Source organism: Trematomus bernacchii, unplaced genomic scaffold, assembly GCF_902827165.1.
Source record: "Trematomus bernacchii unplaced genomic scaffold, fTreBer1.1, whole genome shotgun sequence".
NCBI classification, from domain to species: domain Eukaryota; kingdom Metazoa; phylum Chordata; class Actinopteri; order Perciformes; family Nototheniidae; genus Trematomus; species Trematomus bernacchii.
The window spans coordinates 1,471,509-1,543,597 of NW_022987767.1; the positions used below are offsets into that span (position 1 = coordinate 1,471,509).

The 72,089-nt window shown below is 40.2% G+C and overlaps 2 protein-coding genes across 6 annotated transcripts; both read right to left on the reverse strand.

The window, feature by feature from the left end:
• Window positions 1-16,693: 16,693 nt before the first annotated feature.
• On the reverse strand, window positions 16,694-46,642 carry cylda (cylindromatosis (turban tumor syndrome), a). 4 transcript variants are annotated; one of them, XM_034148398.1, is made up of 17 exons: window positions 46,309-46,642; window positions 44,522-45,057; window positions 41,747-42,058; window positions 39,659-39,764; window positions 38,204-38,305; window positions 37,552-37,668; window positions 33,722-34,110; window positions 32,273-32,438; window positions 31,498-31,639; window positions 30,869-30,991; window positions 29,687-29,778; window positions 29,258-29,324; window positions 26,296-26,428; window positions 22,797-22,905; window positions 22,473-22,591; window positions 20,573-20,789; window positions 16,694-18,738 (listed from the first exon to the last, which is right to left on the reverse strand). In XM_034148398.1, exons 2-17 carry the CDS (start codon window positions 45,011-45,013, stop codon window positions 18,554-18,556), a joined length of 2,871 nt encoding a protein of 956 aa, XP_034004289.1. In that variant the 5' UTR covers window positions 45,014-45,057; window positions 46,309-46,642; the 3' UTR covers window positions 16,694-18,553. The 4 variants fall into 4 exon arrangements, with proteins under 4 accessions (XP_034004289.1, XP_034004290.1, XP_034004291.1 ...); XM_034148399.1 differs by lacking the exon at window positions 38,204-38,305; XM_034148400.1 differs by lacking the exon at window positions 37,552-37,668 and having other exon boundaries at window positions 46,309-46,641.
• Window positions 46,643-47,616: 974 nt separating this feature from the next.
• On the reverse strand, window positions 47,617-55,430 carry nod2 (nucleotide-binding oligomerization domain containing 2). 2 transcript variants are annotated; one of them, XM_034148447.1, is made up of 11 exons: window positions 55,363-55,430; window positions 54,622-55,159; window positions 52,958-53,084; window positions 50,242-52,018; window positions 49,584-49,667; window positions 49,421-49,504; window positions 49,232-49,315; window positions 49,067-49,150; window positions 48,351-48,434; window positions 48,133-48,216; window positions 47,617-47,879 (listed from the first exon to the last, which is right to left on the reverse strand). In XM_034148447.1, exons 2-11 carry the CDS (start codon window positions 55,105-55,107, stop codon window positions 47,807-47,809), a joined length of 2,967 nt encoding a protein of 988 aa, XP_034004338.1. In that variant the 5' UTR covers window positions 55,108-55,159; window positions 55,363-55,430; the 3' UTR covers window positions 47,617-47,806. The 2 variants fall into 2 exon arrangements, with proteins under 2 accessions (XP_034004338.1, XP_034004339.1); XM_034148448.1 differs by lacking the exons at window positions 47,617-47,879; window positions 48,133-48,216; window positions 48,351-48,434; ... (1 more) ...; window positions 49,232-49,315; window positions 49,584-49,667 and having other exon boundaries at window positions 49,420-49,504.
• Between the last annotated feature and the right edge of the window lie 16,659 nt (window positions 55,431-72,089).

A 72,089-nucleotide genomic window follows, 5' to 3' on the forward strand; every position in this document is an offset into this window, starting at 1 on the left:
AGCGTCTAACAAATGACATGTACAGTAATGTAATGCTAACATACTACTCATAATTAAAATGCTAACATGCTGATGTTAAGTAGCTATTCGGACTAATGAAAGACAAATCTGATTTGTTAATCTAAGTAAATCTACGACTGACTTAAGATCATTTGTAGCATTGACCCATCTTCTCGTATATCTACTTTACTAACAAAATGTACGAGTGGTAAATCCAGTAAAGGTCATGTGACCAAGACATGCATACTGTTCTTCTGATTGCAATTTAACATGGCAATCTTAAGTCTGAATAAGAGATTCTTCTCAGATCAGATACATCTTTATATGTTACTGCTGTGGTGTCTGCTGGATAAAAGGACAAAGCCCCTCTGCAAAAAGTCTGATCATCAATCTCTTTTTAATGTTCAATCAGTGAGCTAATAGGCATCAAATGTGAGTCCCAACTTAACGTCCTGTCATTCAAAGCTTGTGCACTGTCGGACTTTATAAAATAGGCATCAGATGTGCTCTCTAAGGATGAAATGCTACAACTACACTATAAGAGAAGATTCACTGTGAGAAGTGGGGACAAGCGTCCCTTGTGCTCAAAATGGTTATTAATTAAGATCAGGTGCCAAATATTGTCCAATCAAGCATTGTGCTCTTTGTCCTGTCGTGTCTTAATAAAACCATCACTTAAAAAGATAACTAAAGCAAACAGTGTTATGTGTCCAAGTCTGAAAAGGGCTATAAAAGGAATAGTATGCCTTTCTTCGCAAGGGGAAAAACAACACTGATTTTACTTTAAAATCCTCATGGCGTCATCTAAATGAATTTGTAGTTTTAATGTGATAACGCTTTTAAAGAAATACAAAAAGATTCAGAGAGGTTTAGGATAAAAGCATGAACAAGTCTAAAAAGGGCACTGGGGCTTGAAAGTGACATCATCCTGACATCACGAGCTTCCTGTTTTTTCCACTCACAAAACATAATGACAGTCTGTCCAGTCTTTGTATCTCTCCTCAGGAACAGGAAATCCATGTTGAAGGCGAGCTGTGGCTCTCCAAAAGAAAGTGATGACTGCAGAGAAACACACACACTTTTCACATGAATACTGTCATCGCTGGTTAAGGTGGAACTGCTGTGAAGTTGTCTAGCAGCATGTAACAAAGAAATATACTCATTCATTCATCACTATGATTATCTTTTAAATATTGGCTGAGTTTGAATTTTAAATACTTGTTTTTACAGACATCATTAGTGAGAAATAACATTATGTTTCTGAGATGAGTTTTATTTTCCCTCACCATGTCTCATCCTAAATGAATCATCAATTGTCTCGTGTCTCTGTCTTTATCTAAATTGTATTATAAACTCAAAACGCAGCACAATACATCTTCAGCACTGCTATCACTGCGAGTAATTGAACATATCAGTTCACAGAAGCTAATAAGCCCCAGTTTTTTTAATGTAGGAAGTGTACATTGACAAACGGAGTGCATTTATTTCTTCCTGCCTTGCTTATTATCAGTAACTTGTAATATAAATATGCAAATCCGCTGCTTGAACTTTACAATCCTCCGCTGAGGCTATTCATCTCCTTTAAAGTGTTCATTTACATGTGGAGAGCCCCCATGCATCAAGCCGTGTCATTTTGAAAGCAAATATTAATCAATTTTGCATTGTGGATTGCCCCGGAGCAGTGTGTAATACATGCGGTGTCTTTGCAGGGATGGATGTGTGCAGACTGCTGGTGATAACTGGAGAGGCTTCACTGTTAAGAGGAGAATCACTAAGCGTTATCATATTAGGAGCACACATGCCCTCGTATGACCCACTCAGACGCCCCTTTCTCATATCTTTATTTACTGGGAGAACGTCTCTAAGCTAATTCCCCTTATCCCATTTAGAGGCACCCAATAATTTAATGTTACATGCTGTTTTTTCAAATTCTATTTAACATTTAAATAGATTTATTTCTGCATTTACCTGCATATTATTCTCATTCGCACAATTCTCTTGCACTATTTTACATCTTATGTCTTATGTTTGGATGGCGTGTGGTGCAGTGGGTTGTGCGTTGGTGTTCGGATCAGGGGGTCACAGGTTCAAACCCCACTGCAGTCAGCATGTCGTTGTGTCCCTGGGCAAGACACTTCACCTCAAATTGCTCCTGTGGGGATTGTCCACAGTATTGAGTATGTAAGTCGCTTTGGATAAAAGTGTCTAACAAGTAACATGTAATGTAATGTAAATATATTATATGTTGGATGAGCCTGGGCCTTAAAGGAGCCCTCATTTCTACTAACCATAACCCTATTTTAAATCACAACAGAGCCGGTCAGCTAACCAATCAGAGCAGACTGGGCTCTGGTTTCAGACAGAGGGTGAAAAGAGGTGCTGCAGCACAGGCAGTATGAGAAGAATAAAGAGCTTTTTGAACATCAAAGCATGGAGACATGTGGAGGCACAGAATACAAATATCTACCTGAACATCAGCATGATAGGGCCTCTTTATTATATTCATTAGCTAACTATGCTGTAGCCAGAGGTGGAAGAACTACACACATTCTTTACTTAATAAAAGTAGAAAACACTATGGTCTTAAAATATTTAAGTACAAGTAAAAGTCCTGAATTGAAAATGTTACTAAGGTAGAATTGCAGAAATATTATCAGATAAATGTACCAAAAGTAAAATGACGCTGCACAGTGGCAACATTTAGGATATGGATTTTGGTGTTTTTATCAACAACAGTATGTGTAATGTTGTATGTACATTTTGAGCCTTAGAAAATAAATACTGGGTAGATAATTTGCACGGTGCCGCATCGTATTTATCCTGTGTTTTTTCATGTATGAAGTAACTAGTAACAAGTAAAGAGTAAAATGTTATCCTACAAAATGTATCGGAGTAGAAGTATATTTAGCACGAAATGGAAATACTCAAGTAAAGTACAAGTATGTCTAAACAGTACAGTACAATGCTTCAGTAATTCACAACAAAACCTTTTAATCTTTTAGAGTCTTGAATCCATGTCCTGTGATTTTGCTTGTAAGTTATTTGTCTTGCTCTGCACCAGGAAACGCTCTTTTTAAAAGTTCCAGATATGACTTTTCTAATGGATGTTAACAAAGAGTCTGCAGAGCCAGCTGGCCCGTCGGCTTACTGGCAGCGGTGCATGTGTTAACTGACATCCAATCATCCATATCACCTAACCAAGACTGGCACTGCCTATTTAGTACATAATACCTACTGAGCCACTCATGATAATCTTTCATAAACAGGCTGAAGTTTGTCTGAGTCATGCAAACTGGTGTGTTTCAGCCGACATGGTCTGTAAATGTTAATACCAGTCAGAAGTCATTAACCTCACTCCACTGGGCCGCAGCATGGCTATTCAGTTTCACAGGAAGCTACAGCAGTTTCACTTGAGTGTAATGCGTTGGAATAATACTGTGACTTCTTGTATTCTGGCTCGTCGGCCGTGTGATTTGCCTCTCAGCGTCATAATGTTGCACTAATGAGCTCCCAATGTTGTGTCATGTTTTCATATGATGGGCATATCGTCTGCTGGAGATGGGGAGAAGCCGTCTTTGGCCTTGTTAGAGAGCTTTATAAGCAGAGATGGATTCAAGTTTGTGTTTGTCCATCTGCTGGTGCCGTACGCACTGAGCTCCTCTGATAATGGCTTAGCTTGGAAATGTGTGAGTCAGTTTTGGGCCTAATTTGCACACAATTCTGTATAGAAAATCATGATTTCCAGATTATTCATTTGACTGATTTTGGTGATCTGCTGTCTTTTTCCCACAGTGCGTCCATGAGGTTAACATTTATTTTATTTTTTTGTGAAATGTCTTTTAACAACTATTGGATAAATGGTCTTGTTATTTAGTTGAATCACTGGTTCCCAAACTAATCCAATGATTGGATTACTTTTACGAAAACGTTTGATTTTGACCCAACATCTGTTACTAACCAAACCTCTGCAAAACTATTTACAATCAGTCTCATGTGTAACATTATCTCTGCTTTACATCCACATGTTAGTTTTATAATTGAAGCAGTCTCCTTGACTTTTTTGATGTGATTTAAGTTGGTTTTCCATTCTTGAATTTCGAAATCCAGCAAAGAAAAAGAGTCTTTCACTGCCTGAGTGCTAGGCATTCACCAAAAAAAGTCCTGGCAGCTGATTATGCTTTGTAATATTAGCTGTTAAAGATACTGCACATTCACATTACCTCATTACTATATAAAAAAAAACATATTTGTTTTAACCCACATTTACATTGTACCTGTAAATGCATTTATTTTCTGTTAAGTTTTAACCCGCAGAGAATCACCTCGGTTCAAGACTTAATGGCGCGTTTCCACTACAGCCCGCAGCCCGGTTTAAGAGGGCTGTGACGTCAGCGGCCCGTCTTTGGTTGCGTTTCCACTTGGCCTAGTACCGGCCGGCGGGTCCTAATTCACAGTTTTTCTGGCCTCATAAAATTGTGGGGCCAGGGCCAGAGACAACGAGGCTGAGTCGGGCTGAGTATGCTAAACTAGAGAGAGCGTCGCTGGCAAGGGGGCAACAACTACAACAAGATGGACATATTTGACCGTGATTTTGATGCCGAAGTAACAACATACTGATACCGGTTAGTAAAAACCATGAATTAATGCTTTGACAAGTCTGCAGACAGACGGCAGGGGAAAAACCTTTTAAAATGCGTGTTTTCTAAATGGAGATTGGCTAAGCTAACGCAGTATATGCTCCGACCGTCCACACTCACAACAACGGCCTATACAGACATAAATAAAGCAGCGACTGTATTCACCATGACACAGGCAGTCTGTGGTTTGTACTTGTTTAACTTTTGTCTAGTTTCTGAACATATATGAGGAGCTGTGAGCTCTGAGTGCTAACAGCTAACGGCTGTGTTGTTTTTCTGGGGTCCTCTGAAGATCACGTCACGGCTCCGCCTACACTGTGTTACTATAGATACTGCCCCAGTTCCTAAACTGTAATGGAAATGCGCCATAAAGTGAGCCAGTCCTAACGAGGCCCAGCCATACCGAGCGGGGCCGAGCGAGGCCGTGTAGTGGAAACGCGGCAGATCAAGAGCATGTTAGCACGTTCACATTAGCACTTAACTCATAGCACCACAGTTCAAGGTTACTGCCTTACATACACAGCTAACCTTTAACAATTAGTCACAATTTCAAACACGTTTACTTCCCACACTTTTGTACTTAAGGTAGTGGCCTTACTATACAGAAAGAATAATATCCAAGGTGAAATAATTATGTATTTTATCTTAAGCGTCTTTGAGCATTAGGAAAAGCGCTATAAAAATCCCATGTATTATTATTATTATTATTATTATTATTATTTAACAGTACGTGTGCAACACAGCAAACAAATAACTATCATAAACACGGTTGCACTGCATGTTTGGCCAATCAAAGTGCTTTATGTTCATGTGTGTAAATGCAGCAGGCCTCACAGAGCAGCCTTGACAAGCCATCATACTGACTAATACCACATGAGTCCATGCTGCTGTTTTCATAGACAGCCGTGTAACAAACCTTACCAAGCGATTTGACAGGCTGGAACAACAACGCTGATAAAGCCAAGCTAGCAACTAAGTCAAAACTGAGCATACAGCAAATACAGCAGCCTGCCCCCATTTCCCTAAGGGCTCCCTCCTACTCAATAGCAGCAGACAAACGATGATAAAGTGATCCTCTCATGACTCTGACAGGCCGACAGACAGCAGCAGGCCGGCCCCCGCAATAACGCCAGTCAGCCCGGCTCAGAGCACTGGGACACGCGCCTCATCTGCAACAATGCAGTCAAAGTAAACACCTACGCTCACAGTCATGCTCCTAATTATTGCCAACAGCTTGTTAATAAATAAAGGCATATTGCTGCTGTCAGATCAGTGGCACACGCCCCGAAAAAAGACTTCTAGATTAACAATCCTGTGTTTCTGAGTATAGGATGTGTTTCAAAGGATTTATTTAGGGTTATGAAATGTTTTGTTGATGTTTACAAACCTCAAAACCCAAATAAAATGGTTTGTTCTGGGTTGTAATCCCAAATCTTAGTTTTAAGCTAATATGTCACTAAAGCAGTTACCTTGTTTTTTTATATTTTCGGTCTGATTCGAACACAAATCATGCTTTATTTTTCTTCTTTTTTTCTGCAATTGAGAAATACAATAGGTTCTTAAATGTAATATGTCATTCTTGGACACATTTAAATGAAGGGAAGTGAAAATCTGCAGCTACAATTACACTGCGATAGTTTCAGGACAGTCTAGTTTTTCCATGGCTTTTGTTTATGATACATACAGTATATCTAACTACCTTTTTTACTCTGTAAATCTGACTTTTCCCTCCATTTATTCCATGCATACTTTGAGAGGAAGCCGACAACAACAGCACAAACCAAACAGTATTATCCAAGGTGAAAAAGAAAAATATGAAAATAGTGTTTTGGGTCCAATCTCTGCCTCTGCTTGGCCAAGGCCACCTGAAAGCAACATATTTGATTTGAAGAGGCTCGGGAAATGTAACAAGGCCACAAGGAGACCGGTACAGCCCAAAAAAGGTCAAGCAGGCAACATAAAGGAGAGGGTGCACTTGTCTCCAGTGCACAACAGCCTCCATTTCAACATGCGCCATTCATTTCTCGTTTAATTATAGTCATATTGCTGTGTCCAAGTCCAGCGTTCCTTAACATATTCTTTGTTTTGAGTCCTTTTTGTCTCAGGTAATGGAATGTCAGCTCGCTGTGATTCCCGCGTGTCGCAGAGTGTTGATCAAAGTGACCTCTGCACCCCTCTGCTCTCACAAATCAATACACACAGCCAACAGGAGCTGACAGGGCCATGCACAACATATAATAAATGACAATTCACCATCACAATGGCAAGAGCATATCTGACAACTACTGCTCATGGCAGTAATTTTCATGTGATGCCAAGCTGTTATGTTTCGAAGTGGGATTCATTTGCCAGGACTGTCTCACACAGATGCTGATATTACAAGGCTGACTTGTAAGCACCTCATCCCCCAGTCATACGTTCGGACTGAAGCTGTCCCGGCCAAGTGCTGACAGAGGCTCCGGCATTACAGTTGTTTCTTTTTTATTGTTGTTGTCTGTCAAAGGGAGCTTATATTGAAAGCAATTTTCCTCTTAAGGGAGCAAATTGTTCACAGAAAATTGTAACTGCCATCGCTTGGAGATGATTGGCTGCATCTTTTGGTGTTGGCAGCCAGGGATGGAAGGATTTTATATGCGGGAGGGGGGAGGACGTTAAAAAAAAGGAGCAGTGCATGCATATCAAAAGATGTGTTGTGAAAAATGAGTGTGAAATCTCACACGCCCCGGATGATGAAAAATGGCTGTTGTTGTGCCAGGTGGAGGGGAAATAGATATGTGATGTGCAAAGAGGTAGAGGCAATGTGTTGTGAGGTTTGGAGATGCAGGTTTTTATTATAAGCTATACGCTGTGGGACTATCAGAAAAAACTGACACTGTCCATTTCCCTTCATGTTTGGCAGCTTTGTAAGGATCAAGAGGATTTGTTTTCTGCTGGCAGCTTGCCCGTCACCTGAAACAGAAAAGCCAACTGAAGGAGAGGGACTCGTTGGGCCTAGTCAACCGAAACCATGCCAAGTGTCAAGTGTCTGCTACTTGAGTTCAACATCAACTAGAAAAACGTTAACTGTAGTGATAACTGTTGTTTTTAAGCTTTCTTCATTTAATATTGCGCTTATTTTTACCCAGTTGTTTGTAAATATTTCTGCTTGTCACATTGTTCTGTCATTTTTCCAATGATGGCTTATGGTTACCATTTGTGCAAAAGAACATCATTCTGTTAATATCCGCATAGACTGGTGTAGGAATGAGTCTTAAAATCTAGAAAGGAGTCAGCATTTGGCCTCATTTGGTTCCCTTGTCTCAAATTCAACACTTTTTTTTGTGTGATTTTGGTTAGATACTTTAAAATAATGTCTTACAAGCAAAATAAGTGTTCATGTTTTGTTCTGCGACATAATAATGTCAGTAAATACCTCACTGGTGAAGATCCTAAGCTTAAAGTGGGTCTTTAAAGTGACTAAAGAAGACTACCCAACGTCATCACGTCGAACATTAGCCGCCTTTAGCTTAGCGTTAGTGATGCACACCCATGTGATCTCGCCTAATGATCACTTTTTACTTCTGCTGGTTACATTTATGCTTCAACTGTTAAATTAAGTGGTGTTAATATGTGGAGATTATCCTGCTGAACAAAACGTGTAAGTGTCATAAACGTGTGATTGTTACAAATCTAATTTACTGCTAAATTCCTAAAATTAAAGGACAAATCGTATTGCTTTGAGTCAAGGGAGTCCTAGCGATACTGCAAAACGACGTCATCACTCTCTGTACTTCTGCACGAATGTGTTTTATGATACAAGTTTATCTTCCACTGTTTAAGACAGCGGGACATCACCACCACTTTTGAAATATAAGCAAAACTGTTAAACAAGAAAGTACAATTGTCAGTTCTCTATCTGTTGCTGGAGTCTCACTGTAGTTGTTTCTGCTCCATCTCTGTCTGTTCTCCAGTAAGCCCCCCCCCCCCCCCCCCCCCCCCCCCTCTCACCAACAGGTCCCTGCAGCTGCAGCTAATTGCCCAGAGCCTGACATTTCTCTTACTATGGACATAATGAGTTATGAGTGTCAGACCTCTCTCTCTACACACACACACACACACACACACACACACACACACACACACACACACACACACACACACACACAGATACATACACACACACACACACACACACAGACACATACACACACACACACACACACACACACACACACACACACACACACACACACACACACAGACACATACACACACACACACACACAGACACATACACACACACACACACACACACACACACATACACACACACACACACACACACACACACACACACACACACACACACACACACACAGATACATACACACACACACACACACACACACACACACACACAGACACATACACACACACACACACACAGACACATACACACACACACACACACACACACACACACACACACACATACACACACACACACACACACACACACACACACACACCCACACACACACACACACACACACACACACACACACACACACACACACACCACACACACACACACACACACACACACCTTCCAACACATCCCAATAAACCTATTTGTTTAGGGGCTGGCTTTCCCCATCCATTAGTTGTTATTGTTTTCTCTAAACATGACATTGATTCAATTTACCCCCAATCAATTTCAGATGGTTCTGACATTCAGATATGACCTTAAAGCAGGCAGACCAAGAACTATGATTAGGATTAAACTTTTGTTAATGAGGTGATTTCTCTTGTGTGACACGATTCAACAGGACTGGTCAGTAAAAATTAGACCAATTATTGTGAACGAAACCGCTTTAACTCGATTACCCTATGCACCCGCTAGTTTGTGTAATTAATAACCCCCCTCTCAGCTGCAGAGAGCAGTTTATTAATAACAGTCTATATCTGTGCTCCTTAATGAAATGGCAGGCGCCGGGCCATCCGTTCTGCAGGTAATGTCATAATCAATGGTGTCCAACACACATGTTAATTACCATAGTTATTAATTGTTACAGTTGGATCTGAATGCTACATGCTGTCAGCCCCTTTGTCGCGCTATGTATGGCAATCAGCGGATTGAAAATGGCAAATCTAATTAGCCATTCAGCGAGCAGCCTGGGAATCCAAATGAGACGGTATCAGCAGTGACAGCTGGCAGCCGAGGCGCCGCTCACACTGGGCCGCGAACAAAACCAGCATTATCCACTGCCCCGGGAACAACAGGAAAAGGCATGTATCGCAAACTAATAAATACATTCACAGCAGCGGCCTGCCATATCACACAATGGTCTAATGAAATGCCTGCTTGATGCCTTTGTTTGGGTACAAGGAGTGTTTATGCATTTATCTGTACAGGGCGCCCATCCAGCAGGCAGAGGAGAGTCATTTCAGAGAGGTGATACACATTAGAAAAAAGATTCAGACAACACATAAATGTCAAATATGTGAGTATTTTTTTTTAACTCTTATTCCATCTGCTTGTATATCTTGGAAGTATGAATGTATCCTGTTTAAGCATACCCCTTAAAGCAAGCTAAATAAAGCTTCCAGAATAAAATGTTCCCCTCAGAATTGAACTGTTCTTTGATCCTCACATGATTCTTTGCTCCAGATAACTTCAGGTCCCTTTGAACAGATCTGTCCAATCTGACTTTAGTTGGTTAGTTTGTGAGAGCAAAGGGGGGTTATTAAAGGTCATTGAACAGGACGTACTTTTACTTAAGCCTAATCACCCTCACGGTTGTTTTATACTCATTACCGGGGACTATAATAAAGAGTACAATATTTAGCTTAAATGTCAAAGGCCACATGCTGGAAAGATTTTATCTGGACTTAGTATTTCTGTGTACATTTTGTGTACATTACGTGCTGCATGATATCCCAGCTGCCATGGGATCTACAGCATTAGGACATCAAATAATTGACTATTCATAGGTAGAAGTTCCCTGTGCTGTACAGCCTGCAGAGAGGGCAGCACACACACACACACACACACACACACACACACACACACACACACACACACACACACACACACACACACTCACACTCACACTCACACTCACACTCACACACGCATACCATGTATAAATCACTTCAGGGGACATTACATTGACTTACATGCATTTCCTGGAGACTTATCCTAACCTTAACCATAACCAACACATGCCTAACCCTTACCCTAACCCTTACCCTTACCCTAACCAAGTCTTCATCCTACAATTAATGATTCCCCTCATGGGGACCTCCATTTTGTCCCCATAAGGGAGGCGAGTCCCCACACGTGACTGTGTAAACAGATTTAGGTCCCCACAAGTATAGTAATGCTAGGCCACACACACACACACACACACACACACACACACACACACACACACACACACACACACACACACTCAAATAGGTCTGTTTTCAACTTTGTGAAGCTGCATTTTCTTCAAATAAGTCAATGCCTTTTATTTGCAAAACTTGAGAAAAAGTATGGAACTTTAATAACATTCATTCTACCTGTGAGTATGTGTTGTTTATTTTAAACCTGCCTCTTCAGGGCAGGATAAACAAGTTGTGAACACAACAGTTACTTGTTTTACATCCAGCAGTTACAGAGCAGCATTATCATTCATTCAGAGTTGTGTTTGTGTCCATCTGCTGAATATAATTCCTGTGTTCACTTATTTGTAGCTCTGTCTTTGGTCTCCACCAGCTCCCGAGGGATACATGTGGCTCTTTAGGTGATTAATGCTCCACTGTGTTCTCGGGCTCGTCTCTAACTGTGCCTGTCTGACGCTTGGAGTGGTGTACAGTGTTTCAAGAGTTTCAATCTGAAAACAGTTGCTTCTCTTTTGTAGGTTTCACATTTGTCACATTTTACGATATACTGTAATAGTTGATTATGACAAGTCAGGTTAGGGCTTTTTTCTTCAGAACCGGTTTATGGTGAAATGTTATGGTGGTTTGAAAACTGATTGGCAATACCAAATCTTAATAACAACATTAAAATATAGATGTTGTCATTTCTGTTGCTTGGAAACACTTCATACAGTACATGTTGAATTCAATCTTGATGGGGTTTATTTTCCACACAAACTCACAATTACGGCTTGACGTTTATCTACTTTAGAGTCGGGTTTCGAAAAAGAGAGTTTTTATTAGTGGAAAATGTCTTAGTTTGGGATGGAAGGCTAATCTGCAAATACACACACACACACACACACACACACACACACACACACACACACACACACACACACACACACACACACACACACACACACACACACACACACACACACACACACACACAACCACAACCATCCATATTTAAATCAGACAGCAGCTTGTGTCTCCATCCAGAGAGCACCTGTAAATAATGCAGTGTTAAAGGTGGCAGCCAGGAGAGAATTAGAGGGCGAACAGGTGGAGATGGGACCCCTCCAACTCCACCCCCCCCACACACACACACTCTCTCTTCCTCCCGTGCACCCACCCACCACGACACACACTCCGATGCCAAGTCTCTGAGTCCTCCGCAGTGTGAACACCACAGGTGCTGAGCCGCAGCGGGCCCTGGGGGGCCGCCGGCCTTTCCTCTCGCCATACTCAAAGCAGTGATGGGCAATAAAAACACTTCACACCTTAAGTGAAAGATACGACTTTAAATATTTTACACACATTCTGCATATGCAATTTATCCACACCTGGCTCTTAGCAGCAACAACATCTGCTAGCTGTTGCTTTAGAGGCAATTAATTTCTCATCCGAGCGGCCAGGGTCCTCTCGGAGAATCTGGGAGAAGGACTTATGGTTTCCTTACTGTAGATGAGCACAAATGTAAAGATTACAATGCAGTTAGGACTCGGTTCCCACGGGACAAACCAAACTAAACTTTTGGCATTAACATTTAGTTTTACAGCAGAAAGTGTTACACTGTGTCATTCAAATGTATACATATATACATAACTTGTCTTTTAATATCTTATTCGAATTCATTTCTTTACATTTAGAGGGTACAATGAAGCAAAGGAAGTGTCTTGGTGGATGTGGCTCAGTGGGATAGTGCACCGATCGTCGAATCAAGGGAGAGCAAGTTGGAGTCCCACTGCAGTCAGCATGTCGTTGTGTCCATGGGTTAGAGACACTTCACCCCAAATTGCTCCCGTTGGGATGCCCACATACTCGCTTTGGATAAAAGCGTCTAACAAGTGACGTGTAATGTCAGGTCTTACTGTATCTGAGTGCTATTGCATATAAACACATCAGAATGTTTTCATACCTGTTACTTAATTGTATGTTAACATGTTTCAAGTGCACTTTAAAAAAATGTAATTTGGATTTATTTTTCTAAATGTTAAGGATTAATGAAAAAAATGAATTTCCTTACCATTTCTTATAAGAGTTATTTGCATGTAAAAACACTCAGACATCAGAAAGTGTTACAATGTGTCATGTATACATATTTAAAAGTAAACAAATAAAAAAATCAATCTAATTTGAAATAATTTCTCTACGTTTTAAGGGTAACAGACGAAGGATTTGTCTTACAATACTTATCTATAGATATATATATATATATATATATAAGTATTGCTGCATACACCGAAGACAACAAGTGTTTTCATGTAAATGTTAGCATACATGTCGATGTATTTGTATCTAATTCATTCTAAATATTCATTACTCTACACAATATGGAGAAAAGGGAAGTCTCTTACTGTGTGAAACATGAGTTTTATTTCACAAAAACATTATTATAAGTCGAGCAAATATGAATTATTTTATCTTTTTGCTGGCTTCTTGAATTGATAACATCTATGGATGCCTGCACACACTGATTCAAAAAAAGTGAGTGACAACAATGACAGCAGACAGAAATGCTGATTTTGTGTCCTGACATCGTTAAAGCCAGAAGCATTTGTGTCCCCTTTACAGATGAATTGGGCAGAAAGCTAAATCTGTGTGTGAATGTCATTTTGGACGGGCATTTGTCCGGGGAAACAAGACGGATCTGGGTAATGATGAGAAACAATTGTCTAAGCCTGCAGAGAAAAACTTTTGATTATCAGATCGCTCACAGTGACTGAGTAACTGCTGAGTTAATACTTTTGGCTATAAACATTTAGGTTGATTACACTACTTTGACTTCATCAGAAACTGACCTTTGAAGACAGTAAATACGACTGGTTATCATGATGGAGTTAAAACAACACCTAAGTAGTATATTGAGTTAGGACTGATTGGCTTAAAAGCATTTATTCTCCGCTCTTTTTCATCTGTAGTGCCGGAAATCACTGCCTTCCTGTTGTCTTAATGACCTTAGACATTTACCTCCCCTCCGCACTGATAGGATTCCTTTGTTTAGTGCTGTCTTTTCCCATGGCAATGAAAGTAGGTGAGAAACTGTCCTGCATTCTCATAGTGGGACACCATATCAGTTTCTAAAAACAGTTGCCTCTCTCTCTAGTTTCATTCAAGCAAACAGTCGTGGGAAGTAAATAAAGTACATTTACACAAGTCTTAATCATGTTTTGACATATTTGTACTTTATACTTCTACTCCAGTACATTTCAGAGGCAAATATTGTACTTTTAACTCCACTACATGTATTAAAACTCACACTTGCTTTATATAAAAACACACAATATGCTATTATTTTGTATTACACACAGTTTGTGGTGAATTTTGGGGGGATTTCAGGGTTGATTGTTTAATAAATGCCAATAAATAAATGGCATTCATCTGGGGAGATCTGCTTTTTTAAGTCACTTTGAAAAACCTAATTGTTTAAGAAATGCTTTTATAAGATTTTATTTATGTTTTATTATTTCCTATTTGTTTTAATATGTATTTAATGTGTTTAGACGCTCTTGTTCGGGTATTTTTTTCTTATTTTTTGGACTAACTATGTTTAAAAGGTGCTATGTAATTATAATTATTTGAATATTTTTGTTTCTTTGTCTTAACATCCATAAATCAAATCAATAAATCTTTATTTAAAAAATGTTATACAACGATTAAAACCATATAACAACACAAGTAGTACATTAGCTAGCTTACCCTAGTTAAGCTAACTTGGTGAACCCTTCCATGAATCTGTCCTCATCTAACATGTCATAAAAAGACCTATGAAATATATTCTTATATATTGCTATACGGCTGTCTTTTCCCATGGGAAGTAAGTGATAACTGTCCTGCATTCTCAAAGTGGGACACCATCATGTGTTTACTATGACCATACAGCCTGTGTCTGCTGCATGGATGTGAGAACCACAGCAGTGAAATGTTGACAAGGATATAAAAGAACAAAACAGTCCTCTGTCAGTGGGAAAGAAGAGGGAAGTCAGACAGGGAAGTGTTTCTGTTTTGAGAGGATTTTACAGTTTAAGGTCAAGGAGTAAAAGGTGTTGTTTAGGATCAAGATGTACATTATGGAAACTCTGGGTTAAAATGTACTTCCTGTCTTCTATTTGTTTGGGTTTCCCTTCTGTTTGTGTGAAAGGAGAGCGTTGCAGGTGAGGTTAAACCACTGTAATCCTGTTTCCTGTCAGTGTGTGGAGGGCGGGGTTAAGGTGTTAGATGGACACTGGTTGTGCTGGCTGTTTATCATAAACACAGCCTAGCCCAGAGAGGTCCATCTGCTTTGATTTTATTTAGTGATTCCCCCCAGGGGCCCTGAGCTGGAGCGGGAATAACAATACTGGAGCCCATCTGTTCCTGTAGAACCAGCCCCGGCTAAATTACCACACGCTACGAGCGGCTGGCATATGCTGTGGCATAAAGCTACAAGAGGGCATTGTGTGCCAGCTGTTCTGTTGACAAATACTTATCAGGCACTTCTGAAGTCAGCTTGCTAAGCTGGTTTCAAGTTTGACTGAAAACTAAACGGGGTAAGGTGTGGAGCGGGGTTCCTGTGGGGCAGACGCATGTATAACACACACCGATTTATCTGTCGTTGTCATGAGATTGTCTGGGGAATTGGGTCACTGTGTGTGGATGTAATCTGGACATATAGGCCAGATACCAAGTGGTCACAACAGACCGCGGTAATCTTGCTTCCTGTAAGCATAACAGACTGTGATCATATTGTTGTGTTTATAAGTCAGAGGATGATCGCCGTGTCAGGAGCATAAATTGGGCTCGATCATGGTAATCCTCTCAGGAAACAATAAGATGGATAACACACAGATAAACACTGACAATCACACCAAAAAGCCAGGTTTACAGGGACTTACTTCTAAAGCCACTGTGAACTCAGGAATAAGAACTACTGTATATGATAATAATAATAATAATATTTAAATAACGTTTGTTGTAATCATTTCGGACACAGAATACTTTAGCTTTCTTTGACTTACTAGACTCTGACTTTATGAGTTCTTATTTTAATCAGATACTTTTGACATAGTATCATGTCACTTTTTTTTCGACATACTATACTATAGCCAGGGTGGGGTGTGGCGTAGTGGACTAGTGCGTTGGTGTTCGGATCAGGGGAGCACAGGTTCAAACCCCACTGCAGTCAGCATGTCGTTGTGTCCCTGAGACACTTCACCCCAAATTGCTCCTGTGGGGATTGCCCACAGTATTGAGTATGTAAGTCACTTTGGATAAAAGCGTCTAACAAGTAACATGTAATAATGTAATAGCCTTTTATCTGATATTTTTGACACATTACTTTTTCACATAGCTTAATATTGCTTTTTTTCCAACAGACTATACTGTGTTGTTTTTCTCTGATCTTACATATCTTTTCGTCTCATATTTATTTCTTATCCTTTGAGGTTACAGGTAACCTCATTGAGAACAGGCTCCTTTTATCAGACCTGTGAGTTAATGTTAAAGCAATATTATATATGAATACTGCATGTAGAAGTAGTATGCTTAGCATCACACAACAAAGGCAGTTTCTAAGTGACTTTCTCTCTGGTGCCTCTAACCCTCAAGTCTCAGCATTGTGTTATTTCAAATGAATGTATGAATTTCTCAACATTTCTCTCTTTCATCACACCACTCACAACGTGCACCCTTCAAAACGGGCTTTATTTTGTTAACATTTACAGGAACATCACTGACATTAATTTTCCACCCGTTACATATGTATATACTGTACAGATGCAACAGAAAAAGGAAATCAAAAATCCAGAGGCTCCAGTCAGAGACGAGCTTCAGCTAGAAGGAGTTCACACAGGAAGTCCCGACAGTGGAGACGACCACAGAGCAAAATGGAAGTGTCAGCTGGAACCTCATTTATAAAAAAAAAAACGCCCGTATACTTCACACTTTTGTTTTATACTCACAACTACTTCAATTTTCAAGTTGTGATTTGGAAAAATATATATAATGCTGATGCCAACATGTGCAGTTTCTTGGTTCAATCCAATGGTGTGTGATATATAAAAACAACTACTTCTCAATCCATGGTATGCTTTAGGTACTTTTAAATTGGATTACAATGGAATATGTAAATGTTTCTTTAAATACTTATATATATTGTGCACAAGGGTTACCAGCCTTGTGCGTCATCATTTCAATCCTTTGTTAACTTTACACTGTTCAACATGTTACTATTAACATTCAGTAGTTGCTATGAGAAAACTACAATAACTCATTATACTGTGAAAAGGGACAAGCAGTACCCAAAAGCAGTATCATCAACCCTGTTTCATTTCCTTAAAAAAGGGATAACACACAGGTTTATATTAGGATTAGAATATAATAAATAATATTGTTTAGTTATCTGGTGCACGGCTGGAAACATTGCATGTCACATCTTCATGGAAGGCAGCAAAAGTCAATACTTGCCATGATGGGCAAAAGAAAAAAAGGCTTTGTAAACATAAAATATAATTTATATTTAGTCATCAACACAATGAGTCAGACACTTAAAAACACTGCATGTGAAATTCCTCACATCACACTCCCTTAATTGAAAGAAAACAGCCAGGCTTTTTTCCAGGACTTCACCTCATTGACCCTATGAATGCATGGAGTGCTCTACAACGGCAGCCATTGTACAAGTCTCCCTTCATGCATTTATCTGGCATCTCCTCGCCATTTGAAATGCAGAGCGCTCTTTACCGAGGGAGAAGCACATTTGTATTCTGTAACACAAAACTCTGATGTCTCCCGACCAACAAATTAGCACTCACTGTGACTTCCAATGGGAGGAAAAAAAGAAAATGTTTCCTGATAGGTCCACTTGGGGATGGAGCAAAAAGTGCAGCATTGTTAGAGCGAGATGTGCAGTACGACACTTCTACAATGGCTACTGTTATCTGTAAAGACATTTACACAGCATGATTAGGGGGGGGGGGATATGCAAACTCTGATCTTAATGCACAGTAGGTGGACGTCTATAGTGCTGATGGTACTACCTCAGGAAATCTATGCTACTAAGAGAAGTCTTTTGAGAAGAGTTGGATGAGGCTTTGCGTACTGCATGATGTGGAAAAGCTCCCGTGTTCGACAGTGATTAAGAATAGCACGACTCCTCTTGTCTTAAGGTAAATGAGGTGGAGGAGGTCATCCCACGAGCTCGTCTTGTTTTCGTTGCACGTGTTTTGTCAGTCGCGGCAACGCAAGCATGCCCAGTGCGTCTTCATAAGGCCTCGCTCCATCTTCCACCACCGACGCTCAGCAGGGAGACACAGGGAAGCTACATATGAAGAACACAACACTTCAACTAATGCACAGTGCAAATAGGCTTCTCCCCCCCCTCCCCCCCTCTCGCTTTCATCTCTCCCACCTCCAGAGAGGAGAGCTGGGCTGGAGAGGGTTCCCTTTTTTAGTCTTTCTGGGAATCTCCTGCCCTTGGGGAGGCGGGAGGTGGTGTGGGTGGGGGGGAGGGGGGCGATGGTGGAGGGTTTGGGGGGAGAGGTTTTCTACTTGTACAGGCTCATGGTGGGGCTCTGGTACATGCACATGTAGGCGTCGCAGAGCAGGCGGCGGGCCTGGCCCACGATGCTCTTGGGGTCCAGGGAGTGCAGCTCCTCGGGGCTCATCTTCAGGTACGCCTCCACCTCGGGGCAGGGGGACACCTGCGGGATGTTGAAGCCGTTCTGCCCTCCTGCAGAGACACGAGCACGGTCATTAGATACCATGTGATCATCTGTAACTCTAAGTGAAAAACTATGTGAAAAGGATTTAATGCGCAAATCAAACAGAGATTGCCAATGATGGTTATGAATGCAATATATATATTTTTTTGTTTTGAATAAACTCCTTTTTCCAGCAATCATTAGTTTGTTTTCATGATGATTACCCGCCTTATTTTTAGGGAAATAAAAACAGCAATTAGAAAAGTAAAAGTATTAGTTCATGAATCTCTAAGTGATCCATCCATGAGTAACTCATTCGATAATCGAGTGGAATTCTTTTTTACATTTTATGCAAAAAATGCAAAATTCTAGTCCCAATAGGGGCGTTCACACCAAGTTCTTTTCCCACAATAGTTCACAATAGAGAACTCAGTTCATGAGAACTCTTTTAGTTCTGATGAACTAAAGCAGATTGCGTTCACACCGCAATGAGTTCCTGGGGGTGGATTAGGCAAATGAAGCCGCTGACGTCACTACTTCTTCTTCTTCTTCTGCTTTGGGTTTACTGGCAGGCCGCAAACCACTTCACGGCGTATACTGCCACCCGGAGGCCCCGGCCGGAAGTCCCCGGAGTTGGGGACTGACTTCAGTAGAAGCTGCTGGGACTCCCAGCAGCTTCTACTGAAGCCTTCCGAGTAAATCGCCAGAACGCCGACACCTCCTCATCACTCCACCGCTCCCATGTTTTCTTTTGTGTTGCCATAAGTTATTCTCTCTGCGTTTGTGCACTGGGCTAATGCTAATGCTAATAATGCTAATGCGAGGATAATAAAATGGCGGCTTCACAAAACTTTTTGGGAGTTTTACGGGGCTTGGTTTGCAATCTGCCCAGCCAATCAGACATAGGAACCTTTTTCTCCCACGAAAGTCCCTGCTCTTTAGCAGGGACGGAAAAGGGGGTAAAAATGGTTCTGATGAACTAATTTAGTTCAGGGGGCTTTTTGGTGTGAACGCAAATATATCTGAGTTCTGATGAACTATTGTGGGAAAAGTACTCCGGTGTGAACGCGCCTAATGATGAATATGGGAAATTTTTCTTTGTATTAACATGACAGAAAAAGTCACTGTCGTGTCTATTTTCTGGCATTTCACTTGTCAGACAATTACTCCAATAATTGTTAGAAATAATGTGTATTTTATTTAGGAAAATAAGCTATAACAGCAGTGGCCCTAATGTCAGATAGGAGCTACATTTCCAGTTGTAATAAATCATAAGTTATGATATCACAGGAAGAACAAATATGTTATGCAGTCTCTCAAAGTCTTAAAATGTAACACACTATGATGAATTTGGTGCTTAAATATTTCTGTGTAGTGATTCATGACTTCAGCATCTTCCTCAGCGAGGTCTTATAAAACCATCTGTGTCGCTGCGCAGTGTGAAACTCTGTCGCCACTGTAACAAAAACAATGTCCTGTACATATCCACCGGGTCTCGTTTCAGGGATTGGTTTGGTGTCATAACAACAGTTTCATCCCACAGGCCATAAGACTGTTAAACACGTGAACTTTGGAAAGAACATTCATAACATTCATCTGTTTGCAACTCATATATATATCAATATTCCAATTACTTGTATATAGACTATTCTGCACCATTTCTATTCTATTTACTTGCACTATTTTATGTTTTATTGTGTTGCACTGTTGGAGGAGGAGCCTGTGACCTAAGATGTTCATAACTACACTGTAGCTATGTACGCATGACAATAAAAGCCTTGAATCTTGAATTCATGATTCAAAGGTTTAATCCCAAAAAAAGGGATAACATGCGCGGCGTCAGAAGGCCGTGATGACACCCACCGTCGCGGTCCGCCATGCTGTCGAAGAAGAGCCAGGAGGAGTCCGCGCTGCCGTACTTGACGAAGGCCACGTAGTGACTGGTCTCGATGCACAGCACGGCGAACAGCTCCATCCTCTGGCGGGGGAACGAGCCCTGCCGCCCCGAGCCCTCCTGCAGCTCCTTGGGGACGGACAGCTTCCCGTGCCGGTGGGTTTTCCTCCTCGGGTGGAGATGGACCTGAAATCAGTAAAAAAATAAAAAAATAGCATCACACTGTTACTGTGGCGTATGAGCGGTATATGTCTAACATGTAACAGATTGAGTAGAATCACTGTAAATAGGGGGGGGGGGGGGGGGGGGGAGCATCAGACTGTTACTGTGGTGTATCAAATCAAATCAAAATTTATTATAGCCCCAAATCACAAGAAATGCCTCAAAGGGCTGTACAAAGCAAACACAATAGTCATAGCATAACGATTATTAAAACATTGTACATCAACGTAAGTATTGCCATGTGATGAAAGCATGTGACTGAAGTGATGAACAGTATATGAGCCGTATATGTCTCTCAAAACTCACTTATTCACTCTAGCTGAACTTAACTTAACTCACACTTGGATTTGGACTACTGTTTTGTTTTCTTTGTGCTGTTTCTGTTTCGTGTCAAGCGTCTTTGAGCACTGAGAAAAGCGCTATAAACATTTAATGTATTATTATTATTATAACATTTAACAGATAGAGGAGAGGAATCACTGTAAATAAAAGCTCTGAAGTACATTTGAGGCTTCATACCACCAGATGGGCTATTAAGATATAAATCAAACAATATTTCAGTATATTATTATGTGTTTATAAATCAAGGCAATGCATAAAAAATACATTAATCTCAGAAAGAGAGAAGATGCCAGATTTTTCTTTCCATCTGTAGTCCTTGGGCACAAAACAATAAAAAAAACTGTAAAAAAAATGGTGTTGTCACTAGCACACTTAAAACATATATATATATATATAAAAAATACAAAACAGATGAAAGTACGGATGTATAAAGTATTAAAACTGGCATTATAGCGGAATAATTATAATAAAACAAGTTATTTCCACTAAGAACTGTCAAATGTGTGATAAACAAGCTGCTTAATATACATTTGTTTGCACTATATTGGTAAAAGAGTGATAGTCCGTTCATGTTTTAAGATCAGTTGGAAGCATATCCGATGCTTGATGGCCGTGAATCAGAAAGCAGATTGTGTTGGCAAACATGTGTTACAACCTACTGTAGAAGCTGCAACATAACTGCTGCTCTGATTCCTTTGGATTTGGCGCCCCCAAGTGGACGATTTTAACTCACACTTAAAGGTCCACTATTATACTGTTTTTCATCAATATCTTATAGCTCTCAGATATATACAAAACATGTATCTGAAGTGATTGGCTCCAAACACCAAACAGATCATTGCAGCATCCCATAATCCCCTCTGTTTCAGCCCTGTTTCAAAAGTGCTGATTCTCTGTCTGTTACTTTAGATGAAAATAAGGAGCCCCTCCCCACGCCCCTCTGAGAGATATTTGGTTACAAAGAACACAATGGTGCTCTAGGAGGAGATTCAGGTGATAAGGTGGGGGGGGGGGGGGGTTACCTTGGTTGGTGATTGGCTAATGGTTACACAAGCCAACACATCGTTATGACATCATAAAGTGGCCAAAATCTGATCAGCTCATTTTCAGACAGGTTTTTATATAAATGGATCAGGACAAAAAGAGAGAGAATCTTTTTTCCTGAAACTTTCAGAGTCTCTTTACACAGAGGGGACACATGTTGATGTAGAAGAGACATGGAAAAGTGGATTTTGCATAATAGGTGACCTTTAAAATGTTAGCTTCAGTTGAGTTGGTGTTGCAGCAATGCCCTCTGTTGCTTACCTGCGTATTGCACTTTTCACAGAACTGTTTAATCTTTCCCGCCGTGATGTCCCCGTCCTCATAACAGTCTCGACACTCGTACAGAGCCAGGCCTCCGCAGATTCGACATTCCCTCGGAGCTGGATGACAAAGACACATTTATTCTGGCTGCACAAAAGTTCTTTAAGACACAAGAAAGAAAGAAAAGGGTTCCTTCATCTCGGGTGAGTAGCAGTGACAGCTCAGAGGGATTTCATTACCAAATGCCACGCGGCTCTGAGACACCATCGATCGGAGAAACACGTCACACTTAGACACTGGAAAAAATGATCAGCCACAACTCACTGTCTTCAAGAAGGTCTGTGATGTCTAACTCTAGAGAGGGGAAAATCTTGTTGAACATTTTGAAGTCTTTGCCAAAGCGAGGCATCTGGATGATAAGGCAGGAGGGAGCCTGAGGTCAGGAGACACAGAGAGGAGAACACTTTATTTGGACATCATCATAGTAGATTGGATATATCAGAAAAGCTCAGAGCAGAACACTATGGACTTGATGTTAAACATAGGGATGTAACGATACCAAAAACTCACGGTACGATAATATCGCGATAACAAGTCCACGGTACGATATTTATCGCAATTTTTTTTTTTTTTTTACTTGAAAAAATGTTCTTTATTAAAAAATAAATCTGATTTGTACAGCATTTTAGTAGGATAGTAGTATTTTAAAGTGTCAAAAATATAATAGTCAGACGCTGCAATTAATAAATCAAGTTTCACTTTGAGTGAGTTAGTGAGTTGAGTTACTTGAAAAACTACTCAGCATCATCAGACAGGTTATTCTTTAGGAATATGAGCATGTCCACATTTCCAGGTAGAAGCTGGGATGTTTGGGCGTTTACAATATCCCCTGCTGTGGAAAAACCTCTCTCGCTTGGTACTGATGTTGCTGGGACAGAGAGATATGCTTTGGCCATGGGTGACAGCAGTGGGTAAAACTGTGCATTGTCTCTCCACCACTTCAAAAACAATACCGTTTTTGCCAAGAAGGTGAGGCTTATTGACAGGGCGAGATATACATATACTGTTGGTACTTGTCAATGTCCTGTAAATACAATGTCCTTTTGTGTTATCTGTTGTTTTATGTTCATGATGTAACCTACTTGCTGCCATGTTGGACAGGTCTCCCTTGAAAAAGAGATCGATGGGACGACCTGGTTAAATAAAGGTTTAAACAAATAATAATAATCGCGATATTCGATACATCGTTACATCCCTAGTTAAACATATAATGGCGCGTTTCCACTACAGCGCGGAGCACGGTTTAAGAGGGCTGTGACGTCAGCGGCCCGTTTTTGCGTTTCCACTTGGCCTAGTACCGGCCGGCGGGTCCTAATTCACAGTTTTTCTGGCCTCATAAAATCGTGGGTCTAGGGCCGGAGACAACGAGGCTGAGTCGGGCTGAGTATGCTAAACTAGAGAGAGAATCGCTGGCAAGGGGGCTACAACTACAACAAGATGGACATATTTGACCGTGATTTAATTGTAATACACGTTTCAAAATGATGCCGAAGTAACAACATACTGATACCGGTTAGTAAAAACCATGAATTAATGCTTTGTCAAGTCTGCAGACAGACGGCAGGCGAAAAACCTTTTAAAATGCATGTTTTCTAAATGGAGATTGGCTAAGCTAACGCAGTATATGCTCCGACCGTCCACACTCACAACAACGGCCTATACAGACATAAATAAAGCAGCGACTGTATTCACCATGACACGGGCAGTCTGTGGTTTGTACTTGTTTAACTTTTGTCTAGTTTCTGAACATATATGAGGAGCTGTGAGCTCTGAGTGCTAACAGCTAACGGCTGTGTTGTTTTTCTGGGGTTCTCTGAAGATGACGTCACGGCTCCGCCTACACTGCGTTACTATAGATACTACCCCAGTTCCTAAACTGTAATGGAAATGCGCCATAAAGTGAGCCAGTCCTAACGAGGCCTAGCCATACCGAGCGAGGCCGAGCGAGGCCGTGTAGTGGAAATGCGCCATAACAGACCTTACCAATTAAGTCTGTTAGAGTATGATAAAAATGTGCTTGAATTTTAAGCAATGTTACATGTATGGAGAAACTAACTCCATAAATAAAATAGTTGCTCCATGTGAAAGTATTCAATTTAGGATCCATTTTTTGTATTTCATGCATCAATAAGTTGTGTCATCAGCAGTGGCAGCTGCTTTTGATCTAGGAAGTGACATTTCAGTCCTGCAATGTAGTTTCGTTTTTTGGAGATGACTCCCTGCTCAAAATCTCTGCTCAAAATCTCTCCTCAAAGTCTCTCTCAACACCAAAGGATAAATCTATTTTAATACACTTTGTTTTCAAAAAGGAACAATAATAACTAATTCACCCATGTACAGTAAGTACACTGACAAAAAACTAATAACATACTATTAACACAAGGGGGAGCCATTACCTTTTCACACACTTGAAAAGATAAAAATTCCGTTGGTGCATTTTAAGGTGTAAAATGTATTTATTTTAGTTTGATAAGAGTAAGACCCCAAAGCCATCCAGAAGTTAGTAGCTTATAGCACACTATGTATTTAAATATGTCCAAAACCTTACACTCCATTTACATTACCAGGTCTGCTTTTATTGAATAAATACATTATTATAATTAATACTGCAACTTATCGTATGAGACTTTGGTATTATATTCGACACACACGACATTTATTTTAAACTCTTTAAATTAAGATAATGTTATTATTACTTTATGGGACAGTTAACCTCTATATTTAAAGAATATCAGTGTGTTGTGATTAATCTTGATATCATATTTTATTTTGAAGGGAACTGTCACTTGAAGGCCCAATCCCAAACCACGCCCTACACCCTACCCCTACCCCTCCGTTTGCGCGTTCGCACGGAGGGTCCGCCACATTAAGTGCTGTTCCAAACCAACGAGTGTGGAGAGGTGTGGAGGGGGAGTGGGCTATCAAGCCCTCAAACAGCAAGTCTGCATCGGTGCTGACTTGAGACCGGTCTCTACCTGACCGGAGTCACGCTGTGTGTGTCCGTCAGGAAACACGCTGTTTACAAGTAGTTCCAGCAAACATCCACTGATAAATTGCGATGTTAACAACCTCATGATAACCTCATATTTTTTTAACTTAGGATCATACCTGTGTTTAGTCTGGAAAAAGGTAAATGTGTGCATTTTATTATAAAGTTGTGTATATTTACAGACTGTTGCAAAAACTAAGAAGCTTATAAACATCAGGTTTAAAACTAAAAGAGCTTTACAAAAAAGTAACACAATGAAAGATGTTTGGAGTTTTATTTGAGTTCTTAATTTACATTTTTTGTCTAAGAGATGCTGATTTGAAACCGTTGTTACATACAGTTACGGCATTTCCTGTTTCTGCCGGAGAGAGGGGAGTTTGTCCCAAAGCTTGCCGCTGTATTTACTCCCTCCATCTGACAGGAGGGAGCCTCGTTGAGCTGCGAGTGTGGCTACAGACGGAGTTCACTCCGCCACGGAGGGGTAGGGTCGAGGGAGTGGTTTGGGATTGGGCCTAAGTCTAACTAAAAACATCAGGTATTCAAAAGGAAGCCATTTCCCCATGATGTCATTTTGTAGCACAACAAATTGGGAACACAACCTGGGTGGTGTCTTAACTTTGCGTAGATTAGTTTATGCTCAGATTCTTATAAAGGGTTAGGCACCAAACTAACAAACTGTAGCAAAGATAATCAGACAAAACACGCCACGATATCGTTCTACTCAAATCAAGCTAATCCGTGGTACAAAACAAGCTGAAACAAAATGAAACTCACCTCTGCAAACTTGAGGTCGCTGTTGATGAAGGACCACTCGAGCAGCTGCTGGATTGTGGGAACTCCCACTTTGTCCTTCTTGTCCATAAAGATCTGATAGAAGTAACAGTCCTGCACCTTCTGCCCCGCTGACCTGCAGAACAACACAAGGCTTTGTTCAAGTTCACATACTTTCTCAGTAGATTAGGATAAAACAACAACTGTAGTCTGTGCAGATATTAAAAACATTTCCTGTTGTACCCACAAGTGATATTGATCTCACTGGAATAAAAGCAGATCTGTTCCTAGCTTATTGTTGTGTGTGTGCTTGTGTGTCTCTCTCTCTCTCTCTCCCTGATTGTCTCCAGGTGCTCCCAATCCCCAATCAGGGCCTCCATAAAAGGACCTGAGGAAGGCTGCAGTGGCTCTCTCCTTCTCCTCTGGCTGCATGTGTGACATGTGCAGCATGGTGTCTGTGTCTCTGTGTGAGGCCTAGTTTAACGTGTGTGTTGCTCATTGTTAGGAGATGTGCTCCAGTGTACCTTTGTACCTTGTTTAATGTAGTCACTTTCTGTTTATAGAAGTTGTTCTAGTTTATTTTGCAAGTCGGCTGGTGAGCCCTTTTTCTTTGTTGAATTAAAAGTCCATCTTGTGGCTTGACAAACCGGTTTCCTCTCCTTTTTCTCTTGCCTGGTTGTTTTTGTGTTTTGTTACTTCTCTTTGGTTCCAGTAGGAAACGTAACACTGATCTTTTGGGAATTTTGCAATTTGATACAAAAGAGTACCCTATGTAGCACATTTTGATACAACCTGTAAATTGATGAACTACTGTACAGAATTTTTCAAAAACAACATTTCTAAATAACTTGTTAGGACTTATCTATGAATTGGATATACATGATCAGCTTAATTAAAAGCAATTGTGTGTTTTTATTTTTTATTTTCAAGCAGTTAAAGTCAACACCACATAGCCTTATGCTGAAAGCAGGCCGCTTAATTTAACATTTAACAGCTCGAGATATGATTACCACATGTTCTGTCACATCTGCATCCTGTCACTGATAAACTGTCGTGCCAGATTTCACACTGCTCAAGTATTTATTTTTAAACCAGGTACGTGTTTCAGAGGAGTCGTGTTAAATGACAGTTTTACAACTCTGTCACTGCTCGGCTTTGGCAAAACATAATTCCTATTAAAACACTAATGCACAACCTTTTAATTCAGTAGACCTGATTCGGCTCATCTGAATGGCAAACATCCTTAAACATGACCTTAGAAGGGGTTTTCATAACGCGATCAAAGAAACTCCTACAGTTAAACCACACAGTCTGCCACTCCGTCTCCATCTGAGCTCTGCAGCAGAAGTGAAACTTAATGCCCCGGTTAATCTGCATACTGCAGACTTAAGAAAAGGTCTGGTATGGTTCTGTGGTTTAGTGCTGATGTGTTTGGAAATATATTTGCAGAGTCTGCAAAGCAGCGTAAAGCAAAGATATATCTTCATTACGCCATGAGGTACACGGGGATCGTGTGTATCACATGGCTTCTTCTCGGTTAAAACATGTCAACATTATTTCTCTTTTGATTTAAAGTGCACCTATCATGCTATTTTAAGGCATATATTATGGGTCTCAGATATATACAAATATATAAAAACATGTCTATGATGTGTTTTTCTCAAAATACAAACAGATCATGCATTTTAGACATCCCTCATATCCCTCATATTCTAGCCCTGTTAGAGAAACGCTGATTTTGGGTCCTTAGCTTGAAAAAATAAAAAAGGGGAGGCGGAGCTAATGCCTGATCAGAATTCTACCGGAGATAAAGTAAAATTCTGCTGTGATAAAACGCCATCCTGTTCTAAACCACATCAAGGATTATTTCTGAAACAGTTTGGAGCTCAAATGCTTTTTCTCTCGCAGGTTTATCACAAGGTGAGTTCCTTTTTTGATTTCCTGCTTTTTAAACACATGCTCTCTCCAGTACAGGTTAGCTCTGAGTGTAAAGGCCCGGACACACCAGCCCGATTTTGGGAGTCAGAGGCCGTCAGAGGCAGTCGGGCATTCGCGGCGCCCTACTCAGGTTTGTGTGTCCCGCACCGTCGTCTCTTTACGGCACCTTTTCACACCTCCCGATGCCTCCCGCGGCCGTGGGAGGTCAGAGAAAGTCGGCCCAAGCAATCACTCCGATTGGCTGTTCACACTACCGCTGCCTGCTGGTAAGGACAGTTATTGCCACTCGTCGACTGAAGTATTTGCGGTGTGTTCGTAGGCGGGCGGCGTAGCGGGCGACGTAGCCGACGCAGGCGACGAAGCTGACGTAAAAGTCGGGACGCCTTCGGTATGCGTTCTTTGGTCTCAGGTGGGTGTGTAGCGGCCTTTAGCGAGGCTTGCTAATGTAAACAAAGACGAGATTACGTCCAAAACACGTCAGGCATTGTTTCTGATAGCAACTCTCTGTGGGTCCACCATCCGAAATTACGTAATATCGGCAGCAAATCTGTATCCGCTCGTTGTACCCCCGTTTTTAAAAGATTTGGGTACGGAGGAAAAGAGAAAGGGTTTTATTTTCTGACGCTGCGTGAGTTCCCCGACGCACCGGGGACACATATTTATGTATAAAAGACATCAAAAAGTGCATTTTGCATGATAGGTCCCCTTTAAGACAGGGAAGATACATGGGGCAAAAACAATTGAATAAGAGGAACAAAAGATGGAGAAAATAAGATATATACTTTTGCATTTTCCCAAGAGACGTTTGCTTCCCCTTGCGAAAGACTTCAGCTAAAAAAAAATTACGAGGTCAGGGAGAGGCTCGTTTTATGGATTTTATTTTGAGCCCAAGACGTTAAGACATCAGTGCTTGGATGTTTCATTTCTAACCTTTGAGTTTCTTCTCCACCATGTCTCTTCCCAGGCTCGGTACTTTTGTGTCATTCTGCACATTATTTATAAAAGGGGATTTGAAACTAGCGCTTACCTTAGCCTGAGCAGCGGGTCCACCCTCAGTATGTGATGGAAAAGGATATTGAGGAACTCCTCAGGATCTGCAGAACAACATGAACTTAAATGAGATCTCCGTTTACATTTCTGTGTTTAAATCCAGTGCAGACCGTAGGAACTGAAAACTCAAGAGCATGAATGTGTGTGATATTTTCAAATAGCGGATTTGTTGTGTGACTGCCAGCATTTCATTATATTTTACTGTTCTTAAAAGAGTTTGTTTTATCCTCAAAAAGGTATTTTGATGTTACAAGTATAGCAGATAATTCAATCAAATTCAAAATCTAAATTCAGATTCTCATCACCAGTACAAAGAAGATGAAATGTTCAAACCCAATGAGTAACGTGGAAGAGTAAATGCACTTTTAAAAAGACCACTAAACTATTTACCGTCTCTCTCTCCTACCTTTTTCTTCAGACGTAAACCCAGAAGCAGCTTCTACTTTCTCCAGGATCCTCCTCAGCTTCATCACCTTTGTGGCACAAACATACCCATGTCTGCAGGACAAACAAGAAACAAGTTACAACTCAGCAAATGTTATAACATCAGTTCTGCTAGTACAATTCTGCATCAGATGTTAAAATCAGGGTAACATGCAGCGAGGCGGTCATTATGGGGAAAAGAACACCCTTCATGCTTCGCGTCGGGCTCCTGATGAGCATGAAGGGTGTTCTTTTCCCCAGAATGACCAAGTCGCTGCACATTATCCCGCTTATTACACGGCCACATTCTCAACAAAGTAACGATAAGACTCCCAATATTAATTGAAATGCTTTTATAGATTTAGAAAATGTTTTTATTGATTTAAAATGACATGCATCCGCTAAGAAAAATAGTCCGTTGTTACCGTTTGAACTAACGTAGCAACGGCAGGAGCTGCTTCGATAGCGTTTTTGAGGAGCTTTTTGATTACAGATTTGAAAACATCGTTGCTTGCTTTAAAAGTAGCACAATTCATTATGTCAAACCTTGGAAAGTATCTAGATATCCCTGCCCTAATGACAAAGTAACTGGCAACTGAATATGTTTTTCCGTTTGATGTCTATGTCTGGACCGTTGCGTAAAAAGGAGGGTTTCGGCCAAACTGTATACAGTTAAATCGACCGGACTTCTTTCTGCAGATGTGAGCGCCCTTAACAACGGTCAATAAGTCCTTGACAGCGGTCTGTACTACTGGATTAACAACGTGTCACGTGTTCTGAATTGACCAATCAGAATCAAGTATTCAACTAAGCCATGTAATAAGATGAAGCAAATAATGCAACCAATAATATTTCAGATTCTGTTTGTTTTTATTTATCTGAAACCATGTGCAAGCAATTTAGCATTCTAGTCTAGAACAGCTTTTAGTTTACAATAACAAAATATCAATATATAAAACATATTTCAGATTATATTCGGTTACATTTATCTGATTTCATATTATGTGAAGGCTCTGATTCACAAGTCCCAGAGAAACTTAAGCTTTCTAGTTTTTAACATTCTTAAGTATTCTGTATACAAATCTGAACAACATGCTTAAAAGAGATGCTTCAAATCCTACAATAAATGGCATCATTATGTTTGCATTAAATGACGTTGACTCACATGCGCAGCGGGTTGACTATCTCTGTGCGCAGCAGCTCTTGTGTCTCTCGGTAATATTCCACATCGGTTTTAGATCGCGGCCTCAGGAGAACCGTGTCCAGAACAGAGCTGAAGGAGAACAGACTGCAGGGAAAAAAACACAACAATCATTATTCATGTTTCTTTTATCTATCTAGATAAATTAGGATTTACTACGTTTATTGGCTTTTTGCAATTAAAACACTTATTATTGATATATTATTTTGAATATAAATCCATGCTATAACAAGGAGAGCTTCCCTGCTGATGGACGAATGAAGGATTTCTAGAGTGGTCCAATTTAAAGCAAGAAAACTCCAAACTGGTGGAAGTGCCTTTAAAGTGACCTCCTGTAGTTCGGTGAAGACGTTTAGGTTGACTGCTTTGTTCAATGGCCCTTTGGCAGAGTTGGCAGTAAACAACAGATCTACCCACTGCTCTCAGCGGGAAAACACACTCCTGTGAGAGCCAGTGGGCAAAGTCAAAAACCGTTTACCGATAAGCCTCTGCCTCTGGGCAAACTCAGCGCTGCGGGGCGGAGGAAGCGCCAAAAACTCAATCAATAGAATAACACGGCATGCACTGCAGCTCATCTACTAAAATACACTGACCAGAAGAGTGTTGAATCCAGGTAGCAGGAGTTGTAGTGGCCCTGGATGCCTTTCTTTTTTCCCACCATGACATCCAGACCGTCGTTCTCTGTGCGTGGAGGCGTGTTCTCATGCACTACTTCGCTGAGGTACCCCCCAAATGCTGCAAAAACAAACACAGTACAGGTTTAAACACTTAGCCTTAAAGGTCCCCTATTACACTGTTTTTCATCAATATATTATAGGTCTCAGATATATACAAAACATGTCTCTGAAGTGTTTGGCTCCAAACACCAAACAGATCATTGCAGCATCCCATAATCCCCTCTGTTTCAGCCCTGTTTCCAAAGTGCTGATTCTCTGTCTGTTACTTTAGATGAAAATAAGGAGCCCCTCCCCACGCCCCTCTGAGAGATATTTGGTTACAAAGAACACAATGGTGCTCTAGGAGGAGATTCAGGTGATAAGGTGGGGGGGGGGGTTACCTTGGTTGGTGATTGGCTAATGGTTACACAAGACAAAACATTGTTATGACATCATAAAGTGGCCAAAATCTGATCAGCTCATTTTCAGACAGGTTTTTATATAAATGGATCAGGACAAAAAGAGAGAGAATCTTTGTTCCTGAAACTTTCAGAATCTCTTTACACAGAGGGGACACATGCTGATGTAGAAGAGACATGAAGAAGAGGGGACACTTGTTTATGTATACAAGACATGAAAACTTGGATTTTGGGTGACCTTTAAGGGACACAAACGGGTGCCTTTTATCGTCTCGTTTCTGCTGCTGACTTACCGATGGAGTTGCAGCGCTCGATGGGGTTGGAGGAGTGGTGCAAGGACGGGAAGCGGGAGTCGGGCCGGCAGCACTTGAGCTTCACAAACAGAGCTTTTTTGGGAGGGCAGGTGAAGTACCGCGTACCTTTGAACGTGCCGTCAGTGCAACCAGGACACTCCTCCTCCTGCAAGAGAAAGTCAAGGTCATGTCATCACATTACTGTAAATATGTCATATGTTGGCAGAAAAAGGCATTGACAGAAATGTATTCTGACTTTTTCCAAATGCTTTAGGTCTTATTAAGGATACTTTGTAACTTTGTTTACCACTTTGATGAAAAGTGATTGTGACGAATATGGTGCATTTAACAAAATGTGGCCCATTTGTCATCTCAGTTACCCAAAATATAAAACATATTACATTTTTTTCAGAAAGATTCAGACACACGCGATGTGAGAATGCACTGTGCATGCAGGTGGTTGTCATTTTACTGAGTTTCCTGAATTTAAACTAAATGTATACGGGATGCTTGCAAATGATCTGTGATCTGATGCTGAACACAAGCATGTTACAATTTAATTTAATGGGCAAACTATGACCTTGCAATAAGACCTTGTATTTTATGCATGTCTTCTGCCGAAACTATTAAAAATACAATTCTTTGAGGGGTAAAAATCCCTGATTCCCCTGTCTTAAATTCCCTTGGAAATTTCCCAAAAATTCAAGGGACATGTCATTACTTTTGAAACCCTTTCCACCAGTCAATCAGAGTTATTAGTAGCAGCATTTAGCAGCTGTACTTCAACAACGGAGTGAAGCCTGTGGTGGGGGGGTTCAGGTTGCAAGGCTTTTTGCAATCACTGGTCAGAGAAAAGCAATCAACAACAGCAGTGATTACTAACAGAAATAGCTTTAACTGACCATATAAAAAGAGTGGTGAGTGAGTGGTGCTGATTCACACTGATAATCACTTGATAATCACTTGATAATCACTTGATAATCACTTGATACACTGATGATGATCAAGCGCTTTGAGCACCAGGAAAAGCGCTATATAAATCAAATGCATTATTATTATTATTATTATAATAAGCTGTTCGCTGTGGCACAAACCACATTATGATTAAGAGCTCTAGAAATATGTTTAGATGTAACTGGTCAGTAGGTATCTGAAGATCAAAAGTACCAAAAAAAATCATGCATCGAAAATGTTTGGAAAAACAATAACTGGCAATACTAAGTCTGTACAGCCCGTCTTATGTCAATACGACACCAAGTCAAATTCCTCGTACGTGTCAACCTACCTGGTAATAAACCTGTTTCTGATTCTGATATCATTTATTCTATTTTTTTGATGTTCATATTGTAATTTAATACATTAACTTCTTAAGTGTATTAAATTATCCTCTTCCAATTTCTTTAAAATCTGTTATTTGTTATTTTAGTCTCAAATGAAGCGTCTGCTCACCAGCTCCAGCCCAGCGAGCGGCTCCAGCAGGCCGGGGGGGAGGCCCACCCAGCGGATGACCCCACACAGAGGGGGGTTCTCCTTCACCTCCACCAGAGAGCCCACCTCCAGACCGGGCTGTCCTCGGGGGGGCGTCGAAGGCCTCGGTGACGGGGGGGCGGCGGGTGACGGGGGCTCGGGCTGCTCCCCCATCACCGACTGCACGGACAGCGACAGGGGGCCGTGGCTCATGCTGTCGATGGGGCCCGTCTTACGGTTCAGGCTGAAGGGGAGCGAGTGGAACTTGTTGTCAGTGGACAGCGTGGCGGAGGGTGGGGCTCGGGAGGGCGGGGGGGACTGGTTGAAGTCGGGGGGTGTGTCAGTGAGCGACTTGGCGGGGTCCTCCCCAACTACAGGAGGGAAAGAAACAAACAGAGGGTAAGGTCTATTTTAGTGTAAAGACACAGCAGGGTGTCTGGGCACTGTTGTGGAGATGTTAGTATTTTAAAGAGTTATTTAACTATAGCCTCAAAACTATTTAAAACATTAAATCTGCCAAATAAACACAAATATATATTACAAATGTATATATTTATTTTTTTTGGCAATACGGTTTGTCTTTATGTTCTTGACAATAAAGCTATCTGAATTTGAATTTAAGTTTAATCAAGATAAAAATCACTATCTTACTGACATGTACCACTAGAGGTCAGCAAAACTAGATTTCCATGGCGTTTAGTTATGGTGTAAAAGGAAGAAAGGAGTCTGCACGCTTGAGGAATTTGGCTTTAAAGATGAAATACATTTAAAAAAGTCTTAATCAATGGACATCAGTTCTTCCAAACATGCATATCAGGCGGGTTCATTTTAAGAATATTCCCTTGTCTGCGTTCGTTGATGATTATTTTCCTTAATTCCTGAAGATGAAGCCACCATTTGGACTTAGATATGTGTGAAAATGCTCTTCATTGATACGAGATGTCTGGTGTGCAGACTCCTTCTACCGACTGATGGTATTCTGCAAAATGCAAAAAAAATAGCTATGAGCACTTCACTCAATTTACGTGAAGTATCACATTTAAATGTTGTGTACAAATCCCAAAACTCAGATTATTTCTTTTAAAACAATGTGTTAGTGAGGGGTGTGCCACTCCACCATGACATGAGTGATTTGGATACATGCTTACTCTGATCAATCCTGAGAGAAGTGTGGAGGAAAGTCTGATGACTTTGAGACAGAAATGAAAAGCACCATAACCACACAAAACAATAACCCAAAATGTGGAAAGTGACCCTGAGGGAGATGAAAATGATTACACATTCACAGGATGAGTAAGCAGTTGTGAAAACAACCCATCAATTATTTATGACTGACCCCCACTAATTATTGCATTAGTATTTAAAAATACTTTTACAGGCACTCAGGTATTCTGTTTTGTCATAACAGGAGGCAACACAAATTTGATTCATGATGTTGAGGCATGTCTTTGTTCTGCTTCTAATTCATTGGTTGAAGTGTGAATAGGTAATTAGGTATGCAGTTATACATTTTTGGACGATATATATTTTCCAGAATGTGATAACGAACAGAATAATTAGAGTTAATATCCAGAGTGCTGTGAGCCTCCACCATCTTCACTACAGGAAACATTATGATTCACAACTGGCACGTATTGGTGATGACATGAGCAAAGTGATTCCCCGCTTAACAAGAAAGAAAAATGACACAATGGACTTACTGCACCAGTCAGGACCGACACTAGAATTAAAGGCATTTAATAATGCTTTGGCGTGCAAATAGTACTACACAGAGATATTCAAACTGTGTCTGAAGCCAGTTAAGGAGTTATTTGCAGCGCTGAGCATTATTAAAAGCCTGAGGGCGACACCGATTACTCCATGCAGGTGGAACACCACAGTCAAATGGTGATGAAGCACAAGGGTGGTGGAAAGGTCTTTTATAGCAAGCTACTGCAACAAACTACTAATCGTTGTTTTTATACAAACCACCTATGGGGCAGACTTTTTCATTTATTGTATCCCACAATACAGTAATTACAGTACATAACGTACATATACTACACATGCTTGCAGTACGTTTACTTATGTATGAAACTCTATTTCTCCCACTTGGTACAAATAAAGGGAAATTCAAAATACAAAAACACTCTTTAATGGTAGCTAATTAAAAAATCATATTTATACTAATCTCCCATAACTCTAAAACGTACCACTTCTGTAAGCTACTGACAAAGTATATCTGTTCACAGATCAGATCAGTTGTGTTGGTGGTATTTCTTATACTAGCCAGCGAGGTGCAGAAGGATGGTGGATTTAGCACCAATGCTCTGTTTACTTGCTGCTGAAATTATAGAAAAGGGATCAAGTCAAGTCAAAGATATTTCATAATTATGAGGCAATAAAGTATGCTGTGCCGTGTAATTCAACCTTTAACTAAATGAGAAATAGACTAATGTATAAGTATTTAGGTAAATGATAAACTAATAAGAAGAAATGGGAAAAAAATTGCTTCATGTAAGAATTCACAAATTCGGATTATATATTTTATATATATGTTTTTGATTTCTACAGAATAACGTATACATTGCTGCTGATGACAGTAATGCTTCACAGCAAGTCAACGTTGTGTGAAGCATTATTGTTTAATGTGTTGAAGAATTACACAAAATACCAGTTTTACCTCTTATTTCTGTGTACAATTTTTTTTTTTAATGTTGGCAGGTTTCTGAGAAATAAAACGGCAGCTAGTCTTAGCCTGCCAATTTCAATTATGTAACGGTACGTCCACACGGTTCCGTCGCGTTGAAGCTTGCCGGTGGGCGTGTCTGGCGTGCGACCAACAACCAATCACATGAATCTCCCGCCCCGGACACACAAGCACGCGGTTTGATTGGCTAGAGCTTGTACTGGCATATGATTTGATTGGCTGGCGCTTCCGTCGACGCTTGAAAAGTTTAACTTTTCTCAACCTTCAGCACGAGCAACGGAGGCAAAGCGAGGCAACAGAAGTACAATGCAGTTTGATTGGCTAGAGCTTGTACTGGCATATGATTTGATTGGCTTCTGTCGAAGCTGCGAGCAAAGCGAAGGAACCACAATGCAGTTCGGCAAAGCGTGACGTCCCCCCATTCAAAGTGAATGGGAAGCGTCTCCGTTGAAGCACGCGACGGAACCGTGTGGACGTTATGTAACAGGCAGCGATTTTATTTTATGACTTCAACTTGTTATTCTTTAAATCAGTGATGATTTTGAAATGCTAAAAATATTTAGTCTTTAATTTTGCATATTCAGCATGAATAAATATAACCCTTTGTCTTGAGTTAATCTTAGTTTTCAGAGAGTGTATGATAACTTTTAATAATAAAAACGTAATGATATTATACACACTAGACTCTCCAGTAGATTCACACCACTATTAGGTTTTAAACTTTTTGGATAATATAGGAAACTTGTTAAAGTAACCTTTTTTTTTTTTAACTAGTTTTATAACAAACCTTATTCATTTAGTTTTGTATTATTAGATCACAAAACTCCACTTATCATTAAAACATTGCTATGTTCCACGTTCTTTTAGCAGGTGGGAGAGACAGGTTTCCATACACAACTTTTATTTGCCATTTTGGAGAACATTTCTATTAAGAGCAACCCAAAGAACCAGAAAAGATTTGTCTTTTAGTCCAAGAGTTACCCGTCATCCTGCCAATGTTAGGAATTTAAACTTTAAAATCACCAATAAACATGTGCTTTAGTGATTTGGATTATCAAGTAGCTTGTTGTAAACAGTAGCTTGCCGGTGAGAGGGTTGACGTCCCATGAGTTCCCGTTTTTACCTTCATCAATGTACCATGTGCTTTTGGATTTGGACTGGGCGGGAGGGTCAACAGAGCTGCCATTTAAAGTATAGTAAAACTCAGACTTGCTTCTACTGCCACACTGATGACCTAATCCTGTAAATAACACAAGTACATGAAAAAAAACACAGAAAGATAAGAAGAATATGTGTGTGTGCTGTAAGAAAAGCAGGGTAGGGTAACCTAGGGGAAAATGTCAATTAATCAGCAACTTTGGTCGGTTTTTCTCCATAAAAGAAAAACAAAAAGAGAAAGCAATCAGAGAACAGATTCACATCAAATGAATGCAACGGGAGTTTCTCATATATTGAGCAATATGGAGTAAAACCGTTATAATGATTATCTTTATAAAAAGGGACTTTCCATCACAACTCTTCTTGAGGTTGTTATTCCTAAACTACTTCAAATTTGGCAAACAGTTTGAATGAGTTCTCTAAAAGAAAGAAAATACTTCCTCTTTCCGGAACTAGCCTCAGAGGAATCTTCAGAACGGGCCAATCCCAAATTGTGAAATTTCTTTTTTTACTATCTGTACTAAATCCATTTTGTTGGAATGCCCCTTTTTTCAAGAGTAATCATCACACCCAGAGGTGTGTGTGTCAGTGAGGTGAGTATGGTAACACCGGTGTACCTTTGCTCTTTGGTTTGCTTTGGCCAGAGGACGACTTTTCACTGTTGGTGCCTCTGGGGGCAAAACTGTGCTTTTGCAGCCTTTGGTCCTGCATGGAATAATCTGCACGGCCCAGAAATAAATCCACATTAGAGCCACGACACGTTTATCAGCCTGCGAAAAACTACCATGCAGCAAAAGTCTTCACAGCGCAACTGCAACTTGTGTGTGAATTTACATTGACCTTATTCCATTTTACTTTATGGCTTTCAACGTGTCACTGCGGTTCAACAAAAACAAGTTTGATTAACACAATTCAAATAACAAGTTTAAAGACCCTATTTTCATTTCCTTCGCTCAACTTTTAAAGTTATGACACTGAAGTCATAACATAGCATACAACACTTCAATGACAATGGATGCATTGCTTTAATTAGGGTCCAGACTAAAAATGTTTATTTAACTGAACTTTTACCGTTACTTTTAAAGTGTTTTTTACCTTTCACTTTGGACATACGGTAGGCAGAAGTCACAAAAGATGATTGCAGCTTCTAGTATCACAAGCATGCAGTGTTGGAAAGTAACTAAGTACATTTACTCAAGTCCTGTAGTACTATTTGATCCTACTTGTACAGTACTTTACTTGAGTATTTCCATGTTATGCTTCTTTATACATTTTGGAAACAAACATTGTACCTTTTACTCAACTAGTTATATATTCATTATTATTACTTTTGATTTGATATAAAGCAGAACTGTCCTACCAATATTGCTGGTACAAATAATAAAAAATGGTCTCAATATTCACAAACTACAACATTTAAAGGCTATTATGTATTTGTAAGCAATTAATAGAAGGAATAATATAACATTCTTTATTAATATAATACTTTAATAACAGCCATTGTGCACAAGGGGTGCTTTTACTTTTGATACTTTAAGTACATTTAGTTGACAACACTTCTGTACATCTACTTAAATAACATTTTGATTTCAGGACTTTCACTTGTCTTGGAGTATTTTCAGACAAAAGTCTTTCTACTTCTGAAAGCATGACACATTAGCATTAAAACATTTTATTTGGGTGTAGTTTTGAAAGTAGCTGTATTTAGTAATAACACTTGACTTCATGTATTGCTGTTTAGAAACTGCAAGAAGAAGGTTTCAAAGGAAAAATGAATGAACATTTTCTAAATAAAGAATCCTAATGTTATAAAACATCTGTATGCGTGTCTGAAAGGTCAGAGAGGCGTCAGTCGCACATATAAACATTCAATATGCCAACGTGGAGAACAAAGAGCCCGAGTATCTCACTTGACTTTCAAAAAACAAGAGAGACATCAACACAAAAGGCTCTCTGTTCCCGCTGCGAGCAAAACACAAACTCCGAACGCTCAGAGCTGGTTCAAGAGAGGGACAGCTCAATGTTTTCAGAAACAACGCTGGAAGTTTATTTGCAAATTCTACGTGACTCACCTGGCATTACGTCACAGATGGGTACGAGTCGAGTGTGCTCCAAACTGGCAAAATTACACAGCAGCTTCCCATCGATCATACCATCCCAGTCCCCGATGGGATTGTCCTGAAAGAGTTGGAGACATGAGAACCATGTAAACTCTGCCAGGCGTTCTTCATCTCTGACACACACGTGCTTCTTCCCCTCCTACTATCTTCTTGATAAGAAGCTCAATCCACTGTGTTGTTATGATCCAAACTGCTCATCAGATGTTCTCCCTGAAAGCTATACTTTCTCCACAGCCACACTATTCTCCTCCCTCAGTTTAAGAATCCAGGACTGGAGGATATTCTACGTGAGCACGGTGCCACTAGCTAGCGCAGGCAGGGCGAGGCTGGACGCAGAGAGAGGCAGAGCAGTGGGCTCTCCTCACTGCTGGCCCTCTGCCATGCTGTTGGGTCATACAGCACTGAGTCTTTACCTCACTCCCCGTGTGACTGCCTTGCCTTTGTGTGGGTGGCTCAGATGCACTGAGTGGGCTGCTGCTGCTGCTGCTGCTGCTGCTGCTAGTGCTGCTGCTGCTAGTGCTGCTGCTGCTGTTGTTGTTGTTGTTGGTGCTGCTGCTAACGATCAGCAGTCAAATGCCTCAGTTATGCGTTTCAATTTCCCTGTGACCACAACAACTCTCCGGCCTGACAACAGTAGTCATAGATACTAGCCCTGCTCGATTTGGAAAAAATAACTAATTGAGATCAGTTTGATAATTAATATTGCAGTTGTGATATGATTCACAATATTGGGGAGAATTTAAATGCTGTTCATGTGAAATGCATATTAAAATGATCATATTGTGATTTATTTAAGAGGATCTGTAGCAAACATAAATTATATTCAAAGTCTGTAGAACACAATTTGTTGGCCAGGATATCAAAGCAGCTCTAAAATACTTCGATAAAGATTGTATTTTAAGAAATATTAAGCCTTTAACAAATATTGTGTTTCCTGTGAATATAGCACTGCTCGATGTTGCGGTGTCGCTAAAAGTTATGAAGCCCTCGTGCAGAAGATACCAGCCACTCTGATACCCAAAAACCAGACATACTGTAGTGCCACAAGGTACAGAAACATGGTTGTCAGCAAGTCATGATAGAAGATATTTAGTTACATAATTTGCCTCATCTGTTCAAATTGAAACTTGCATGGTGCTGCCCTCTACTGAGGCGAGCAACTCAACATTTGACACACATTACATCATCTCACTTTATAAACAGACACTTAAATGTAACACTGACCAGGTGATGAGATTTGAGTTCTTTATGAAACACTGAAAGCATTAAATTATGTATATTTTCCCACTTTTTCCTCCACTTTGTTACCAAATGGCACTAAATAAAACACTGTTGTCATGTGAAAGCAATTCAAGCCGCTCACAAAAGTTACTGATTGCTTCCAAAACATCGTCAAACAAATAACTCCAACCAATAGTCCAACTAATAACCATAACAAGTTCTGGTTTTAACACACAGATGAAGTTGTCTTTTATGCTAAATGAGTTAGCCTAGCTGTTGGGCCATCACTTTTTATTCAGTGTAAAAAACATGAAGGTGGTTTTCATCTTCTCATCTTACGCTCAGCAGGAAGGCAAATAAGTATATTTCCCAAAATGTTGAACTGTTGTTTTAGGGAAACAAGTCATCTAAGGGACAGTTTCATCCCACAGGCCATAAGACTGATAAACACCTGAACTTTTGAAAGAACATCCATAACATCTGTTTGCAACTTATATATATCAATATTCCAATTACTTGACTATTCTGCACAACTTCTATTATATTCTATTTTATGTTATTTACTTGCACTATTATCTGTTTTATTGTGTTGCACTGCTGGAGGAGCCTTTGACCTAAGATGTTCATTGTCATAACTACAGTGTAGCTATGTACGCATGACAATAAAAGCCTTGAACCTTGCACCTTGATTGTCAGGAAGCAAAAAGTTTCAGAGCTAAATGTCTCAAACTTCACTGAACAAAAGCAGCAGAAGTCTTTTGTGAATTTGAACATTTTTTATAAAAACCACTCTAGTTATTCAGAGAGGGCGTTACTTACCATGTCTACTCCCACATAGTAGCCCAGGCTCTCATTCCCGGGCAGCAGGTCACAGAAGATGATGGTCCCTCTCTCCGGCCCGTCCCTGGTCTGCACCAGGACCCTGGAGTTGATCTCCAGAGGAGGAAAGTCCTGGTCGTCTTCCACCAGATTCACGTGGTCCACCTCCAGCTCACCCAAAGCTTCGTCATCGTCATCCTCCCAGAGTTCAAGCTTGTCCAGGGCCACAAACACACCGCACTCATCCTCACAGCGGAAGAGTTGGCGTCCCTGGTAGGATCCCTCGGTGAAGCCCTGGCCCCGGCCCTCCTCCTGGGAGAAGGAAGTAAAGAACAGGGTTCATACACTTTTTCACCAATGATTTTCAATGACTTCTCCATGACCTTTACCTAATTTTCCATGACCAAAAACATTACTCTTTCTCAGCGGTACCACTGAAAATGGTTTATTTTAACATGGAACAGGAAAATAAGGTCTGAAACATGTTGTGCCTATCTAAAACAAATCAAATAGGCTTACTAGCTTCTACAGGCTAAAGCAACTAAAATCTCTCACCAGCAAAATACCTCGTCAGATGCCATTTTACGTTTCATTACTATACGATACAGTATTTATTATTGGTATAGTATTACTATTTCGGCGATTAGATAAAATATAAATTATATTCGATGCAACTTTAGTTACATTTCCATGACTTTTCCAAAACTTTGGGAAAAATATTGTTTTCCATAACTTTTCCAGGGCCTGGAATTTGCATTTTGAATTTCCATGACTTTTCCATGTTTGTAATGACCGTAAGAACCCTGAAAGAAAGGATGATGGGAAAGAGTTTATAGAAAGAAAAGGAGCAGCAGGGATGAGCAAGTCATTGTCATAAAAAGTAGGGCAGGTAGTGAGGCTGCTTACTCAGCATCCTTCAGGGAAGTCAACATCAGAGAGTGTATGATCGATTACTGCAGCAGGAATATGACTTGCTGCGATGATAAATGCATTCAAAAAGCTCGGGCACAGATACTAGATGTTCTCACAAAGCGTGCCGTCACAGATTGTGCTTTTCTTCCTCACACGCTGGCTTTACAGTAGATAGCGTCATTTCTATTTGGTAAGGGCATAGAAACAGAATTGTATCTGAAGCATATGTGCTGCTCTGAGGCTGCAGCTACTGTCTGCCCACTCAGGAAGACTCCAGCTGGACTCAGGAGAATAACAACAACTTTGTGCTGCGATAAGCAACCCTTTGTATTGTGTTGCTTACTGTACATGCAGTACAGCATGAATGGCATCACATAAGCACGTTTGTATTCAGATAAAAGGAACAGTTAACAGGAACTCAAATGTTATCAAAACTTTGCTGGATCAGCTTTGTTTAAGTATTCTCTGAAACAACATTTATATTTGTCGATCTCCACATTTAAAGGTTAGAAAAAGACTGACATTCGCAATCAATTTGAAGGACATAACCCACAAACAACAGAGACCGATGCTACGACACATACGTAATTTAATCCTGCGTTTTCCACACGTCAAAATAAACATGACGCACAGGGTGATGAGATGTGACATTCTTACAGTATAGCAACTGTCACACAAATTTGAATATTTAGCATTTCATTCTGCCATGGAAGCTCTGCCTTGTGCTGGTATTGACAGAAAGCTCCACACAGAAACCAAAATAGCTCGACAATAGTCAGCAAAACGATTTGTTTCAGGGTTGTGTCAACAACAACAACAAGTGCAAGCTGACAACGCAGAGATGAAAGCAGAGGGACGCGGAATAAATCTATTTGTACTCTTTGCATTTTACCCCCTGTTATGTATGTAGATACTAAAGTCAATTGAGCCTAAAATAACAGACTCACACTCCGGGAACGTATTGGTTGCTCACAAAATCACATACTTCTTATCTGCTTGTTTATTAGGTACAGAAGTACAAACCCTTTATCGCATTGCAATTGCCCTGATCACTTTTTCAAATGAAGGCTATGGGTCAGAACACATGTATGTCTGTTACTCATAAAGACAGCATAGTGTGTTTTTACTTGCAGGACTATGTATCTGATGCAGCTTTAATCATTAGACATAATATAGGAAATGTGGGCCAATTATATTCACCCAGCTCCACGATGCTGTAAAGAACAGTCTTGTCTTGTCTTCATGTCTCCTTCATTTGTATCGGAGACAGTAAGACAGCAATCTGTGTCTTCACTGGGTTAACGGTGATTAGTAAGAACACTCTGATCATTCATTTCAGACAGCTGCTTTGACACGATTAGTCTCCCGACATTAAAAACTCTTAACTCAGCGCCGCAGAAGTGTTTGGTTGTAATTCTGCTTTTGTTCCATGTCTGTACACATAAAGTTGCACAAAGCGCACGTTGAAAATAATTAACTTGTCGGTTTTTGGCTAGTTTCATGTCATTTTAAGAGGAACAGTGATTAGTTTTAATAATCAAGATTTACAAATATTTACAGAGGGATATTTTCAAAAAGATTCTATGGAACTTAAACAATGCCTCGAATATGATTTTATATATATTTTCACTGCACGAGAGGTCTCTTCCACTTTTACCCCATTAAATGTGGGGTTTGTTTGGAAGTTTTGTGAGGGACAGAGGGTGTCGCATCCGTATTCATATTCTGTACAAACTGTATAGTCCCCTGAGACCAATGTAACATTTTTGACATTGGGCTATATAAATACACTTTGATTGAAACATTGAAACACAAAACACAAAACACCCTTGTCTACTTCTTAATAAAAGACACAGTTCTCACCAGCAGCTCTACTCCGAACCAGATTCCAGAGAGCGCTCTGTCAGGCAGCAGTGAGCCTTTGAAGCGGACCACCCCGGGCAGAGGTTCGTCCCCCAAGCGCAGCTGGACCCTCACCTTCGACCCACAGTCAATATCACGCACTCGCTCCAGCCGGGACTTGTTGCAGAGCAGGGCGTAGCGCTCCTCGCAGTTTGTGATGGGGAACAGCAGCTCTGCCAGCTTCTCGTCCAGCTCCAGGACGTCCCGCTCGTCCAGACTCAGCACCACGTTGGTCTGGTCCAGGATGCGGAGACTTTTCTTGCCCTTGTTTGGAGGCAGCGTTCTCCCCAGGCTGTTGCGCTCCTGGCAGGCCTGACCGAGGCTGCCGCGGGGGATCCTCAGGGTCTTCTGGGGGGTCTTCTCCACCGTACACTCCTTGATGACCATGTAGAAGCGCCAGTCCTCCCTGAAGCCCCCGCTGGGCTTCTCCTGGCTCCACAGGGCGGAGCTCATGGCTGCATGCTAGGCAGGAGGTCCAACATCAAGGCAAGCTTGACCTGCGGAAATTATGAGAGGAACATTTATTTATTAGTTTGTTTGATGACTTAAAATGCATTATTCCTCAGCCCAGTCGAAAACAAACGATATAAATTGTTATCATTAAATCTGAGACAGAGGGCTCCACGATTCAATAACTGTCAATTCTAAAATTAAATACTGAGTTCAGTCCCATATTAAATGTACTTGAAAGGGTTTTGAACATATTGTCTTCTGTGATTGTAATGTTCTGTTCCCTTGTTTCTTCTTTTAAGTATTTTTCAGTGTTAGTATTGCATATATATGGAGCAGCTGTGATAAAAAACCTGACAATTAAGTTATATCTTATCATATTGTATTTGTTGGAATGTATAGTTAACAAACCATGCTGAAATAAACTACTAATGGTTTGATTAATGTAGGAAATAGTTGTATCACAACCTGATAATGATGAATGGTGAGTACAGAAATGAAAGGGCGAGACTTGTACATACATATCATGAAAACTTGTGAATCAATTATACTACCATAACGCTATCAGATATTTTAATATATGGTGGTAACTTCCAATTTTCCATTCTTTCAGTAATCTGATTGGTTGTTGTGGTTTGTGATGAGAAATCTAACATCTCATGGTGATCTCTACTGCCCAGTCACACCTGCTCAGTACACCTGTTTTTCTTAGCAAGCCCTGTTGTGACATTACTCACATCTACTGATTTGATTGTCCTAAAAATAGTGAGCAGACGGTTGACATTTTCTCACAACCAACTCTACCTCAAATACCAGACAATTGGATTTCCCCTGATGACACCTCAGATATGATGATGTACCACAAGACACAGTCAAGAAAGAGCACACTACATCCGTCCTTTGTTCGAACAATGCTAACTAACTAATTCAATTATTATTATTATACTGCTGTTTTCAATAAATGTGTATAACGTTTAACATGTTAATATTGAGGCAATTACACAGCACAGTGCCACACAGGTAGAAAACTGAAAGTAATTTCAACCTGATATGGGCTAGCTAACCCTAACATGATTTGACATGTATTTACCGTGTTTATTGAGATGACAACATGTTTATTAAAATGTGTTGGCATCACTGACTCGTTTTTAGGATCATTTTCCCTGACAACCAGCAGTGTGTCATCACCAGGCAGAAGCTGTCACTCAAAGGCCCTTTAAGAGAGGGAAGTAGCTAACGTAGGATAAAATGCACCAAATACTCATTTACTTTCAATAAAAACGACATGGAAATCTTACCTTTGCTGTGCGTCAGTTCAGCACGAAGCTACAGATGACATGCCATTTCAAATATCCATCTCGTTTAGATACAGGCTTCTGAAAACAAGCTCCCGTAATAACCTCTGATTAGCTGAATGGCTAGCGTCCTGAGAAGCTAAATATCAGGCTAAAGTTAGCATAGCGAGCTGATAAACAGCAAACATGCTGGCAGAAAACTGCCACCCTCTACAGTGAGATTTCAGCATTTAGGTAAATCTACTCTCCATGGGAAATAGGTTGAATAAATACAGTGTATCGCTACAGAAATGAAATATATTATTTACAGGAGACGACCTCACAAAACTTGATGTGTGACGCCATGCTCTCCCCAACAGACATTGGTCAGTCGTTTCATTCTCAAGCGCTGATTGGCTGTTCATTGTGTTAGCAATCAAGTCCCACCCTCTGGGGTTTTCCCAGGAATGGCAGCACACGTAGTTAGGTTGAAGTGTAGATTTCAGGGCAGAGGATGCTGTCAGTGGTGGAAGAAGTAATTACTGTGCTTCCTTTTTGTTCAATTGTTTAAAATGTGTACATGTCGTTAAGCTGTGCCCTAGCTTAACGACATGTACACATATACTTCACATACTGAAACTATGTCCATGTGCTCTGGAAATACCTGTAAATGATGGCAAGATATTTGTGGATTTTTCTTGGATAATGTATGTAATAATGAATGTTCTACTTTTTTACTGTTCAATGCAATACATTAATACTTTTATCCCTTAAAACATGTACTATAAGACAAGCAAACACATGATAATTTATTAAAACTGTGAGATTGGGCTTAAATTACTTAATGTATAAGTTTTAATAAAATGTATTTAATGTGAAGTTCATTTGCTTTTATATATGTGTTCCATTTGAAATATTGCTGTTGATTAAATTGTTAACTGAAAATTAAACATTTAACTATTTACTGTAACACATTTACTTAAATAAAAAGGAATAATACATTGTAAAAAAAAAAGCAAAGTATTATGATTAGCAGTCTTGCATTAAAAATGCTCGATGTGCAGAAATTGCCTCCTTCAAAGTATTATACATCATTTTATACTAGGTTACATATTACATTATTATTAGTGATGCATTCATGTAGTAGAACTAATTGGCCACTCCTTTAAATACTGTTGTGATCAACACATGTTTTGGTTGAAAGCAAGCTGCCAGGCCATAAATGTAGTGCAATATAACAAACATGACATACTGAGGTAAAGTAAAACGTAAAATAGGATAAAATTGTACCTTCCAACCTAAACCTAAAGAAGAAAAAAACAAGACACAGTAAAGGTTGATTTAAATTATTTTGTATATTTAGAAAAACTCTGAAAAGGAACATTTTGTCCAAGCACCAAACCAAGATACACGAGAGCTAACACATTTTACTCTTCACATCTTCACATAAAATATTTCATATAATAAATAACAACACAATCTTATTGCAATACAAACAGTTCTTGTCTAACTTTTTACAAAATCAGAAGGTAAGTCTTGACTCCCGTTGTTTCATCTCCTCTACTTCCTCCAAACTGAGGTCATTGTTTCTCAACCTGCAGAGTAAATACAAAGAGACACAAATCGATAAATGACACAGCCAGTTGCACAACCAGTGCAAAGGCACAACCAGTTTGAAAATGGAAATGAAGCTTAAAATCAAAATATCAAACATTGAGCCAAGTAGGATTCAGTATCATCAACCACATATTTTCTTAATAAGTAGAACCAGTATGCCTTAGCCTTAATCCAGAATGTAAACAACCACCAGGCATGCATGAGTTAAACCACAGAATAAACATTACGCACCACACTGATTTCACATGGGTGTTGTGTTGCATCGCTTGAATCAGACGTTCCACTCCTGATCTGGTTATGTGGTTCTCTGTCAACCTTTTGAAACAGGAGGGCGGAGAAAGGGTGGATCAATGTAATTATTACTGTACTAATGGCACAATTAATATTGTGTGGATAAAAATGTCATTGTATTGTCAACACATGTATAACTTGTCTAACATAACACTTACCACAGCTCTTCCAGTGACGTACAGTTCTTGATGATGTTGGAGAGGGCACATGCTCCGGCACTCCCCACTCCATTGTCTACCAGGCTGTCATTACATTAAATTAGAGTTAGAATCAGAAGTACTCCACAGCTGCAGGAACACGTACTGTTTAAAACATGCTATATTTGAAATATTTTCAGACTTTTAACTTGCTGTTAGACAGCCCTTTCCGAAAGGGAATAGAGCCGTTATCTGTGCTACTTTAAAGCCACCAGACTCCATTAACAAAAAATATACCTTGCAGAACATGAGGGTTACTGGTCTACCGCTGCCTTGTTATTGAGTGAATTTGGTGGTCCAGAATAGCTCTTCAAGACTCTATTGTCACAGAATAACACAAAGTCACTTATCGATGAAGTCAGCGTTAGACCAGCAACTTCTGTGTTCTGCGAGGTCAAATTGATGTTGTTGTCACTGGAGTTTGGTTGCTTTAAATAGAGCAAGATAATGGATCGTTGATAATGGACTTTTTTTTTAGGTGGGCTTTGTTTTATGTGGCTGCTTCAACAAAAGTACATTGCTCTGCTTTTGTGTTATTACTCCTTTTTGTTTCTGAACATCACCTACTGTAGATTATACACTAACTCTGGATAGGTACCTTATACCAGCCCATATCAAACCATCCAAACTACCCCTTTAAATGAACCAAAGGTAGCGTTATTCAAAGCAAATGTTACCTGAGCCACACCAAGGTTTTGCTGTTCTCTAGGGCAGTGGCAAGGGCTTCTGCTCCTACATCTCCTATCTTGTTGCCCCATAGCCTGGGGATATAAGGATTGTAGGTAAGTTCATAGAAATATCCCACCAATGAGATGCATTCACTTGTTCAGGAGGACTTTTACCCTAAATACTGTAGTGAGTGGTTGCATTTCAGTCCCTCTGCCAGCTGCTTTGCTCCTTTTTCTGTTAGATTATTGTTGCCTAGCCTGGAAAAAAATAGAGAAGTTCATTTTCTATCCATTTTACAGTACATGTACTGTATGTGGTATTATAGTTACATTTAGTGTCACAGTTAGTGTGTATGTGCTGACCTCAGAGAAACAAAGTTCTGCTTTATTGTCAGAAAGCGAGAAAAGTGCTGTGTGCATGCATCGGTTAGATTGTTGTTGAAGAGCCTACAGACATACAAAAGGTCATGAAATGTTATTGTTCAAACATCACTTGTGATTTCCTGATCATCTTGACATCACTTACGCAATTTTCTTGAAGTTTTCACACTGGATAGTTTTAGCAAGTAGTTTGCGGATCCCCTCGTCTGTGATGTTATTATTTCTGAGGCTGAAAATTGAAGTATATAGGAAACTTGAGTAGTGGTGGAAGAAGTATTTAGATATTTACCGTAACTTAAGTAAATGTAGTAATATCATCTTGTCGAAATACCAAAAGTCCTGCATTCAAATTGAAAGTTAAAATGTTTTGGCACCAACCTAAAGTAAAAGTGCTAAGTATTCTGAACGGTCAAATAAAAATATATATATTCAATTAGGATATCATATTTGATGCAATAACGACTATGTTAATTTCATATTGCGGCTGGTAGAGATGAGGTTTATTTCTTACTAATTATAGTGCACACTGAATAATTAACTTAATATTGTATTAATATATGATTCTACAGAAACACTACTAACTCAATGTATTAAATCTATGTGTGGGCATACAAATGTACATTATTTTCTTCTGAGATTTAGTGGAGTTGAATTATATAGTAGCATAAAAAAGGTAAATGTACGTAGTGACTTTCTATCATTTCACTTGAACATGACATGTATTCTTTCCTTTAAATAATGCTTTTGTGGAAGCTTTGTTCACAAAAATGTACAAATGGAAGTAAAAATCTTGTCATACTCACTATAGGGAATTGCAGATGTGCATGCAGGGGAGGAGCTGCTCCACTCCGACGTCGCCCACAGAGTTGTTGTCCAGCTGCAGGCCGACAGGATTCCTTAAATGCTGCAGCACATAGGCTAGAGCCGTGCACTCTACAGGACCAATGTTACAGTAGGTCAGTTTCAGGTGGTCCACCTCCAGCTTACTCATGGCGTCTTTAGCAACCCTGTCCTCCTGCATCTCATAGATGCATTTGATAAGCCAGACGAAGCCTGGCATTGCATGCATGCTCTTCTTCTCCCCCTCTACGGACTGAGGGATGGACTTAAAGTGTTTCTGCATGCCTTTGGATAAGCATTTCACCACCTGTCTGACCCTCTTCTCCATCACAGCGCTGGGGCAGCAGTGGAGCCACAGGTTTCGATGGCGCTGTGACAGAAGTCCAGACACAAAGGTGGCTGTGATTTGCCAATTTGGCGTTTCAGCGGCTGTAGTTTCCTCCCCTGAAGGCCGCTGTTGTTGGTCAGTAGAAGGCAAGCAGGCGATGAAGCATCTGCTGCTCTGACCTGCCTCCTTCATTTTCTGCGTCTCAAAGAGCTTAGGGATAGTTGAGCGGTCAGTGTTATCCGACAACACGATGTACAAAGCTGCAAAGAAACATTGCATAGTCAAGTGAAGGAATTCATAACCTTTAGCGTGGGTGGATATATCTTTACTCTGAATGAGAAAACCCATGCAGATGTCCTTCTCAGTCACACCACATGTCTCCAAGTCTGTGCCTGAGAAGATGTAACAGGTTGCTCCTATCCCATCAAAGGCAAGCTTCCCAAGATGCAACACAGTTTGCAGATGCTGCTGAAGCCAACATAGCCCTGTAGTGTTCTTCAGGGAGCTTTTGTGCTGGAAAAAGTGCTGCAGGATCATTAGGTAAACATCTGTGATTGTTTGTAGGCTGCCCTCTCCGCAGCCTAACAACTCTTTATGGCACTGTGAGACGATCCAGCACAGGACTGGACTATGACACAGTCCGAGTAACGCAGTGTTTGTCCGCAAGGACTCCAAAACCTTAGCAGCCACATGGGCGTCGCTGTGATGCTTCCTCACAAAACAGTCAATCCCACTTGGGGAAAAGCCTTTGAGGAGGACCTCTTTGCAGAGATGTTTCTTGAACAAAGGGCCCACCGCCTCTGGGCGACTGGTCACCACTTTCCTCACACCCTTCATTAGGGAACCCTGGATTAAGTTGAAGAGTAGGATGTGAACAGGAGCACGCTGGGTGGGGCAGCAGAGCCTGTGCTCATCTGAAAAGCTCTGCTTCAGCTCATCCAGGCCATCGAAGGTGAAGAGGATGAGATGTGGGTGGTCCAGGATGAACTGGAAGATCTCCTCCTGCTGTCTGTCCGGCCAGCAGCAGTGCTGAAACAGCAGCTCCTGTAGAGAGAGCTCCCTTTGCTCGGAGTTCAACCTGCGACAGCTGAACGGGAACAGAAGGAGGAAGTCCTGCAGCGCTGCCCCCCGAGCCCAAAGCAGGTGCAGCCTCTGGAGTAAAGTGCTCTTTCCTCCGCCCGCTTCCCCCGACACCAGCACCGTGTCCGCCTCCTTGTTTTCTGTACCCACTGCACCCACTATGTCCTCCAGGCCCAAAGGTCCATGGACATCCACACAGTTATGAGCGAGTTCCAGCTGGCCGTCAGTGTAGATGTCGTCCAGAGACATGTGGCTGGTCCCTCCATAAGTACTGAGGAAGCAGGACTGAGCGGAGATTGAGCTGCTGAGCTTCTTCTGATACTTTAACACCTCTGTGACAGAAAGCACACACATAACATCAATTAAGTACATAAAGCATTGCAAAATGATAAGGTTTTCTTTATTTTCGGATGTGTAATTACTAGGTAGATCATTTGTTTATATATAATTTGTAAGTCAATCATATTTTTGATGATCTATTTGACACTGCTTAAGTTTGTACAGTATAATCATTCTCATGTTTCATTTCATCATTATTATTATTATTATTATTATTTTGTATTATTGTTTAACAGGTCTGTATATCTGTGTCTAGTGTTAAATGCTAACTTTTAATGTGCTAAACAGTTATCTTTTCACATATTATGTTTCAACCCGGTTCTATTTTGGGAACTTTGACCACTTCCCTATATTTAAAGGACCTCTGTATATTTTGTAGATTTCTTACAAATCCCCCTCAAGAACAGGGACGCACATCTGCTATATTTAGCTCGCATGGAATCTCCTTTTACAGTAATCTTTAAATATATAATTAAATTCAGTTTATTCACAAAGTTAGTGTTCAATCATAAGAAAGCATTGAGTTGTTTAAAAGGGGAAAACCAAACTTGAGATTAGGGGCCCTCACACTTAATAAAAAGTATTTAAAATATATTTTACTCACACTTTAAGAATTTGGGAGAGTACATGTATTCTAAAGAAACATTTACAAGCTACAAAACTAAATACCATGATAACTAAACTAACCCTTAGGCTACTACTAAATGGCCCCAACACATTTATTCCATTAGTTTCAATATTGGTTTGAAATAGGTAAGACATAGGCTACTGAACAGATGGTAATATGAGAAAGGGAAAATAATGGTACTTGAAAATGACCAAGGGCGTTATCTTTGTGTTTAGTTTGTTGGTTTGTTTGTCTGAGTAAAACTAAAACTACACACTTGCCTTTAGGTATAACAGTTTTCAGCATGATTATAACAATGGCATACCTTTGGGAGGAGTCAATTTCTCCTGGTTCAGTGGAGATACAGGTTCCTGTTTGTGCTGAATGAACTGTAGTACAACCTTTGCTGCAGATTCTCCTTTTGATCTGACATGGTCCAGCAAACGCCTCGCCTGAATGACATATAAGTGGTATCATTAATAAAATAATACTTTAACAATTTGGCGGGGAAAACAAGTAGGCTATCAGCTTACAGTACTTGTTAGATAAAAAGGTTGAAATCTCTGCTATGTTAGCAACTATGTAAGCTAAGCTAAGTGTAAAGCTAGCACAAGCAGACAGACAGCTTAGCTTAGCATAAATACTGCAAACAGGGCGAAACAGCTAGCATGGGGCAGTTCAAAGGTACAAGATGGCACCTCATTCACTAATTTACATGCAATATCTGAGCGTAAAAAGACACATTACCTGGTGCTATTGCTGGTAAGTGTGGTTACATTGTGGTTGTCAAGAACTATGTTTGCTGTTTTCCCACTTTCCTATGCTTTTTGTGTTATGCTAAGCTAACAGGTTGCTGGTGTTAGCTTAATATTTACTGACATGAGAGTGGAATTAATCTTCTTAAGCGCTTCAAAATGTAACTATTACGTACTGTAAAATGAGCACAAAGGCATTTCATTAAAGTAGCCTATAACATAGCCTACTGTATACTCTAAGCATAAGACTGCATTGCTGAGCAGTGTTTGGGTGAAATCAGGATATCTGGGACAAAAAATGCTTTTTCATGTTTAAAAATGAACAACCAAACATGTGATTGCATTTCTACAAATGTCCTTTACAATAAGCCATCATTTTGATTTGTCTGAGAAACATTTTTAAAACCTCTTTGCAATGTAGCCTAAGCCATGTGGCATCTTGAAGAGTGCAGCTAAGGGCATAACAGCAAAACTGGTTGTACCATGTTTTGACTCATACTAAATATTTTCCCAATACACTAACTCGAAGATATGGGACTCTCCCATTTTACCTGAAAACGTCAGAGTAAGGTAGGGATAATTGATGCGTTTGAACGTCCAAAGTTTCTCTTCTAAGTATTGTACCTGGCAACATTTTTGTTTTTAGAAACTGTAGCAGAGATCCATAAGTTATAGCCTACAAGTAAAACATTAAGGGAAGTGTTCTACATTTGTGTTAGTTTTCTAGAAAATCTACAGCTAAAAAGCATCTCAGACTTTACCCACCGTCAACCAGACGGATTCAGTTCCTTTATAAGGTCCCACTTTGCCATTGAAAAGGGATGCACTTACTTTTTCCATTTGATGCCACTTTATACTTTTACTCCACTACATTTATTTAATAACCTAAGTTACTTTGAAGATTCAGATTTAGATTTTATCAGTGAAGATTCATTTAATTGATCCCTGTGTGAAATGCACAAGCTGCAACACACATTAATGCAGCTATAATTATGATGTATATTATACTAAAATGGGCCATGCCAAATTTACTTTACGTATATGTTGATACTATAACTTTTCTTCTTATAGAAATATTTTAAAAACAGGATATTTTCTATAAAGTATTTCTAGGTTTTGCGACTAAAGTCAGAGATCTAACTACTTCCCCCCCAAAATCCAGACAATTGAACAGGTACAGAAAAAAAAAAGGAAGTTTCCAAGGCAACAGTTTAAAAATTGGTACACAATGTACCTGCTGACAGGGAGTGTGGATAGGAAGCTGCACTTCACAGCAGTCTGCTGAAGTGAAGTGTCCGGATGTGACAAGATCTTCTAAAGCACCATCAATGCATCCTTGAAGCTTTTCTACCAGGCTCGGTCTTTGAGTCAGAAGAGTCTCAGTACACGTGCTATGGTGTTCTTCTTTTTCCTCCAGAGTGGAAGAGCATCCTGAAGATGAGGTGCCAACTCCCTTTGCATCAGGCAGGACTCTTTTAAAAGCAGCAAAGAAGAGTCCACATGTGTCCTCTCCCTTTGTGTAAACCAGATCCAGCAGCTTTCTGGCATTGCAGTGCAGCGCCCTACCTGAGACCTGTATGTTCTGGTAGTCCTCCCATGTGAGTTCCCCTTGAGACAGCAGTATATCCAACACCTGCTCCAGATGTTCTGCTGACCCGCTGCTGCACAGTGCATTCAGGATCTCTGTGCGTTGTCTCAGCACAAGCTCCTGGACAAACATGCTTTTTGCATGTCAGCGTCCATACTCAATGACATCTATTGTGAACTGCTTCCTGTATCACAACATGGAAACACGCCCACATGTCATCATGCTGCTATTGTACTTGTCATCACGAGTGTGAATAAGACAGCCTGGGATCGGTTTGTTCTCATTAACATTCATACACACTGATTTTGTTAGATGATAAACACTTGTTGAAAAAACATGCAACACACAGTAACTAGCAACAGTAGACATTGTTATATTAAAACTCACGTAAGAGTCTTCACGACAGAGAGCTTTCTTTCTTCCCCTCCGTCTGTATTTTGGGCAGAGCTTCTTCCTCATTCCAAGCTGAAAATGAAACTATTTCTGCAAGTGAGTCCCTTCTGTAAAATGGAAAATAAATCTTGCCAGGAAATTTAAAAAACGTCAACACAGTTCCTGAGATGCAGAGGTTAAAGAAGATATTTGACTTCAACAGAATTAGCAACACTACAGTCAAAAAACTGTGTTACAAGACCTGCATTAGAAATAAAACTATACTAAAAGTACAGCAGTTTTGGCATCAAAATATAGTTACGGTACCACAAGTGAAAGCACTTATTATGCAGTATTGACCATTTCAGAATCATACATATTAAAGTACTGTTTGTATAAGCATCCATTAATGTGTAAAAACCACTGGTAAAGGTAATTGTATTCACTTTATGTACAGCTCCTAAATATCTTAACCTATATTCATATTTATTTTTAGCCAATAATCTGAATCTGTAAAATATCTATGATAAAGCCGTCAGGCAAATGGATTGGATGTAATTACCTATATAATAAGAGGTATAACCTACCTTATAATATATGATTATGTATTACTTGATTCATATTTTGTGCAAAGTAGCTGGTAACTAAAGCTATAAAATATATGTAGTGAATTAAAAAGGACAACATTTGCTCTAAAAATGTAGTGAAGTAAAGTATAAAGTAGCATATAGTGAAAATACAAGTACCTGAAGTGTGTACAGTACTGCATTAAATGTACTTCAAACACCGGTGAGATTTGATGATATTTTCACATCCTCTTGCATGAGGTTTGGAAGAGTACTGCTTAACCCTGTAAGGCCCACTGTTGCAATTTTACAACATTACTTTAAGCTATCCTAAAAAAGTCAGTAAATGTTTTGTTTTTTAAAGACTACATTTACATAGTCAAAAGGTCCTTTTGTTCAGCCTCACAATGCTATTGGGAAGTAAATGTGTTTATAGGTCCTGCGCTCTGGCCATACACTCACACAACTTCCGAATATTCAAACGAGCAACATCTCTTTGTTTTATTGGACTGGATTTGTCAGATTCAATTAATTGAATAAATTAATACATTATTTCTGATAAAAGTATGTGAAATTATATCTGTAGCAATATTTTAAACTCTACTTGTATCTTATCAGTTAATTAGTTACAACAATTCATTTAACTCTTCTCTGGTTCTGGCAGAAACAGTTCTTTCTGAAATGTGTTGGGACTTGGGACACTTGGATGTATCCCTTTTTGTATGATAATTAGCCTGTTATCATTAGCCAGACAGCATTGTGTGACTTGTTGAACTGGTTTACCCGCATGTATGGGTGTGGGCATTTCTTTTATTATCCTGTTAAGCCCTGAGCCTGTTTTTCAGGTCTCAGGCTCGAAAATGACATTCCCAGAACAAATGACTATATCTTCACTTCTAAAAGGGGTACATTAATAATCTTTTTTCTCAAAGCAATGATAAACCTGTGAGTTGGATGTAGAAAAGTCAGAATCAATATAGATTTTTTTTATTTTAAAGTAAATTCAGATTGAACATAGTAAAAAAAATGTAAATGATAGTGTCCGTCCAAAAGAAAAACATTACTTATAGTGAAAACCACCCTTGAATGATGGGATAGTAGACTAAAAGCTTTAGGAATTCAAACTATAACATATAATAAGTACCCTGTATCAAGATTGATGCAAAACAAGTGATATTTGATCTTTTTAGAGAGGTTTAGCAACAAAAAACCCACCTCTGGGGTCATTTGGGTGGAAATGGGTGTATTTGCCGTTTCTCTGGAACCCATTGGTCGATTTTGATGATTGACATCTCTTTTGAACCGTTAGATTTTGATCAGAAAACAACAAAGGTAAGACTTATTGCCGTGTTGGCTACCTAATGCTAAGTGGTCTGATGTCTTTGTTAGCTTCTCATGTCGCGAGTTCGGATCGGTCAGTAATGATACAAATACCTATCGAATCTGTGCAATCTCAGCTTGCTAATCGATATCTTGTTTGTGCAGATACGATAAGTAATAAGGGTATTTTAACGTGAGTTCTGTGCTAAGTGTGTTAGCATTTTTTCGCTCAGGGCTAATTCAGAGCCTTTATGTTATTACCCTTATGTTTCGTTTTGCTAAAAATGGTTAATATTATCTGATAGCTGAGTTTCTTCCCGTTAAGTGGGTATGACACATTAATAGGTTTTTAAATGTTAAAAAGCCCTCAGACGCTGTTTCTTGCAGATGTTGCGATTTTTTCCCCACCCACGGGGGAATGGGGCTTAACAGGTTATGATAAGGCTAAGCCAGGTAGTATTGTGTGACTCAAGTGTACAATGTAAATAGGATTCAGATACTTGTTGCATCGGGACACCTGGAAGGGGGTGGTGCATGCATTCCTTTTAGTATGATAGGCTAAGCCAGATAGAATGAACACTTGTCCCACCCATCTATTCCTTCAGGTAATCTATTACAATATAATAAGCATATGTATTATTGATACATATTTATTAATTACTTTTTCCATTTCAGAATGCCACCAGCAAAGAGAGGTCCTCGTTTCAGTGTGCAAGATGTGATTGCTGCCATCTAAAACGGAGAAAGTGAGTTTGTGATGGAATCAGAGGACAGTGACACTGATATGAGTGAAGACGAAGCAGATGAAGATGCCTGTGGCCACATGGACAAGGAAAACCAACAACCCAATGACCCCCCAGTCAGTGATTATGTGGACATCAAGCCCCAACAACATAAACCCACCAAGCCCCGTGACAGGTATCGCTGGCTGAAAAAAGATTTCATCAGTCCCAATACTGACTTTTCTGGTCCAGATACCACAGAGGATGTCATTTACCTCCATACACCACTGGAGTACTTCCAGAAGTTTGTGTTAGAAGACATGATTCAGGCTTTGGTAACCAACACAAACGAGTACAGCTTTCAAAAGAATGGAACATCCATCAACACAAATACAAAGGAAATTGAGAAACTGATTGGCATGTACCTGAAGATGGGCCTAGTACAAATGGCAGGAGTCCGTATGTATTGGGAGACAGACACACGGTACCCCCCTGTTTCTGATGTGATGGCACGCAACAGATTTCAATATCTGTTGACATCATTACATTTTGTAAACAACTTGACAGTGTCAGCGATGGAAAAGAAAGACAAACTCTGGAAACTCAGACCCTGGCTTGATACATTCAGAGAGAAATGCCTGCAGGTGGTAGTACCAGAAGAACACAACTCTGTGGATGAGATGATGATTCCTTTCAAGGGGAAATTCAGCAGCATCAAGGAATACATGCGAGGCAAGCCACACCCATGGACCCAACCTTGAAGAGGAGAAGAGCTTGAAGAAAAAAGGGAGAGGAAGCTTTGACATCCGAGTGGAGACCAACCACAACATCTGTGCTGTCAAATGGTATGACAGCAGAGCGGTCACACTTGTCTCATCCTTTGCTGGACCAGACCCTGTGCAGAACATTCAACGCTGGGACAAAGCCAACAACACCTACGTAGAAGTTGAGAGGCCTTCCATTGTGGCTACGTACAACAAGTACATGGGAGGTGTGGATTTGTTGTACTCGTTTACGGCCAAATATAAGTTCCCCATGAAGTCCCGACGCTGGTACGTGTACATCTTCTGGCACACCCTCATCCTTGCTGTGATCAACGCCTGGCTCCTCTACAAGCGGGACTGCAGAGCTCTAAAGATGGCAAAGCAGGAGATCCTGAACAGGAGAGAGTTTCAGGCAGATCTAGCATCCTCTCTCATCCTGGTAAGAATGTATTTCTGCTATTTGCCGTTTGTAATATTTTTTTATATTTCACTGTAATATTTTTGACTTGTATCCTAATGTATTTTTGACATGTATCTTGATTGATTCTGTTCTAATCAGGTGAACACAACTCCTCTGAAAACACCCAAGAGAGGACGACCATCTTCAGGCAACGGGAGCCCAGCAGCGACAGTGACATCAAGGAGTCCGTTGAATGCTCAGAAGAGACCATCCTCAGGTGATGGGAGTCCACCAAACGGGGCCCCATCCAAGAGATCACAACCTCCACTGGATGTACGCAAGGACCTAGTGGCACATTTTCCAGTGAAGACAAAGAGAGGACGCTGCAGACACTGCAGTAAAGGGTACACAAACACACAATGCACCAAGTGTGACGCCCGTCTCTGCTTTTCTGACGAGAGGAACTGTTTTTGGGACTACCATTGTATTCATATTTAATAAATGACTATTCATAAAAAATATGACTGATGTGTGATTATTATTCATGCATGCTATATACTGATGTAGGGCTAAGTAAGCAATCAATCCTGCAAATCAACCCTTAGTTGTTCAATATATTTATTCAGACACTGTGAGTAGAATTACAGGAATTCTGCTCCCACCTAAGCCTAACGTTGCAATATTACAACATTTCCCTAAAAACTTACCAAAACGTAAAAAATGTGAAAACTCTTTCATTTCTGCTCCAGAGGCACCCTACAACAACATCTGAAAGGTCAACAAAATAAATTCTAATGTTTTTCTATTTTTGGGCTTTACAGGGTTAACAAAAAAAGGGAATTACATATTTTTTAAAGCTGAAGCTCTGGCCCTATTGTGGTTCTTTTGAGGCAATTACGTTAAAGCGACAGAAATAAACAGAAGGGGAAAACTGCAGGTCCAGGTTGAAGACCCTTACAGATTGCAATTTGCTCAAGCAACCACTAGGTGGAACTATTGCATAGATAAACCTGGTGAGTTCGAGAGGACGTTTAACTTTCTTCCCTTTTTGATAGATATCTTTATTCCTCTTAAATATGAATGGCGTGAATTAACATCCATTAACTTTATTCACTTAAAGTTCATTATGCAGCATAACCAAATCATCTGTGTGAATATTTGCAACAAGATTCATTTTTAATTTGAGGTAAATCAAAATTAGCTTTGGCCAAGTGAGTGAACACGTTTTGACATTCCAGTGGCTTTTTGGAAAATCTATAATGAAACCATCTTCCCCCGGGATGAAAAAAAGTATTATCAATTCAAAGCCTACATTGTGTCTTTCTCCTCTGAACAGACTCTACCTCCAGAGGTCACAGCGACTTAATCAGCCTGTGACCCCTGACCCCGGGCCGTATGTAAATGTGGTGATGTATTTTCTTGCATAACTTTGAAAATGAAACTACTATTATCTGTATTTAAAGGTCCCATGTCATGCTTTTCCGGTTATTACCCGTCCCCTTGTGTGTTATGAAGGTTTTTCTGCATGTAAACGGTCTGCAGAGTCACAAACCCTCAAAGTCCACCCTGTAGCGAGTAAAACTCTAACACAGAAAATACCTGTCTATGCTGCCCCAGAACGCCTCGTTGGAGATTTCTCTTTTTCCATTGTTTGCTTCCTGGGTACAGTGACGTGCCCATACCCAAATGGACCAATCCGTGGAGCCGTTATGTTACGTCCGCGGAGCACACACACACACTCAATCTTTTCTCAGCTGCAGCTCCGCCGATTTCTCCTCCCTGAGACGGCGGGACGCGGCGAGGCTGTGAGTCGGACAGACTGTGAGTCGGACACACACAAACTCCCAGCCAGGCTGCGGGTGTGTGTTTGTGTTCGGGCTGGTTTCGGGCTGGGTTTCGCTGTGTCTCGCTGTCTCGCAGACGGCCATTGGGCTCATAGGGAGGGGGGGGCAGGAGCTCCAACAAGCCGTTTAGGACAGAGAGTGAATACACATACTATACAGAGATGCTGTATGAGAAACCAATGTGAGTTTGGAAAATTGCACAATATAAATCTATTCTAGTAGACCTCAACAATGGAATTATGATCAGTAGAAATGGCCATGACATGGGACCTTTAAGAGTAATATGATAGGTGTGGGCTTTTCTCCGCCTTAAGCATCTTTACTGCTCTTCCTCCTCTGTTAAAAGAGCAGGTGTTATCTATTCTCTATTAGAGGGGGGACAGCAAACAGCAGTGTGATTTTGGTGGGAGTACGACCACCTTGGACAAAGTTATAGTGGGGGTGCCAAATCCGGCAGCACCAAAACGCCTGGTCTGCCACATGATGAAGCCCCTCTTTAGTTTTTCACCTGATGAGCCCAGAGTATAATGCTTTTGTTTACACAAACTAGAGGGGGACAACAAACACCAGTGAGATTTTGGTGACAGTACGACTATCTTGGACAAAGTTATAGTGGGGGTGCCAAATCCGGCAGCACCTAAACGCCTGGTCTGCCACATGATGAAGCCCCTCTTTAGTTTTTTACCTGCTGAGCCCAGAGTAAAATGCTTTTTTGTGCTTGTTCATGTTGTCATTGCCTTTTGTATTCTTTCACTGATATCATAGCCCTTCTAGAGTACCATGATTAGTACTAGTACTATTAATCCAAGGGGGGAAATTCAAATGTTCCTCCAGTTTTATTTACATTACATTACATTAATAAATAAATACATGCATGCACAACCTTGACTTACACATGCATCCATGGAGAGGTGAAGGGGCTGCGATGTTGGGGGTTTTGTGCTTTGCTCAAGGACACACTCTGTACTTGTTCCAATCGGGGCTTGAACCGGTAACCCTCTGGTTCCAAAGTCAATTCCCTTCAGACGGATCTTCTTGACTGTGTTTCTTCACTGTGTCCTGTGGGGGAAAACACGCACAAAGGCAGAGTAATCAAACACAGCCTGAAATAAAACTTTCTAAAGTGAGTTTCTTTCCTCTCTTCTTCCTCTGAGAAACAGGCAACTCCACCAAAGGGAGTGAAACGCAGAGTGCTCTCCGTCAGGCATCCGACGCTAACTTTCTGCCATCCAAAACACAGTAGGGGGTCCAGACAAGTGTGGATGGGTAACAGAGAAGGTACGAAATTGTCAATAAAGGCATAAAGATATATGGTCCCAAAAGACGTTTCTATCTTCAGTTGCAACTCTATTCTTCTCTTGTGTCACTGCAAGGTGAATAGGCGGCTCCAACTTGATCCTAACTTTCTTCATTATTTTTAAAGAGATCTTCTTCTAGCTAAGAAACACAAGCTTTTTAGAGATGTTGTAAACTCATTGGGATTACTGACTAAACATTATTTGAAAAAGTCTGAGCTAGTATTTTTGGATAGTCTCTTATCTTGCTTTAAAGCACATGTGTCAAACTCAAGGCCCGGGGGCCAAATCAGGCCCTTGGTGGATTTAATTTCGGCCCGCAGGATAATTTTGAATTACTATTAGATCTGGCCCGCCGGTATATTGCACGCACACCTTCACTCAATCCTGAGGGTCTCCTCAGCTCAGAGCCTGACCCCAAACATTGATGAACTTGCACCCAAGATGAGATGCCAAGTATCTGAACTAGCATCACAGAGCAGCACACTGAGTTTCAATGGATGTTTCCTTCTGCACTTTTTCTCTCACGACAGCAGGGCATGTTTGGTTTTTCTTTGAGGGGAATTGTTTTTTTGAAGCTGTTGTTGGCCTGTGGAAAAATGTAATCATAAGAAATGACTCCGGAAAAGCTGCAGATAGAGCCATAAGAAATGAATGCAACTGATTATTTAATGTTTAATGTTGTTTTTATAGGCAATGATTTAAGCTTTGTTAGTTCCAGGTTTAATATGTGCAATAAGTTCATTTCAATACGTTTTGCAATAAACATTGAACCAGTCCGGCCCTCCACTAGTACCCATTTTTAAATGTTGGCCCACTGTGTATTTGAGTTTGACACCCCTGCTTTAAACCTTATATCCCCAAAGATTCTGCTATCTAGGAATAATGCAAATTAATTTCATAAGATGGATTTAGAGAGTGCCATTTTTTTAAGCAAAACAAATGTTTTAGCATTGTGATGGCAGAGGCTGCAGTGCCTTATCATACTGTGCTTAGTCTTGATTGAATTAAAGCTGCAACAACTAAACTACTAATTGATTAGTTCATTGACAGACCGCTTTTATTTTATTTTTTCATGCAAACATCGCCAAAAATGCTGCTTTCAGATTCTCAAAAATGTAGATTTGCTGTATGTATCCTATTCAACTTTATACATTTGTACTAAAAGTAAAACATCTCTCTTCTGTACGTAGCACTTTCTGTCTGGCTTTAAGTGAAGTGAATGCAGTAGCAGCAGGTAATCTGGTCGGGCTTAGATGTACCTGCACGATTCTTGCTTTTCAGTTTGTATCTTTGGATAAAAGCATCAGCTGAATTAAAGATAATCTAAAGTAATGTAATGATCTGGTTTATACCAAATGATATATCCATTAATCTAGAAAATAATCAACCTATTAATAAACGAATTAAAATAGTGTAAGATGCAGCCTTAGATTGAAGTTTGACTGAATAATTGGCATCAAACATTACCTGTTAAAGGTTGTTTTTGGTTTGTTGTTCTTCCAGATTTCAACATCTGTTTTTTTTTATCAAGATGTGTTCCTCTCAATCAATTTACAGACAAGCAGCATAAGGGATATTTTTATATTATCCACAACAGACACACAGGTAGGTAGACTTACGGCCCATCCACACGTCGGCGTGTGTTGAAGCTTCAACGCTTCTGCCCATTCACTTTGAATGGGGGGACGTCACGCTTTGCCGAACTGCATTGTGGTTCCGTCGCTTCGCTTTGCTCACGTTGCTCGCTTCAAAAGTTGAGCAATGTTCAACTTTTGAAACTTCGACGGAAGCGTCAGCCAATCAAATCATATGCCAGTACAAGCTCTAGCCAATCCAACCGCGCGCTTATGTGTCCGGGGCGTGAGATTCATGTGATTGGTTGTTGGTCGAGTTTCAGACACGCCCGTGTGCCGTGTGGATGCTGCGTTACAGTAAGCTTGGCCTGTGGCAGCTGTGGGGTAAAATGGTTGTCTATCACTCAGAGGGTCAGTGGTTCATTCCCTTTCAACTGAAGTCAACATATCGAAGTGTTGCCTTTCAGTTTAAATCGGGGGTGTCCAAACTACGGCCCGGGGGCCAAATGTGGACCGCGGGCCATTTTGAATCGGCCCTCAGCAATTTCAAAAAGTATAATGCGTATGGTCCACAAATGAAACTTGTGCTTGTCTTGTATTGCTTGTAAGATATTACACAGTATTCATGTGTTAAGAAGCCCACTTTTTCAAACAAATTCAGTCAATTAAAGTTGAAAACATTTTCTATCAAATCTAAAGCTGATAAGAAAAAAACCCAATAACTTATTTTCATAACACGCTTGAAATACACCCTTCCTATTTCCTCTTATGATAAGTAATCTGAGGCTTCTGTTTTAAGGGAATGAGCTGCTAATGAAATAAATGAAACCCCTTTTGAGAGCTGTGATATAGGCTGTTGTTTTTCTTAAAGCATATTCAAGTATTAAGCATAATTTATAAACCTCACCTCTAGTGAGTGGCCCAGCCCTTCGTATATTTTTCTGTATGTAGCCCTCGGTGAAAAAAGTGTGGACACCCCTGGTTTAAATTAACATTAAGTCTCGCTCCATATGGAGAAAGTCCAGCTCTGTGCAGCACTAAATAACCTTGTCCACCCACGTCGGCTTTAAACTGAATGTCAATGATGGATCCACCCCTCTATCATAGAGATGAAATATCTTGGCTCACGTCATCTCTGTGCATTCTTCCTGTGCAGATATCAAAAGCACATGTGGTGATCTCAGGGGCGCCGCCAGGGATTTTGGGCCCCATGAAAAGATAATCACATTGGTTGCTTAAACATTTTTTTCTTAATGTTCTGAAATTGTTTGGGCCCCTGTCAGTCACGGGCCCTTAGAATCGTCCTAACTTTTCACCCCCTTACGGCGCCCCTGGGTGATCTCAGTGTGCGGCCAGGTGCTCTGAGGCAGATATATGAAACCCCCAGGAGGAAATCTGCACGTCTCATATTCTGTGAGTTCTGAGTGTGCTAAGAAATAATGTTTTAGTTTTATATCAGATTCAGATTCAGAATTGTGTTCATGTCAAGTTGCAAGGAAGTTGCTCTGTTGTATTGGTGCACTCATACACATGAGAAGAACATTCAAATTGAAAAATGAGGGCAACAATTATATAATATAAATTAATTCGATATAGCAGCAGAGAGAAGCTGTGCAGTTTTTGAAGTGGTAATATTTTACAGAAATGTGAAAAAGTATCAGAGGAGATCATTTAAAATAATTCACAACCATAGTGGAATTAATATTGAACAAAAATAAATTAAAACACAATCAAAGATACAGTCAGTCAGCCAATACAAAACAGCTTTTCTTCTGTCCTTGTTAGCAAAACGGCATATGACTTTAACAGAATCTATACAAATATCTTATAAAGCATATGCACACATTTGCTCAGGCAAGGGTTAGCAAAAAAAGCGGTCATCAGTGTTAAGTACATTGCCTGGTTTAAGTATGAAGTTTAAATGTTTTAGTAGTTACACTACTTAAAGTTACATCAATTAACCTGTAAACTTTTACATTTTCAATCCATCTTCCTCAACCCAGGATGATAAATTGTGATTTGCAATGGTTAGTGCACAACTCTAAGACAATATTTCAATGAATTAACATGTATTAATTATACATTGAGCAAACGTTAGTGATATTTCCCCTAAGAAAGGATGCAATAAAAAATATTTTTCTATGAATCTAGTCTTCATACACGCATCGAGATCTTTATGATTGTACACATGCAGAAAATAGAAGTTGAGAAGTTGATGAATACTTTACCAAAATAAAAGACATTCACAACCTGTAATCTCACGTTCGTCTGAGACAATCAAAGGTGGATTATCTCTTTTCCATTAATGGAGACATTAGCAGTAGAGGATCACTGTGCAGCAGAACTGTAGCAATGCAGAGCGTAGAGTTGACTCACGCGTTGGCAGGATTAGTGAATAATTAGGAGACGATGCCCATGCCAGCAAAGGAAGAGAGGTATTCACAGGAAGTGCATGGCCTCGTGCACATGTGCATGACCACAAGTGTGTGGGTGCCAATCACGATTTAATTGACGAGAAGATGAAAGCTCACTTCTGAGAGCCCCCTGTTTTCAGGAGCGGCCGAGTTGAAGGAGTCTGGTTCGGGGTGCTGAGCTCAAGGTTAGCGCGGCCCCCTGCTGAGCCCGCCCTGTCTGAGATGGTCCTACTTGTTGGACATTCATTATCAAACTCTGTTTGCTCCTTTCATCTGCCGCTCTCTGCAGCACTCAACGTAAACTACAGAGGCACCTTGCAGCTTGACATCTCTCCATTCACTCTGTACCTTAAACAGCAGGCTGCCACATCAAAGAGCCGCGGCAGCCTTTGATGTTGCAAAAAGAAAGAGCTCCAATGATCTACTAAAAACCAATGCTACTTTCTGGAGCCTTGTTTTATTCTTTTTGCTATCTCCAGAAGTCTGGAGTCAGCCTCTAGAAGTGCAGAGAGATGATTTTTATAAAGTTGATCTCTGCTCTTTGCAAAGTAAAGTTATGGAACAACTAGTGAAGAAAGACATTTTACCAACTTTAACATTGGGATGGTGCATGTTGTGTTTTCTGAAACAATATCTCCCCTCTTCTTGTCATATCTTGCAGCCTGGATAGGAGTTCTCCAGTGATTAACGTTGAGAGATGTGGTCATGTGGTTAACTGAGCATCCAAACTACTTTTGTAAAGGTTTCTAAAAAGCTACGTTTTTGGTACATCATGTGAGTCAGTGACGTTGAGTCTCATGAAAAAACATTTTCAATAAAATGAACTAAACTTTTAGGTTTCACACAAGCAGGAAGTGAGCCGGTGGGACTACAACCTCTGTGTCATTAACGTGACGTCATTGGTCCCGATCAGACCAGTGTGGACTGGTAAGTGCCAGTTCACCTCCTGGTCACTGTCGAGGTGCCCTTGAGCAAGGCAATGAATGAATGATTTGTGTTTGCTGTGGTGGAAGAAATACTCAGATCCTTATACTTTAGTATAAGTATACATAATTGGGTCTGAAAATACTCCATTACAACTAAAAGTCTTGAATTCAAAATGTCACTTAAGTGTTACTCAGTGTGCAGAACCACACTTTTCACAGTAATTTATTATCATAGAATATTATAGTAACATGTTTTTAACATCAACACATACATGAAGGAGCATTTTAATGTTGTAGTTTCTGAATGTGGAGCCAGTTTTAGATACTTCGCAAAATGATGGGTTGATTAGTTGTACAGTACTGCTTTGTATATAACACGTGTTTATATGACACAATAGTAACTGTAATGGAATCTTCTGGAGCATGGAGTCAAAACACAATGAGACGCGGGAGAGCTGCAACGTGATGGCAAACACTGAAGAATAGATTGGAAGTAACGGCCGGAGAATTGACAAAGACATTTGCTGCAGACACAAGGTGACACAGCACTTTCCTAACCACATCTGAAGATCTCTCCCCATGTTTCTAGCTGGTTCTGGCAGCACTACAAAGTCACAGGCCTGTGCTCAGCGAGGGCAGTGATACGGATCAACTAGGTCAAAGTTATGGAAATATTTCCTCAACATAAATGATGAGTGTTAATACATGAAGAGAAGTCAAACGTACAGTATATGCCCCTTGAAATGAAGTGGGGTGGAGGCATAAAGTAGCATAACATGTCAATAAATTACAATTATGTCAAAAGAGTACTTTGGTATGAGTAGATACACTGAGTTACTGTTGCATTATTTATGTTTTGAAGTATTTCTTTTTAACATTTTTTACACATATTTGTAGGGATTCACGTTATAAGCACTGTGCATAAACAGTCAAATATAAGACCACCAGATGAATATCTTCTACTCGTGAGAATTTAACAAAGACTTCTCTTTCATAACAGATTTAATGCTGCTTTTAATTTCATCAGATAAAATGTCGACGGTAAAAAGTGACATTGGAAGCTAACGGCTGCAGAGACGGTGAACTGTTTGTTATCTTGTTTCCTAATTGAATGAACTTGACAATAATTGGAGTGTTTTATTTTTGCCCTTCTCGTCACACATTAAAGACTGCCATGCCAATTAGCTTTAATTCTCCCTTACCCACCCCCCCCCCCCCCCCCCCCTCTCGCTTTTCATGCTCTCGAGTAGGCAGGAACCGGCACATTGGGATCATTTGCATTATCCAAAGTGAATCTGCTTTGAAGTTCTGAGATTCTGTGAGGCTCCACTTATCCCACATGAAAAAATGTTCAAAGCTCACACACTCACTGGAACAGATGTACATTATCATTGGATTTGCCTTTTCTCCCCCTCTCTGCTCCGTGTTGGTAATAGAGTTCCTCGTGTCCTTCCCGGTGTTTAGCATCTTGCCTTTACAGAAGCTGGCCCCCTGCTGAGCCAATCCTCACTTCAAAGCTCTCTGCCTATCTGCTGGAAACAAAGCACACACAACACATTATGGCAGCTTCTCATTTCCCTGTGTTTAAGTCAATATACCATTGATTTATTTCCACTTTTCCATTTCCAAAAGATCATTCTCTGTAACCCTTGTTTCAAACACAACACGGTACACATGCACAGCAAAGGTTTGTCTCATTATAGTCGCGACTATTGTTGCATTTTTCGACACAAGTCATTCATCTCTTCATAGCTCTTATTATGGAACAACTAGATATGAGGCTATTATTGTCAGAATGAATAAATTAAACATGTTATTTAGTCCTTTTTTAATGAAAAGCAGGAAAATCCTACAGTTTTGGAACTTTTCCCAGACAAAAAAATGCTTTGGTAGATAACGGAGCATAAAAAAACTAGTAAGATAAATTATTATATTAATATAATGTTTTAATAAATTAAAATGTTTACATTGTATATTAATTAATAAAGCAAAAGGGAAATACTAATAGAATATAACAAGTTAATTGATAGATTGTTACCTTTTATAACACTTTTTATACTGACTATGAAACAAATCATATATTTGTATAGGCACTGGTAAATGTATCAAGTGAATACAAATGTTTGTATTTCAGTTTTAAAAACCTCTGTGCTGCTCTTTATTCTCCGCAGAGTAAAGTCCTCTGAAGGATTATTCTCACAGTAATAACTGTGACTTCCCAGGTTGTAAAATACTGAGCCTCGTTCACTTTTCTAAGAGTTTAACAATCCACCATCACCTGTTTAGTCTTATTTTAGATAAGACTTTAAGCATTGACTTCTATTGGTCTTCAAACATGTAAAAGATTACAGAGAGGGCATTTCAACTTGTCACTAACTTTCGGAAGAGGCCAAAGAGAAAAGCTTGGACTACACCGCAGCAAATAATACATAAACTAAATGATAAAATAATAACGGTGCCACAAGACAGTACATTTCAGAATTAGAAATCCTTTATTTGTCAAGCAACGGGGAAATAGACATGATTACAACAGCAAAACCATATTTAGGTGTAAATGTAATACCATTGGGTATACCAATACCCTTTGGTTGGCCTCCCAAATAAGGCCTGATAGGAATAATGATAATATGTATTTTCTTTTAAAGTAAACTATTGTTGATCATGAAGTAATCATGTCACATACAGCCCAGCCTTCTAGCATGCAACCATCTGCACAAAAAAAAAGAAACCTTGTAATTTGCATTTAGATTTTTCACATTCAGGTTGTGTTACAGTACATTAGGGTTACACTTTGTGTGAAACCCATCTTATGTGTATTATAGACACATGCATTTCCAAACATTCGGTCTACCTATGTTGTAAATGTATTATCTCTTCTATTTACACACGGCATCTATTGCACGTCTGTCCGTCCTGGGAGAGGGATCCCTCCTCTGTTGCTCTCCCTGAGGTTTCTCCCATGTTCCCCTTTAAACTGTGGGTTTTTCTCTGGAAGTGTTTTCTTGTACGATGTGAGGGTCTAAGGACAGAGGGTGTCGTATTGTCATACTGATATTCTGTACAAACTGTGAAGTCCACTGAGACAAATGTAACATTTGTGATATTGGGCTTTATAAATATTGATTGATTGATTGATTGATTGATTATGAAAAATGATTTTATCTATTTTTCTCAGAAAACCTAATGAAGGTGATGGGCATATGTACAGTAGCACACAATAAGAAAAGTAATTACAGGAAATACCTTTTATTTTATGTACACTAAGGTCTGAACTTCCTGCGAAACAGAGTCCTGAAAACTATAGATAGATGATGAAGTCGCAGTTAAAATATAATGTAAGCAAATGTACATCATCTTTCTTTAAAACTCCAAAGCAAACGTGTGCTGTACCTTGTCATTGTCCACACCCTCTTTTACCTGACCCACTTCATGAACAGCAGACGTACAGAAGAAGGACCGTCTGCAGCGCTGTCGTTTCAAAAGGCGTGAATGCATTATCCAACCGTTACGCTGCACTGGAGGAGAACATCTCCATGAACACCAAGGCTATTACCAACATATGTGAAGAGTTGAAAGGAGTGCAGATCAAAGTCAAAGTAAAAAAAGAAAAGAGAAAAGTCTGAGAGAGGAGAGGATGCAGCGAGATACAGGAGGAAACGCCGCCTCCGGCTGTACCGCATGCAAGACTGCAATGAAGATGCAAGAAGTGTGTGAGCATAAATGAAGAAAGCATCCAGTAAAGAAGACCCTTACTCTAAATCAGTTTATGGTTATTGCTTGTCTTTTGGTTTTGAGAACTTTAGGTGTTCAACTTTATTGATTTGGCCTCCTTCAGGTTACGACTGTATTTCTTCTCGCTGTCATGGTTTCATTAGTCATGGCATCATGGCAAAGCAGTTTCATGCAGAGCGAGCATGGAGTTGGCTAGATTTGCAAACATCTTATGAAACAGTGCTTTTTCTTCCTTTGATATGTTTTGTCTCTGTCTACTCTCAACAATGCAAATACAAAACTGTTGGTGAAGAAGCACTGAGGCTGATCTCTGCTCATGCTGAACATGTTATATCTAATTTCAGAAAGTTTCAAACAGCTGGCGTTGACATTTCTAAAATCACACTTTTAAAGAGTTCAGTGTTAAACTTAAAAGACAAAATATAGCAAACTGTTTTTCAAAATATAGCAAACTGTGCATTGATTGCCTGCAGCTCCTGAGCAGCCGAGGAGCCTTACGGCCCGTCCACACGGCGGCGTGCGTTGAAGCTTCAACGCTTCTGCCCATTCACTTTGAATGGGCTGACGTCACGCTTTGCCGAACTACATGGTGGTTCCGTCGCTTCGCTTTGCTCGCGTTGCTCGCTTCAAAAGTTGAGCAATGTTCAACTTTTGAAGCTTCGACGGAAGCGTCAGCCAATCAAATCATATGCCAGTACAAGCTCTAGCCAATCAAACCGCGTGCTTGTGTGTCCGGGGCGGGAGATTCATGTGATTGGTTGTTGGTCGAGTTTCAGACACGCCCACCGGCAAGCTTCAACGCACGCCGCCATGTGGACGCTGCGTTAAACAGAGGCTCAATCAGCCAGCGCAGGTGTGCTCAGTTGGGAGATACCGTCTTACCTAGGAGCATGGGGGGGTAATACTATAATACAAATGTGATTGTTTAGGGGGTTAATGCTACTAAATAATTATAATATGGTGACTCCAGGAAAACTACACTAGGCGCAACGTTAATGAATATGTTAAACATTTGGTTGGTCTAGGCGGGAGGGACCATTTATTTAACCTCTGGCCACCAATGCTTTGGGGAGTCTGACGGTGTCTTTATAGCAGACAGGTGACCAGAGAAACTGTTTTCCTGCAAGCTGTAAATATGTATATTTCTCTCTTTCTGTTCCTGCCGTGATTTTGTTTTTTTGC

What these genes read in the sequence shown, in the direction of transcription:
- cylda (XM_034148398.1), bottom strand. Translation starts at nt 45,013, where the DNA reads ATGAGCTCCGCCCTGTGGAGCCAGGAGAAGCCCAGCGGGGGCTTCAGG. An exon ending in GACCCGCTGCTCAGGCTAAG is followed by an intron (nt 26,429 to 29,257) that starts GTAAGCGCTAGT and finishes GTTGTTCTGCAG; the next exon opens with GTCAGCGGGGCAGAAGGTGC. An exon ending in CACAGACCTTCTTGAAGACA is followed by an intron (nt 22,592 to 22,796) that starts GTGAGTTGTGGC and finishes TTTGTCATCCAG; the next exon opens with CTCCGAGGGAATGTCGAATC.
- nod2 (XM_034148447.1), bottom strand. Translation starts at nt 55,107, where the DNA reads ATGTTTGTCCAGGAGCTTGTGCTGAGACAACGCACAGAGATCCTGAAT. An exon ending in GAAATTGACTCCTCCCAAAG is followed by an intron (nt 52,019 to 52,957) that starts GTATGCCATTGT and finishes TTTCTGTCACAG; the next exon opens with AGGTGTTAAAGTATCAGAAG. An exon ending in CACATCTGCAATTCCCTATA is followed by an intron (nt 49,668 to 50,241) that starts GTGAGTATGACA and finishes TTCAATTTTCAG; the next exon opens with CCTCAGAAATAATAACATCA.